The sequence below is a fragment of the Cornus florida genome, unplaced genomic scaffold (assembly GCF_030987335.1).
Source record: "Cornus florida cultivar Cherokee Brave unplaced genomic scaffold, ASM3098733v1 CherokeeBrave_3.0.0_Hap2_Chr02, whole genome shotgun sequence".
Lineage (NCBI taxonomy): Eukaryota > Viridiplantae > Streptophyta > Magnoliopsida > Cornales > Cornaceae > Cornus > Cornus florida.
In genome coordinates, this window is record NW_026775572.1 from 42,013,625 (window position 1) to 42,085,713 (window position 72,089).

The 72,089-nt window shown below is 35.2% G+C and overlaps 2 protein-coding genes across 2 annotated transcripts; both read left to right on the plus strand.

The window, feature by feature from the left end:
- The first annotated feature begins 30,407 nt into the window (after window positions 1–30,407).
- Window positions 30,408–31,248, plus strand: LOC132286768 (MDIS1-interacting receptor like kinase 2-like). Its single transcript, XM_059789155.1, has one exon. It carries the CDS (start codon window positions 30,777–30,779, stop codon window positions 31,203–31,205), a length of 429 nt encoding a protein of 142 aa, XP_059645138.1. The 5' UTR covers window positions 30,408–30,776; the 3' UTR covers window positions 31,206–31,248.
- A 485-nt stretch (window positions 31,249–31,733) lies between these two features.
- On the plus strand, window positions 31,734–32,755 carry LOC132296120 (MDIS1-interacting receptor like kinase 2-like; the record flags this gene model as incomplete). The annotated part of the gene is made up of 2 exons (XM_059794358.1): window positions 31,734–32,304; window positions 32,381–32,755. Coding segments are annotated over 2 exons (879 nt in total), but the record flags the coding sequence as incomplete, so codon positions are not given.
- Window positions 32,756–72,089: the final 39,334 nt, after the last annotated feature.

A 72,089-nucleotide genomic window follows, 5' to 3' on the forward strand; every position in this document is an offset into this window, starting at 1 on the left:
ATACATTAACTATGGAGCAGATTGTCGCTGCCATTTGCAATGTTGACGATCCTAATAGGCCCCGGTCTTTTATCCGCAAAACCAATCTTCCGGAACGCCTCTGGTTCATTGACACTATTTTCAAGCACAATGTCTGCCCTTTGGTGCATAGCACCGAGCGTAGGGGCCTCCTGTTGCAAGCCTTATATGCCATGGACCAAGGCTAATGGTTCTCCATACCGGAGCTCATTTGCCACATTTAAGAAGTTTTGGCATGACGCTCATAATACACGGGTTCCGCGAGTTAAAAATCAGAAATTGCCTTTACCGTTTTTCATCACTCGGCTCCTTCAGCACAAGGGTTTCGTTGTTCCTCCCCATGAACCAAAAGGCGAAAAGATTAAAATTTTTACCAAGCGCCGGTGGATCAATGTTCTTAGCCATTCTAGTACCCCTCAGCCTGCTGCCCCCTTGTTCATCCAAGCTCCACCTCCTCCTCATTCTGAGGATGCTTCCATCGCAGCAGCCGCTGTAAAGGTAGAGCCTCCGGTTGACTCTCAGCAGGACCAGGCTTTCATCCGGGCTAGCATTGCCGGTATTCATGAGCGGCTAGATCGTTTTGAGAATTCTTTGTCCGCGTACACTCGGACTCTGTGTGAGACTTATTCACGTGCCGAAGAAGATCGTCGTCTTGCTGCTGAAGACCGCCGTGCCGCAGCTGAGGAACGTCATTTGGCTTCCGCCGAACGGCGTAAGACTCAATCTTTCCTCCATTCCATCCTCGCCCGTTTACCCTCTGGCCCGTAGCTTGTTGCGAGTGTTGGACCTTATCTTTTTCTTTCATATGTACATATTTCTCTTGTATCTTTTGTTTTCCTTTTAAACTTTCAGAATTTGCTGTCTCTAGTAGACATGATCTATGTACAGCTCTTTTGTAATCATGTAAAAACTCTTTTTGAAATGCAAATTCTCTCTTTTCTGTTAACTTTATGTACATTATTTTTCTATATTTATGCTTGTGCTATTAATGCTTTTTGTGGTTGTTTCTTTTTGTTCTTCGTGATACTCTCCAGGTTGCGCAATCCAATTCAAGTTTGGGGGTTCTTCTCACCCTGCCGTTTCCTCCCCCTGGGTATTTTTGTTCCTTTTTATACTCTTTGTCATTTTGGTCTCTAACTTATATCCCTGTCCCACATTGCGGACACTGTGTCGTTCAAGTTTGGGGGTGCATCAAAGCATTCTTGGCATAGTTTTGGTATCATATTTTTGAAAAGCAATGATAGTGTAACTTGGAACTTGTCGGAGACAAAGCATATGTTTAATACCTTGTGTATAGAAGCAATTGAGAAATTTTTGAAAATAAAGAAATTTGAATTTGAAGTGATCATGCAAATACAATGAGTCTGTATAAATGCATCAATTAGATTCTTGCTGGATTTACACTCTTATAAGCTTCACAATGCACAGATGCACATTGGAAACTTAACTGTGAGGCATGCAACTTGATCAACCTTGACCTTGGCCTAGTTAATCTGATTTGATGAACCTGATAGATGAATATCTTTGGCATGATTTAAGTTGAAAAAAAAAAAATATATGAGAAAGAAAGAAAATAATGACCAGTTGAAGTTCGTAGCCTTTCCAACTCGAGCTATTAAGCCCTATGGAGTGTCTCTACACTTAACACCCTAAAGCCGTCTGGTTTGGGAGTTGTTGGTCGAACGCTTGCTCCATGGGTTGGTTAGAAAGCTTAAAGGACTTAAACATTGCACGATCATTCAAAAAATTTGTAATAAACATGGTTCGCTAGAGTTCGTAGCCTTTCCAACTTGAGCTATTAAGCCCTTTGGAGTGTCTCTACACTTAACACCCTAAAGCCATCTGGTTTGGGAGTTGTTGGCCGAACGCTTGCTACATAGGTTGGTTAGAAAGCCTAAGGGACTTTAGCATTGCACAACCATTCTATGTTTCGCTAATGAGTTACAATAAATTGTCAACAGGCAACAAAAGTTGCCTTGAAAATAAAATCATGCCTTAGGGACTTCATGTAAAGGGGAATTCATTGATTTGAAAACTTGTGCCTTGGAATTGGAAAAGAAAGTAAAAGCCGCATGTTGAGAATTCAATTCACTTTCACTGGAGTTTGAGTTATTTCCATTTAAGAGATGACAATTGAATTATTTATATGGACTATGATGTTGATGCATGCATGTTGAAATGGTTTTTGCCAATTTTTGTATCAATGCTTCATATATGCAAGGTAGTCTTCCCAATGATCCCGTCTCCAACTCTTTATCTGTTTCAAGTTGTATTTGAGCTATGTTTATGCTTATTTTTGCCATGGTGGATATTTTTGTAATAGCATTCCCATGTTTTTCATTCCACTGAGCTTTGCATTTTGGTTTTGCTAAGGGACTAGCAAAATGTAAGTTTGGGGGTGTGATAAGCGCTGAATACTGTATATTCAAGCGCCCTAAATTACATTAACAAAGTCCATTAATTGATTATTTTATATAGATTAACTCCATTTGCATGTTTTTATACATTTTCAGGTTAAAGTGCAAAAAGGAAGCAAAAATGATGCCTTGTGGAATTTTGAACAAAAAGGGTGCCAATTCTGAATTTCTGGCAGCAGTAGAACCTGACTTTTGTCGCCATTTTCGACCTAGCAAACTCAAGAACTGGATTTCCATCATAACATGAAAGATTTAGAGTTCTTAATCAGCTTTCCAAATCTTTAAGCGGTTTATCATTCGGAGTTTGGAGTAGAGAGTTATGATCTTCTTAACAGAGGTGCATAGAACTGCCTGGCAGCACTGAAGTACTGCTTTTCTCCCCATTTTTGACCAACTAGACTTGAGAATTGGGTCTTCATCAAAACATGAAGTTTTTAAAGCACTGAATCAGCTCTCCAAATCTTCAAACAGATCATCATTCAGAGTTTAGGGCACAAAGTTATAGCAGTTTTACCAAAGAAGGTCAGTGCTGAGCAAGAAGAGCATGTTGCACATTACACTAATTTAGAGTGCTCGAGACCGCTCTTCAAGTGCTCGAAAATCAGGCAGATTGCACTCGGAAATGGCTCAATTTCAGCCACTTGCACATTGGTTTCCTCAATGCCATCTTCCTTCTTTATGAAGTGGTCGGAGGTGTTCCTTGGAGGAGAGAGAGCCTTGACTTGAGCTTCATAAGAGAGAGGAAGGACCACACAAAACATTATCATATATTCTACAAGATTAGAAGAGAGAGAAGAGAGCAAAAGAGGTGTGTTGTTCAAGCTCCAAGAAGGTTGCACGAAAATGGCCATGAAGATGGAGTTTCTTCCTTCTTCTAGCTTAGTAATGGGTAACTAACTCTTTCTCTAGGGAGGTGATGAAGTCCCTCCCTTGTAAGCATGTCCTAGGGTAGTCTATATTGGGGGATTGCAATGTATATTTATGGTCTTTTTTCATAGCTAAGAGCACTTCATTTGGTGTAATGAATGTTTATATATGTATGGATGATTTCTTCAAGCTCATTATCTTATGTTAGGTGATGTCTTGTATTAATCTTTTTGCTTGAGTTTACATGGTGAGAATGGAAACAAGGTTATGAAATGATTTAATGGCATATTGATAGGTGACTTTGATAGGCCATTGCTTAGGAAATCCTTTGATGGTGTATGCTTAATTTCTAGCTCCATGTGCTTCATCATTTTGTCAAGAATTTGATAGTTTTTCATTTAAGTAAACGTGTATAAGCTACACCTTAGTTAGGTAGTCTAAACATGTTTACCCTTTTGATGGATTATACTTGTTTGAGACCTAATGTACCTCTTGATTACTTACATGGCAACTATGTGTTGCTATGTAGTTATTGACCATCATATGTTGTTTTTCCCCTAATTTAGGTCTAATCTAGCATGTGTATAAGGATGGAGGCGGATTCACTTCCTTAGTCTTCTTTACTCGTCTTTCATCTCTTAAATTCTTGCAAGTTTTTCATTAATGCATATTTCAATTCATAGTATAAGTGACAAACAATCAATAACCCTTATTACCCCTTATCATTCTAAGAATGATTCTAGACATTTAGGTTACCTTAGACTAGCGTAGTCCCAGTGGTTCGACTTACCCGACTAATAGCCCTATTTTACAATGATTCGTGCTATTGCGAAGGTTGATGTATGATTGATCAACCGATCAGTAACCTAGGGGTTTAAAAGGCTTGTTGGATATGCTAAGTGCAATCGTGTTCCCTACAAAAGTGGCGTTATCCATTTATTGTTTTCTAGATTCATACTTGCATAGTTGTTCATTACATTCATTTACTTTCTAGTTCATTGTTAGGGACTAGCAATATTTAAGTTTGGGGGTGTGATGAGCGCTGAAAAGTGCATATTTAAACCCCTTAAATTTAGGCATTCTAGTACCTTTATCTATCTTATTTTACCATTTTAGATTGATTTCGTATTATTTCCATTTTCAGGCATTTATCCCGAAAATAAGCTAACTCAGCCAAATAAGAGCTTAATTGAAGCAATTTTGGGATTAAACAAAGAAAGGAGCAAAATGGAGAAAGAAAGAAACAAATGAAGCCAAAGGTGGGAAGCACCAAAGTTCGATCGATCTAACTCCAAGGTTCGATTGATCGAATACTGATCGATCTCAACACTTTAAGATAGATCCAAGCTTTGACCCAAAAGCAAAAGGCCCAAAGTTCGATCGATCCAACACCACCCTTCGATCGATCGAATACTTTTGTCCTTATTCAAATGATTGATCCTATCCACAGCTGTACCACCCACTAACCACTTTTGTCCTTTTCCCAAAAATATCTCCCAAAATATCTCAGATTTGTCTTTTCCCAAAAAGCTCAACCAGTTGGATCGATCCAGCCTAAGGTCGATGGATCTCAGCCAGTTCGATCGATCCAAGTCCAAGGTTCGATCGATCGAACTTCCTCTAGTGCGAAAAAGTTAAATTTTCGTCTTATTGAAAGTTGTCCTTTATCCAATCATTAGGGAATATTGTGTGCACGACCCCAGCTCATTTTAGGTGTCATTTGACCTACCTATATAAGGATAAGGATTGTTTTTTACAAGGGGAGCTAATATCATTTTCATATTATCTCTTGGAGAGCAAGCGTAAAGGAGGAGGAGGCTAGAAACACCATTGGAGTTTTTCATCAACAAGAAGCAAATTTCTTCCATGGAGTTAGCCCTTAAGGGTTGGAACAACATTACCATGAGTGGCTAGACATCCTCTTGGGGCTAGAGTTAGCCCCAAACATGCTCTCTATATCTTAATCTTGTGTATTATTAAGGAATTAGTGTTATAATTAATGTTTTGACACTTTTACATATATAAATCTTGTTTATTCAATGATTTATGCGGTTTAATGCTTCCAATTGATCATTTCATTCTACCTATATGTCTATGTATGCTAGAATAGATGTTCATGTGCTTGTCTCTAGATTTTGTGTTATTGATGCATGTCTATGTGTATTGATGCTATAGATTTGGAGATTGTCAAAACATAGTGCTTAAATGATTGCTTTTGTGATTTTCTTGATGGTTCATACTTATTTCTTGATTGATTGTGCCTCTCCCCTAGTTTATTTTCATGCTAGTAATGTAGATGTAGTGTAGTTGTAGTGTAGTGTTAAATGGGAGGACAATCTATACTTGTTGTTTGATGATCCAAGCTTTTGAATGCAAGTAGCATATGTCTTTAACCTTGTGTTGTATTTGGATTGTTAGCTTAATGAAAGGATTAATGACTTGTTTTGATCTATTGTGCCTTTCAGATGTTGTTTAGACAATATATGCTTCATTGCTTAGATATATTGTGCCTTTCACATGATGTTTAGACAGTACTTGCTTAACTAATCATCCTTGCTTGTTGAATCAACCAAACACACACACACACACCAATATTGCAACACATCATTTGTCCTCATTAATCATTTGTCAATGGTATAGAAATGCATTGCTTGGTGGTGATCTCTAAACCCCAAGACTCTTCTCTCTCCTATTTACTCTTAGTTGCATTCTTTTGTTATCATTTAGTTTAATTTAGTTGCTCTCTAATCAACCAACCAACCAACCAATTGTTTGATCACTCAACCTACTAGCTCTAATAGCGATTCCACGACCTTGTTCGATCCTCACAATCCCTACTCGCCCTAGCTATATTTATAGTGAAAGGTAGTAGTGGCTTCTATAAATGTAAAACTCTTGGCCCTCGCCTTAAATCGCACACACTTAAGCTTATGGTAGGACAACGACCAGTCATTTCCCTTTAAATAGAAGGTATTTTTCTTAGTCATTAAGTCAGAAATATAGCCCCAAAAATATCTAATCTCGCAACTATGTGGTAGGTTGAAATCGGCGCGCTCGGGAATTAGACAGCTCACTGCGAGCATATTTTCAATCGATCAGACTTTTCTTTAATCGATCAGAGTTTGTTCGATCGATCCAACTTTTGATCGATCTGGGTTTGATCGATCCAACTCAGATCAATCTCACTTTTCTCAGATCTATCAGATTTTTCTCAGATCCATCCAACTTGGCAGTTTTTCAGCATCAGCCTTCTTTTGCTCCAAATTCTCACAAAGACTTAGTTTGACTCTAAAAAGGCCTTAAGAAGCAATTTTTAGCTCGTTTTAACTTTATTTAAAAAGGAAAATAACACGAAATTAATCTAAAACGAAAAAATAAGATAGATAAAGGTCCTAGAACACTCAAACTTAAGGGGTTTAAATGTGCACTTTTCAACGCTCATCACACCTCCAAACTTAAATATTGCTACTCCGTAGCAATGAACTATAAAGTAAATGAATGAAATGAACAACTATACAACTATGATATAGAAAGCAATAAATGGATAACGCCACTTTTATAGGGAACACGATTGTATTTAGCATATGTAACAAGCCTTTTAAACCCTTAGGTTACCCCTAGTGGAAGAGTTAAGTCTCGTGAGGGTTTCCAGAAATGATACCCACAAACATTAAACTCATTCTCACTAAAGAGGCACTAATATTACAAACAAGCATTGGGAGAAAACTAGCTTAAGTATGCAATTTTTTTAACCATTTTCAAGCATTCTCCCAAAATTTCAATATCAAGCAAGCAAATACGGTCCTCCACACATCAAGAAAATGATCATGCAAATCAAAACAACACTAGAATCCTTTTTGAGTGGACTAGCATCAAGTATGTTGCTATCTTAGCCAACTAAAGAAATGATCACATCCTTACCCTCAAACTAGTACACAAATCTAGTACCGATCATCAAGATAAATAGTGGACCTTTTATTAAAGCTTTATTGATTTAGGTGTGCTTATTCTTTTCACTCGATTTTTTTTTTTTTTTTTTATCCTAAGGATCAAAGATGGAAACATGGTGCAATGTAGTGATCTATTAAGCTTTCTAGCGATCCATGAGGTCGAGCGTTAGGTCAATGACTCCCAAACCAGATGACTTTAGGGTATTAGGATGTAACGACCCAAATCCTCATGGATCCGGATCATTAAACGGGTCCTTACCCGACCCAAAATCATCCGAGGGTAAAATGGTCATTTCACATTAAATTTAAATATCAAAGCCCGAAAAGGGCAAAATGGTAATTTACCACAATTCAATAAATTAAGACTCAAGGGTACAACGGTCATTAACTTGTATCACATAGAAAATAAAATAAGGTTCGGGGCAATATAGTCCTTTTGGGGGTTAAAATATAATTATGGCATTTTATTGGGTCAAAAAATAATTACGTGCAACTTCAAATGGATGCCAAAGTGTAATTTGAGAATTTAAAATAGTAATTACATACAAAAGACAGAATCGATCGACTTATATACACTATACGTCGACTGGTTTGGGCTATGAACAGTAGGAAAACCCACTGCCAAGATACCGGTCGACGTATGGGGAGCTATACGTCGACTGGTTTGGAACGAGATACCAGTCGACGTATGGCCGGTCGACGTATGGGGAGCCATATGTCGACTGGTTTGGGTCATTCACGTTCAAAATGCATACTGTCAGGATACCGGTCGACGTATGGGATGCCACACGTCGACTGGTTTGGGTTATCTAGACTCGGTTGCCACTGTCCAAGGAAAAACCAAACATTTGATGCTCAACCACCCACGCCATTACACTTACGTACATAAATTAAGATATACTTCAACATCAAATTGTAATAACAACCACCACGTTGATAACGTAATTTACAACACATTACTTAGAATACACAAACTGATTTTGAGTGAGTAAAACTTAATCACATTATCCAATGTCCATTTACATGATTAGTCCACATATTTTACATGTTGCCAAAAAAAATACAACACACTTCGTGTCATATACTTTACAAGGTAGTTTTAAGTTCTACAAAAATACATTCAAAAATGCTTTCACATTCCCTTAGCCCTGTGGTGGATTATCATCCGCCAAATCCTTGCCGTGACCTGAAAAATATTAATTATATGGGGTAAGCAAATTGCTCAGTAGGTGACACTTAAGACACGTCTCTTGTGTCCCCGTGAATCCAACCAAAGAATAGGACAATAGGGATGGGGATCATACATTGTTGGAATAACACAACGTAACAACAAGTCTCATTATAAACAATAGAATGCTATGGGATGCAATGCATGCCGATCTCGCTCCCCATTTTCAAACCATCACTTCCAAACCATTAATGTAACCCCCTTTGGTGACTTCGCAGCGCCGAGAGAAGGATTGGCTACTGTCCCTGACCTTTGGTGACTCCGCAGTGTCATTATGGGGCCCAGATAGCTCAAACACGCTAGGGCAATCTCCCTAGTTCCCTCTAGGTTACATTAACCTACTGGCCCGTTGGTGACTCCGCAGCGACCGGGTTTTAGCAAAACACTTTCATCGATACATTCTTTCCCAAAACTTCCTATTTTCATTTCAAAATCAATTCTTCCCATTTCATGCCTAATGTAAATGCATAGATGCATTTATGTCATGCCAATTTTCATCATCTCACAATTAGCTCAAATTTAATTAGCTAACACAATTCATAAGAACTTATAAGGAAGTTACAACATGCTTTTACACAATAAAAACAACATAATGGAATTATAAATTCAACACTTAGGCATGTCCTTCATACATCATTTATAGTATATTAGCAACACAATGAACACATAACTCAACATATAGTATGCTTCTATATACAATCAAGTTAACACATATTCATTCAAATTCACATATTCTCAATTAAGTAATGTTAAACTAAAATCAAAGCAATTAAGCATGCTAAGGCACAATTCAAGTAGATTAATTCACTAAAGCGCAAGAACTTCGTGGATTAAGAGCCCGTACCTCAAATTGACACAAAACCCTTGAAATGGGTCAAGGAATTCAAAAATCAAGGAGGGCACCAAATCTAAAATTGCTCGTATGAATGCATAGAGCTCGTCATGCTCTTCGTTTTGCCTCAAACGGCTCTCAATTTCTCCAAGTATGGAGTGAGTTATCTTGTTTCTAAGATTGGAAACAAAAATGAAAAAAAAAAAACAAAGAGCAAGAGGGAGAGAGAGAGACGCACAGGAAAGAGAGAAGTAAGAGACCAAAAATATGGTCTCTAACTCAAATTTGGGATGGTGGTGGGTCCCGCCACTATTTCTTTTCTTTTTCCTTTTTCTTTTTTGCTTCAATTTTACACCACATACACACACGAGTGCACCACATGTAAAAACTACTCAATCCACATAATTTAGAATGTACACAATGCAAATGGGCCCAACCACAATCCCGTACACATAACGTGAAAAGACGAAAATGCCCTTGCGGCGACAAAATTCTAGAAAAATTAAAAATGGTGAAAATCAGAAACGTCACATAGGAGTTCAAACACCTCTAAGGACTTACAAGCTCAAATTAACTAGGCTACAAATCAAAACAACCTCCATCTAATCATTTCCCACTTCTCACCTTTTGGAATAAGTCCTCACTTTTTTATTGCTTTTGCAACGTTTTTTTTTTTTTTTTTTTTTTTAGCATTCAATTATTAACCTAGAGTTTGGGCCCTCCACCTTTCGACGCGAGAAATTCAGTGCTTGATGAGGCTAGAATCCCGGCTACTTAATGAAAAGGGTTTGTTATCCATTTTTGTCAAAATGAAAGGTTTCAATGCATTACTAGCCCAATTGGGATATAACCAATTCAATAATCAACAAAGAATGTACCCCACAAATGAATGCTAGTGTGCGCCTGTGTTAGTGTAGAATCCTAGAGTGAATCTCAAAACAATCACAAAATCAGAATGATGTGGACCACAAGTGCAAGCTAGATATCAATCTTTCAAAAAATTTACTCCTAAATGGCATCCACAAGGCATACAAGGAGTATTGGACTCTCAAGTCAAACAATTTTTAAATTTTAAGCAATATAGTACTCAGAAGATTTAAATCATCGCTAACATGGATCTCCAATCTCAATCATGCATTTAAAATTCAACTTTAAGTAGAATGCAACAAATACACCTTACCCCCAAACTTAAACCGCCCATTGTCCTCAATGTGCAATGAGAATAATGGAAAAGATGAAAAGAGTATACCGTGGTGGAAAAAGCATGAAGCCCGGCAATGATCCAATATGAAAAGGGTCTCCCCCAAACTTGGAATCAACAACCTATTTGAATAACCACACTAGCAAAATCATATCAAATATCAAATGGGATAAGAATAACCAAGGCATGCAATCTAAGGCAATATAACACAAGATACAAAAGAGATATGAGATCAAGTCCTAGCTAAAGCATGAAAGTACCATGACTACACATAAGGGCACAACGGTGAAAAGTTTTTATATATATTTTTTTATGAAAACAAGTATATACAAAATGCAAGAAAAACAAAGAATAAAATACATGAACAAAATGCAAAAAGAAAAATAAAGAAGGAAAAATGCAATGAAAGAATATGTACAATGTAAGAAATGAAAATAAAAAGTTAGAAAGGATGGAAGAAAAAAAATAAAAATAAAAATTCTTCTTTTTTTTTCATTTTTTTTTTTTTATGACATAACAAGTATGTACACACACAATAAAATGCAAAGAAATAAAAACGCAACAAATGAAAATGCAATGAAATAAAGAATGCAAATTTTTTATTTATTTTTATTTTTATTTTTTATGAAAGTATGTATAATGAAACAAAATGCAAAAAAAAATGCACAATGATTGCTAAGTTTAACGTCTCTAGTAAGACGGAATGCCACTTTGAAAGATTATTTATTTATTTATTTTTAAATTATTTTTTTAGACAAAACAAATATGTCCACAAACAAAAAAAAGGCAAGTAAATAAAAATGCAACAAGTAAAAATGCATGGAAATAAATAATGCAAAGACATAAAAAAAATTTTTTTAAGAGAAAAGTAATTAAATAAAATAAAAGAAAATAACAAATGTAAAAGAAAATGAAAAAATAAAATAAAATAAAAATAGAAAGAAGAAAAAGTCAAAAAGTCAAAGGGACCAAGCTGTGATCGATCCTGACTTGGATCGATCACACCATGATTGATCTATGCTCGCACGATGGGACAGAGGCATGAAATTTGCAGAGCTTTGAAAATTTTTCTTAGTCTGGAAGTAAGATTGATCACAGGGGTATCCAGATCGATCGAAAAATATTTGGATCAATCGAACTGAGATCAATCTGAAGGGAGCTTCGACCGATCCAACAAGTGAAAACCTGCAGACAAGTTCGAACAATGCACAGAGAGGTCTTTTTTTTGGGTTCCAAAATTTTTTCTAAGTATGGACTGAAGATCGATCTGAGGAAAATCTCGATCGATCTTAGAACACTCAGATCGATCTGAAATAAAGTTCGCTCAATACACAAAGACTTGAAATATGCAGAGAATTTTCGAATGATGGAACAGAGAGATGAAAATATGCAGAGATGATGTTCGATCGATCGAAGGTGCTCTTGTGATCGATCGAACTGGCACCAAATGCTTAATTTTGAGATGAAAGTGCAGAAAATCCTATGCTAAGCCCCAATGAGGAAAACAAGAATGGAGATTGAAAAATGGATAGAAAAATGTACACAAAAATGAAAAATAAAAAGAAATGAGGGAGGAATAGAGCTTTGAAACTCTACAAATACTAATATTTAACGTCTCTAGTAAGACGTTGGGTCAACTCACTAATCAAAAGAATAAAAAATCGGATATGAAACATCCTTATTGATCCTCTTTTCCATTTTCTCATTTGATGCCTCTCTTATAACAATGAAATCATCCTCTAAAAGAATGACTTAAAAAGAAATGAAAGAGATGATATTGTTCCTTTCATCCACGGTCTTGAAAACAAAATCAATCATGGTTGGTCTTGCCTCTTTGTTGTGTTCTTGAAACACATTCAAAGGATCATCCACTTTGATAATTGGTGAGGCATTGTCTTTCAAAGACTCATTTGGATTAATAAGAAACACATTTTCTTCAGCCCTCTTCTCTTCCTCAAAAATAACCATCTCTTCACCCTCTAAAATAGCCACGGAATCCATTAGAGAGTTGACTTCATTTATGGAGCTTCCTATGTCAAAACCACATCTTTCATACATTTGCAAAAGGCACTCCTCAAGAGGGTTCTTGGAGAGAATAGAAGGAAGGCCCTCTTCAACAAGTTCCTTCTCCTTCGCTCCTACCTCTATAGTGGTCAATATCTCCTCACTCTCTAAAGTATTAACGACCAAGATAAAATCATGATCAAAACAAGGAAAGTCCTCATTATTCATGTTATGCTCTATTGGATTAGCCATTGTTGGACTCATTAATTCCTCAAATTGCTCACTTGCTACTTCTTCCTCTTCACTCTCATCATCCTCATCTATATAAATTGAAGTTCTTGCCATTTTTTCATTTACCTCTTCCTCCTCCTCTTGGCGAGAAAGAGTACTTACAATTTGCTCAACTTGAGCTTCTAACTTGGCTAACATTTGAGAATGATAATTAATAAGTGAAGTTTGTGAAACATGCACATTAAGTAAAGCTAACACTTTATCTTCAAATCCGAATGAATAAGGTAATGGAGGTGGTTCTTTATAAAATGGTGGGGGAGGGTAATAGTCACAAGGAGGATTAAAAGAGTGATCAAACCCATAATAAGATGATGCATGAAATGAATTAGACTCAATCTCATAAGGATTAAAATATTATGGAGGAGTATAAGGTGAAGGGATGTAATTTCCCCCCAAACTTGGATCAAACAATTCCTCCATTCACAATTAAAATCCAAATGCAAGAAAATATTGGCCTTCACACGGGCCGATGCTTAGACAAAAAAATTAAGCAATATAATGAGCCTCAACAAGGGCTATCACAAGCATGCAAAGAAATGAAACAATTAAACTACGAGATTTTCAAGAAATGCTCACAAAGGTCCTTAAGCAACTTCAAATTCCAATGTTAGCTTTAAGCTCCAATGATTGCTTTAAGATCTAATATTTGCCTCTTGTAGTTAAGTACCTAATTGAACAAATAATATCAAGAGTAAGAAAAGAATATACAATGGAAAATAATATAAAAATAGAAGCAATCCAATGAACACTATTGTCTAGTTTAATTCCAACAAAACTGTCAATCCCCAGCAACGGCGCCAAAATTTGACGAGCCCCTTTCTAATGCATTTAGAAAATGGACTTTTTAATGCGAGAGGTCGCTTAGCAAAGTCAAAATATGAATGTGGTTTCGGAAGCTTTTCTAGTCAAATTTACATTTATAAAAACCACTACTACAGCTAATGAAGTATAACGAGTAGGGATCGTCCATAAAGATTATACGTATTGGAATTTAACTTAAACTTTAATGTATTAATTGATTGCAAAAGATAGAGATTGGTTGATTAAACTAAGATGCAAGGAAATTAAAATGCAATTAAAGTAAACTAGTGAGAGATAGGGATTCAAGAGATATGAAGAAATGTCTTAGGGTGTTGGAATCACCACTAAGCTCATGTAATTAACCACTTGCTTTCCATTAATGAGGAATACATTCTTGTGAACAAAATGCAACTACCAATTGCAATATTAAGCATGGACCATCAAATTCAATAATGTATTGTCTACCTAACCAACAAATAAACTAAGTGTAGCACAACCCATCAATTCTAAGCATGACCCATCAAACTAGTCACAATTGTAGCACACATCAATATAGAGAATCATGAAATTTGCAACAATAAGCCTTGGAATATCAAATCAAATATAGATTGTATACCTACCTACAAGCATAAATTAAATTGTAGAACAACCCATCAAGCATAAGAATAATCCATCAAATTAATTGACAAACCCATCTAATAAAACTTATGTCTAGCCATCACTAGATCCTTAATTAATTACACATAGACATGCAACCAACATAGAAAAACTAGTGTAGAGATTAATTCCCAAATAATCACACATAAGATAACATATAATCAAATAGAGAATCAATAGAAAGAATTAATCCATATGAATCATGTAAGAAATAATTCCTAATTTAATCACACATAGACATGTAAATAAACAAGAGAATTAATAGGAAGAATTAAACTATAGAAATCATAGAAATATACCAAGATTCATTAAATTCACAAGGCTAGAACATTAATCACAACAATATATATAAATCCCCAAAAATAGAAATACAAGGGTTTAGATTACACAAGACTTAGGGCTCATTCAAGCCCTAAGTGTAGATCTAGCCAATCATGGAGGAGGTAGATGTGGTCATGAAACCCTCAAGGGCAAGCTCCAAACATGGCTCCATTTTCTTCTTCTTCTTTTTTGAAAATATATGGATTTAGAGATATGTTCTTGAGATGTGCCTCTACTTCCCTCTTTTCTTCTAACCCTAATCTCTAACTTTTCTAGAGCGAGAAGTGAAATTACAATGTAAAAATAAAATGATAAAAAGCTCTTTGACAAAGTGGGTCATTTCTCTTTAAACAGAAGGTGCTTTTCTTAGTCATTAACTCAGAAATATAGCCCAAAAAATATCTAATCCTGCAATTATGTGGTAGGTAGAAATCGGCGCACTCGGAAATTAGACAGCTCACTGCAAGGACATTTTCGATCGATCAGACTTTTCTTCGAATGATCAGAGTTTGTTCGATCGATCCAACTTTTGATCGATCTAGGTTCGATCGATCCAACTCTGATCGATCTCACTTTTCTCAGATCTATCAAACTTTTCTCAGATCTATCCAATTTGGCAGTTTTTCAGCATCAACCTCCTTTTGCTCCAAATCAGCCTCCTTTTGCTCTAAATTCTCATAAAGACTTAGTTTGACTCCAAAAAGGCCTTAAGAAGCCAATTTTAGCTTGTTTTAACTTTATTAACCTAAAAAGAGAAATAACACGAAATTAGTCTAAAACGAAAAAATAAGATAGATAAAGGTCCTAGAACACTTAAGCTAAAAGGGTTTAAATGCGCACTTTTCAGCGCTCATAATAAGCTCCTGTCTCTAGACGCTCATCTGGATGGAAAAGATAACGCTGATCTCAGAGGATCTGAGTGATAAGTTGGCCAAATGGGAAAAAAATGGCTCATCTAGGCTTGGCCTTGCTAATATAAGTTGAATACAATATTATCATGACACTCCAGTAGAGTGCCGGCATAGATACCCAGTGGCTTGTATAGAACGAATATAAAGCAACCAGAAAGTCTAAACGCCTCTGGATCTTATAACCCGCCATAAATACGTTTCGGAATAATATCGAATTGTAGAACCAAAGGTCATCGGGCAGATAAGTCCGGGTGGCGAAAGTTTCGCCATCTACATAGTGGTTAGTCAGTGCCACAGCTATGTTTGCGTAAAAAGGCCTTCACTCCAAGATAGGATAATGAATATCAAGAGGGCAGACATGCGGGCATCGAGAAGATCTGGCAAGAATATCAACTATGATCTAGATGGGGTGGCCATCAGTGGTAATGTGTAGCTCTGACAGGTTACTCAGGGCCGACCGGAGGTTCTGGTAGAACAACCGAACAAGCCGCGGGTAAACTGGATATGTAACTGGGCCAAAATAACTGAAATGCCCCTCCAGTCAATATCATAGTAAGCTGACCGGGTCAGGAGATATCAGGAGAAGAAAACAATATCAAATACTGACTCATGCGCCACCTCAAGGCGTGAGTATCTCCTGATAGGTTTGTCGCGGACCTGGCCTGGCTGTATCGGTGGTGGTGAGAGAGAAGGTATATGCTCAGTCTCAGCTGAAGAAGATGATGCAAAAGTTGAAGACTGTAGTCTAGAGTCGGCTGAAGGGAACTGAGCTAGATCTGCCTCTAACTACTCTAACTACTCAGGCTACTCAGTCTCATCAACCTGTTCTGGAGTTGGCTCTGGAATGGGGTCCTGAACATGAGATGGTCCTGCCTACTCCTCTACACTCTGCCTCACTCAACGTGGATAATGCCTACGGGCAACAGTTTTTACCCTAGCCATGGCCTGTAAAACAGAAAGAAAAACACTTGCAATATAAGTTAGTACCAGCATAAAGAATTGGAGCACAGTATATAGAAACATGTATGTCAAATAAGATAGACAACTCAGAATAATAATCATGAATCTATGCAAGTGATGACGCAACCGAATAAACAGTGACCAAGTGAAACATACTAAACAATATAAGTATAGAATGCATCCAATGTGGAAAACATAGGCATTGGGCATAAATAAGATAGCATGGAACACAAAAGATGGTGTGTGAAGTGTATAGGCAAATCTGTGAGGTTCGATCGATCAAGAAAAGATGAGATCGATCTAAGTTTGATCGATCTGGACTTAAGTGAGATCGATCTTTACCAGATCGATCTGAGAAAAATAGAGATCGATCGAACTCTGCAAAAAATGCAAACAGTCACAGATCTGTGACATGGATGGCACAGGGGCACCCTAGCAAGCTCGTGGGTCCCACAATTCCTCAACAACACACAAATGGGCACTTGTTTGGGCACGTGACCCTTAAAATCAATTTGGAAATAAAATATATACAAAAATCTATACGTATATATACACACATATACACATGCTTTATTAATTCAAAAATGGCAATAATCAAACATGGGAAGCTCAGATCTAACATGGCAACATCAAAAAAAATATATGATTGAAACTCAAAACCCAACTTAAACTTACCAAAACGGGAGAAAAGTGGTTCGAGAGAGAGATATAGATAGATTTGAAATAGAGGAGAGAGAATTGAAGCTTGGGAAGCTCACCGGAGACACACCGGAGGTTGGGAAGATGGGGTTTGCAGTGGCGAGAGAGATGAGGGTCTGAGATCGATGTACAAATCAATCAAAATGACCCTAAGGTTCTATTTTAAAAACTGGTCCCGACAAGTTCGATCGATCTAGAAAAATCTCAGATCGATCGAACATAAATCGATCTTGAAGGAACACAAATCAATCTATGCTTCAAAATAATTAAATATTTTTGAAATTTTTGGATTTTTTTGAAAACTAAAAATATTTTATGGGTTTTTGGATAATAAGATTAATAAAAATCTTTTGGAATTTTTGAAAATATTTTAAAGATAAAAATAAAATTAAAAACAAAAATAAAAATAATAAAATAAAATAAAATAAAATAAAAATAAGATAAAATGAAAATATTTTTAGATTTTTGAAAAATTTCCTAAAATTAAAAATATTTTTGAAAATTTTGAGAATAAAATGAAATAAACTAAAAATTTAAAATATTTTTGGATTTTTATTAAATTAAAGTTCAAAATTCAAAAGAGTAGTCAAATCAAAGTCAACAAAGGAGGTACAGATCGATCAATCTAAGATCGATCTGAAAGAATCTTCGATCGATCGAATAGCTGAAAACCTGCAGACAAGTTCGAACGATGCACAGAGAGGCCTTTTTCATGGATCTCAAAAAATTTCTAAGTGTGGAGTGAAGATCGATCTAAGAACTTTTAGATCGATCCAAGGAAATTTTCGATCGATACACAGAGAGCTGATTTATGCAGGAAATTTTTGATCGATGGAACAGAGAAATGATTGGATGCAGGAAGGGATGTTTAATCGATTGAACCTCTTTTTGAGATCAATCGAACATGAGCAAAATGCTTATTTTCAGAATGAAAGTGCATGCATTCTCAATCATAGTTCGTATCAAAGTGTATAAACCCCAAAACATATATAGACAATGCAAAAAATGAAAGGTAAAATAGATATGAGGGAGGAATAGGGTTGTAAACCCTACGAAGCATTTACTAGTCTTTAACGTCTCTAGCAAGATGTTAGGCTCTTTTAGCTCAGATCAAATATTTTATTATGCAACCCCTCTTTGACGGGGTGAATGGATTTTTGAACCCCACCCAACAAATTGCTCCCTAAGGAACTCATTGGATTTGATTCAAACGACATTGATGGTCCTTGGTCAGAACAACTCTTGGGCTTCCATGCCCTTGGAACACTTGACGTCAATGCAACTTTCTATACTTTCAAGTTGGTAGACAAACCATGGAAATGTTCAGTATCAAGTAAAGACTTAACTTCATCAAATTCGTGGTTTACACACTCCTCTACAACACACATTTCTTCATGTTAGTCCATTGAATTTGGGGTTGGGTTAAAGATGTTCAACTTCACTTTCATGTGGCCAAATGAGATTTTCATTATCTTCCTCCTACAATTGATATTGGCATTTAAAGTTGCCAAGAAAGGACGGCCAAGGATAACGGGAATTTAGCTCTTGGGATTTGGAACCGGTTCCGTGTCAATGACAATGAAATCAACCGAGAAGAAGAACTTATCAATTTTAATCAAAACATCCTCAATGATACCCCAAGGCTTTTTGATTGATCGGTCGGCTAGTTGTAAAACTATCGACGTCGGTTTCAATTCTCCTAAGCCCAATTTAACATACATTGAGTATGGAAGAAGATTGACACTTGCTCCTAAGTCTAAGAGCGCCCGATTTATGACATGGTCACCAATGATGCAAGAAGTAGTAGGTGAACCGGGGTCTTTAAACTTTGGGAGAGTGTTATGTTGCAAAATAGAGCTCACTTGCTCGATCAAGACCACTTTCTTTGGTGTGTGGCTTTTGTTCTTCCTCTTTTGGGTGCGAAGATCTTTTAAGAACTTGGCATAAGACGGAATTTCCTTAATTGCATCCAAAAGTGGAAGATTAATCTTCACTTGCCTAAACATTTCAATGATTTCATTGGTCTTGGTCTTTTGTTTATCAAGATAAATGGATCCTTTCAAGGCATCCGAAAATGGAGCTCTTGGCTTACAAGTTTTTTCAAAAAATTTCTTTGAAACATCATCAACACAAGAAATTTTAAATTCCTTTTTCAAATCAATTTTGAACTCACTTTTTAAATCCCTTTCTAACACTTTTTAATTTGAATGATCATGCATATGTAATGAAGAAGGAATAGGATGTGAAACAGGACGGGTGTTAACTTTTGGTTGCACCAGGTCACTCTCTTCATTGGACATACCTACTTGGTTGTCCACAATCTTCCCACCTTTCAAGATTGTCACTGCATTGAAATACTCAATTGTAGGACCTTCCGATGAGGAATGAGTCTCCACAATACATTGTTGCTTTGGTGGGGCATTTAAAGGCATTTTCCCTTTCTCTTTAGCATTTAGAGTACTAGCTATTTGCCCTACTTGGATTTCTAGCTTAGCAATGGATTGAGAGTGAGAATGAAGCAATTGAGTGTTCACCTCTAGAGTGCCTAAAGCGGTCAAAAAAAATTTCTTTAAAAGCGGGACTCCTAGAGTTTCCTTGAACATAAGATGGTTGATTAGGGAAATGGGAATTTGAAAATTGATTGCCATGTGATTAATATGATGATGATCTAAAACCTTGGGAACCTTGGCTTTGCATTGGAGGTGGAACATACTTCCCTTGAAAACCACCTTGGGGAGGGTTTGAGCCTTCCCCTTGGCTTTTCCAAGAAAAGTTCGGATGGTTCCTCTAACTAAGATTGTAATGAGTGCCATAAGGGTTATTCCCTTGATTAGCAAAAATGGCATTGGCTTGCTTATGGTTGTCATTTTACACATATCCATGGGGACAATTGGAAGTAGAATGTGAGACACTTGAACAAGTCATACATGATTCATTAGATGCACGATGATGAACATGATTAGGGGAGGAAGGCATTTGATTCGCCGAAGTTTGGTTGATAAAAAATTGATCAAACCTTTGAGATAAGGATTTCATCTCAGCGGCTATATCATTAGAGTTGTCAACTTGATACAAGCCAACATTCTTCCTTCCACCTAGATTTCTACCACTTTTAGAAGATAGAGATCTATGCATGGAATTTTCACTCATACTTTCATACAATTGCCACACATCATTCTCATGCTTGTCAAGATAAGAACCACCCATAGATGCATCAACCATACCCTTGTGATTATCCGGTAAATTTTTAAAGAAATATTGAACTAATTGCCACTTAGGTGTGTCATGATGTGGGTACTTCCTAAGCAAGTCATTGAATCTTTCCCATGCCTCATGAAACATTTCCCCATCCCCTTGAGAAAATTCACGAATAGAAGTTCTCATGGCATTGGTCTTTGAAACCGGGTAGTACTTCTTCAAGAACTCTTGTTGCATTTCTGCCCAAGAAATTATCGAAAAAGGCTTAAGATTGTTAAACCAATATTTTGCCTTGTCTTTGAGGTAAAAGGAAAAAGTTTGAGTCTTAACACTTCTTCTGGCATGTTCGTGTATTTTACGGTGGAACACACTTCAAGAAACGCATCCAAATGCTTATAGGGTTCTTCACTTGGAAGTCCATGATAGTTAGGAAGCATTTGAATGGTTTGTGATTTGATTTCATAGTGATGTGCTCTAAATAGAGGCAATTAAATGCAAGTAGGTGCATTATATTCATTAGGCACATAATGGTCTCTTAAAGCAAGAGGAGGATTTACAACCGGTGGTGCTACTCGAACACCGTGGTTAGCTTGAAGCATAAGAAGTTGTGGAGCAAAGATTGGTTGAGGTATTCCTAATGGAATTTGGCCTTGTTGTTGTGGTGGAATGAATGTTCTAGGCATGCGTAATGGTACTTGGATGTTTTCATGATGCACATTAGGGTGGAGGATGCCTTGTTGGTCTATGTAACCAAGGTCCTCCACATGGTCATTATTTTGCTCCTCCATTGATGAAATGGAGTGATGAGAACTACCTCTTCCCCTAGGATTACGAACAACCGATTCAAGATGAAAATTAAGAGGGACAAGAGTAGAATTTAATGACCTACGACCATGCATGCAATAGCAAAGATAATAACAAGAAATAAGCAAGTAACAAACACTTCGCCCTCACAACAAATCAACAAATCTTCACATACAATGATCTTATACTCCTATGCTTGAACAATATGCAAAGAAAAGTAAATTGCCTCCACGCGGGCTCACGATTTATCTAAGAAATGAAAAACAAGCCTCTACGCGGGCCGACGATTTAACTAGAGATGAGTTAGAAAGATCTCACAAAAGGGTCCTTAAGCAACTTCAATTAAATTTTTAAGTTTCAAGCCTTGCTATGCTTTGCAAATTTTAGATTTTAGCCTTTTTGCCTTACTTAGCTCCTTACTTTGAATTCTCCTTTGCTAAACTTCCTTCACTCAATGCACCTAGTTAAACAAAAACCAACACAATAAGTAATCAAAAAGAAAATAAAGTAAAAACACGATCAAAAGAGTACTAATTCTTATTTGTTTCCAAAGCACAACGTTGCTAATTAAATCCCCGGCAACGGTGCCAAAAACTTGGTGTTGTTGTCGCACCAATGTCTAAAAGTGTGCAAAGAGATGAACTAAAAGTGTGAGTGTGCAATGTGGCCAAGTCTTAAATTTATAAAAGCCACTACTGCCTCAAACTAAAAATATAGATAGAGTGAATAGGGATCGTCCCAAGGGATTGTGGGTGCCTTTGCAATGAAAACAATGTATATGGTTAGTAGGTCGAGTGATCAAAGATTGATTGGATTGATTGATTAAGCTATTATACAAATGAAATTAAAGTAAACAAAATTTAATGATTAATAAAGCAGAGAAAGATATAGAGGAGAGGACTTGGGGTACTAGAGCTCACCATTAAGCTTGACTTCACTAGACACTAGCAATTATATATTAATGGGGAAATTGACTTGTAATTTGTATGTGTGTGTGACATTAATTGAAACTAGGCATGGATGACAAATAAGCATAGATTATCAAGCCAAATCAAATAGAAAGCACAACCTATCAAATGAGACCAAAATTCATTCAATAAAACCACAATTGATGCACACACAACTATCTAGAAACATGTGCCTAATGCATTTATAAGTATGGAACACCAAGGGACAAGAGTAGATTGTCCACCTATCTATGAATTTAAAGCAACTACACTACATCTACACTAAAGACGTAAATTTAAACTAAGTAAGCTAAAGGTGTGGTACAATCCATCAAGAAACAAGTGTGAACCATCAAATAAATTGCAAGAGTGTTCAATTAAACTTTATGTTTTGACCACCTCTAGATTAACTTCATCCATACACATAAACATGCATAAATTCCACTAAATCTAGAGAAAAGCACATGAATCATCCATTCTAGCATACATAGACATATGGTTAGAAATAGATAATCAATTGAAAGCGTTAATCCATACACATCAAGTAGAAACCACAAGATATATATATAAATCCAAGATCAAAACATTGTTACAAATAAATCCCCGAAAATATACAAAGAACTAAATCTAAGAAGCAAACTTAGGGGCTACTCTAGCCCCAAGTAGATGTCTAGCCACTCATTGAAGTAGTCATCCAACCCCCAAGGGCTATCTTCATGGTAGGAATGACCTCCTTCTTGATAGAAACCCTAGAAGAATGGAAGAACTCCCAAAAATGTGTAAAGCTCTCTAATCTCTAGCCTCCTCTCCAAGATAAGAAAAATACAAGTTATGTTGAATGTTACAAGTTATGAATAACAACTATGCTCTAAAAGTGGCTCTCAATCCTTATATAGGTAGGTCAAATGTCACACCAATGGTCTGGGCTCGTACACCAAGGTCCCTCCAATGATTGCAGCATGCGCCAACTTTTAATGAGATGGAATCTATTTTTTTTTTGGACTTGAGGAGGTTCGATCGATTGAACTGTAGTAAGATTGATCGAACTTGGCTGAGATCCATCGAATGCTGTAGAAATCGATCATCCTTGGCGGCGCCTTTTTGAATAAAGACAATTCTCGGAGATATTTTGGGATATTTTTGGGAAAAAGACAAAAATGGTAGGTAGGTGGTAGGTGTGGATAAGATCAAATCATTTCGATCGATCTGGGAAATGTTGGATCGATCGAACTTGTTAGATTCTTTTGGATAAGGACAAGGGTTTGGATTCATCTTGAAATGTCTAGATCGATGAACTTTCGATCGATCGAAGAAATTCTGAGATCAATCAAACATGCTGAATTTCCACACTTTGCTTCAATCTGCTTCCACTTTGCTCCTTTCTTCCATTCAGCTTGAGTTAACTTCTTTAATGCTCTTATTTGGCTGAATTGACTTATTTTTGCGATAAGCACCTGAAAATGGCAACAACACGAAATTAGTCTAAAACAGGAAAGTAAGATAGATAAAGGTTCTAGAATACTCGAGCTTAAAGGGTTTAAATGCACACTTTTCAGCGCTCATCAGTGCCCATCTGGTAGAAGGCAAGTTTTGGGTGTGAATTAAGTGGTTACCAGCCGACAGACATACCCAATCACCAATAGGCACCATGTAGCCGATTGAAACCTTGGGTCACTCTAGCTTTTGAAAGGGAGAACCTATGCAAACTTGGGTCCAACCCATCACCACACACACGTGGTTCGAGCCTAGGCTTGGTTTATCAATAAGGTTATTCTTTTTATTAAAAACAAAACGAAATTCTGATTGGACTTAGACGAGTTAGGCTTTAATCTATTTATGTTTGGGTAAATGTTGACCAATTAATTATGGGTCGTGTCCATTCGGGTAAGACAATGTTTGGGTATTAGTTAAGCCGTTACAAAGCAACATACATAACCCTAACATGTGCACCAAATAGACACTCCCAATCACCAATATATATGCACCAAGTAGCTTATCAAAACCAATTCATTACAACCCTAATTGTTACAACACTCTTTGTGACTTCAAAGGGAACTCGTGTAAGTTTAACTCAAAACTCTCATTTTCATTCAAAGATTCAATCTTTATACATTAAAATGCTCTAGTGACTTAAAAGGTATCTTGATTGAGGTATTTTCATTCCAATATTCAATCTTTATTTATTAAAACACTGTTTGTGGGCTTGGGTAAGTTTTGGTCTCAGCCTGTTTGGGTAAGCAGTTAAACCAAATGAAATGGGTAAGTAATGCAATTATATACTTCTTGTTTGACATTTGGGTTTGGGCCCTTGGGTCAGTACCATAGTTTTTGAAAGGGAGAACCTATGCAAACTTGGGTCTAACCCATCACCACACGCAAACAAGTCAAGCCTGGACTTAGGTTATCAATAAGATTATTCTTTTTATTAAAAACAAAACAAATTCTAATTGGGCCTGGGCGAGTTAGGTTTTGGTTTGTTTGTGTGTTGGGCTAATTAACATCTTCCTAATTTTAAAAACCAAATTCAAATATAATATCAGTAAGCACTTAACCAAAATGAAATCCGTAAAGGTGTGATCCATTCATTATAGATTGTCCATCGGGTAAAAGCCAATTTTTGAATGTCTGTAAGTGGTTACAAGGCAACAGACACACTCAATCACCAATAGGCACCTTGTAGCCTATCGAAACATTGGGTCACTCTAGTTTTTGAAAGGGAGGACCAAAGCAAGCTTGGGTCCAACCCATCACCACACAAGTGGTTCGAGCCTGGGCTTGGGTTATCAATAATCTTATTCTTTTTATTAAAAACAAAACGAAATTTTGATTAAACTTGGGCGAGTTAGGCTTCGTTCTATTTATGTATTGGGCTAGGTTTAAAGAACTCAGAATTTCTTAATGCTCTGTCTTGACGCACTCTACATGTATAACATGATCTCAAATTCATTATAATCATCAATAGGCACACACCCAATCACCAATAGGCACAATGTAGCCTATCGAAACCAATTCATAATAACCAGACCCACCCAATCACCAATAGGCACATGTAGCGGAATTACCCTTACCTCTATCTGTCATAACTGTTATAGAGGAGAGGATTCAAATGACCATTTATTTTGGTCTTGTAGTTATGCCAGGCAGTGGTTTGTGGATATATGTTAATGGGAGGATTTATGGAGGTTCGCAGAGATCCAATGGTTTGTGGTCACTCTAGTTTTTAAAAGGGATGACCTAGGTAAGCTTGGGTCCAATTCATCACCACAGACACGACGTTCAGTTTGTGTCTTGGACTAGTTAGCATCTTCCTAATTTCAGAAACCCAATTGAATTGTAATCTGGGTAAACAGTTTATCCAAATTATTAAATTGGTAAAGGTGTGATCCATTGATTATGGGTTGTAGCCAATTGGGTAAGGCAATGTTTGGGTATCAACTAAGTGCTTATTAACTAACAGACATAACTCTAATTGGTGCACCCAAACAGACAATAGGCACCATGTAACCTATCAAAACCAATTTATTATAACCCCAATAAATTCACCCAAAAAGACACACTCAATCACCAATAAGCACTATGTATCCTATCGAACCCAATTAATTATTTCAGCAGTATCGGTGTATTACTGAGTCGAATTAGAGAAAGTATTACTCGGTGGAGGTTTGCCGAGATTCATTAGTTTCTAGTGCTACTATCGGTGGGTGAATGTAGGCCGTTGTATCATAGGATATAAGCATCGATTAGTGCTTTTATGAGTTAAATTAAAAAGAAGAGTCAAAATAGAGAGTCTTACATAGTGGAGCTTTGTAGAATCCATTGGTTTGTAATACTTTTGCCATTGGGCGGATCACTGGAATTCATTTGTTTGTAATGTTGCTACAGGTAGATAGAGATTGTAATATCATAGGAGATAAACGTCGATATATAGGTGTATTTATGAGTCAAATTAGAGAGAGTATTGCGCAGTGGAGGTTCGTTGTCCAATGGCCTGTGGTGCTGCTATTAGTAGATGGAAGTCGTCATATCCTAGAAGATAAGTGTCAATGGGTGCATTTCTGAATCAAATTAGAAAGAGAGTAAAAAAATAAAGTATTATTGCACAATGGAGGTTCATCACAGGATCTAATTAGTTTGTAGTGCTATTATCAGTGGGTGGATCGTCGGAATCCATTAGTTCGTAATGCTGCTACCACTGGGTGGAGACTGTTGTATCTTAAGAGACAAGTGCCGATAAATACATTTATGAGGCAAATTAGAGAGAGTATTACGCAGTGGAAGTTCATCGAGATCCATTGGTTTGTAATGTTACTCTCGCTGGATGGAGACCGTTGTATCCTCTGAGATGGGTACCTACACTATATGGGACGTAGATTATGTTATGAACATAATATTAAATACTAACCTCCAACCAATTCTTTATTTTATTTACATTAAATATGCATGATTAACTAAATAATATAAAGTAAATCAGTTAACTAAATGTTATTTTAGCATATTATTAATATGTCATTTATTTCATATGCATATTAATATAATAATTGTTTTTATCTTAAATGCCATATAAAACATATATTTTTCAACATTACGTTGGGTCATCAAAATGGAAACATAAATTGAAAGCTAGTAGAATATTATCATGGAACCCTTGCTAGCTTCGTCTATCATATTGGGAAAGAACACAACAATGAATCCTTGAAAACCTTTCAAAGCCTCCATTGAAAACCCTTTCCACCGTTGTTGATTCCTCTCCATCTGTTTTTGATATTCAACCTTTACCAGGCAATTCACATTTATTCCAATATTTTTTTAACATCCAATATTAAAAATATTCTTTTAACCAATATTATTGATCATTGTGGGATTGATATCCAAGCCGTTGTGTTTGACATCAAAGTTGGGCTTAGGAGCTTTACCTCGGCAAGGGTTAGCTAGTCATGTTCGTAAACATGATACCGAGGTAGCAAATGCGATTGCAAAACATTTTGAGTTCTATCCAATCGAAAAAAATGTTTAGAATATTGCTCCTTTACCAAAATTTTCCTGTACTTAACCAAAGAGAAAAAATTAAATTTTAGTAATCAAAATTAAAGATAATAATTTTGTAGTGAGACCTTAAAGTTACGTATCAATCCTAAAACTACTGGATGGGATATTCAGTCCCTTATTCTACCTTTACACTCAATTTGTCTTTTTCTTCCAAGTAAAATAACTAAAAGAGATTCATAAACTCATTAATACATCATTTCTTATTTTATAATACCATAACTATTCCTTATACTATAAATTTAACTTCTTCTTTTTTTTAAACCTTCTTTATTTTATTTAACACTTGTTTTTTAGGTCTAGTCAAAAGATAGAATTTATTGAATAGAGATTTATTTATTTATTTATTTTTTCGTCCAAGCAAAAAGATTAAAGGGATAATTTATGTCGTCGTGAGATTTTTTTTTTTTCCTGGCAAAAAGATTGGGTCTTGCAAAAGTCATACTTTATTCAATAAAGATAATTTATATAGTCGTGAGATTTTTTTTTTTTTTTTTTTTTTTTTTTTTTTTTTTCTCATGTCAAAAAAGGATAATTTATTTAGGAGAGAACATTTTTTTAGGTTTTTTTTTCGAACTTTTTATATTTTTATTTTTGAGTCTTGTCAAAAATGATAATTTATTTAATAGAGAAGTTCTGGATTTTTTTTTTTTCCCTGTCAAGAATAAATAATTTTTGTAGAACATAGACCAAAAATATTAAACATGGGAAAGAGAGAGGGGGAGACTAACAATATACCAAAGAGTAGTTACCATGAAAGAGTAGTTGTGTAACTTTTTTTTAAAGAATAATCATTCTCTTGTGAAGTTAGGGTTAGAAAAGTAAATTTATTTTAAATGAGATTGTAAATGTAATTTTGCTCTTCAGTGACCATTTGAAGCTCAATTTTGTAAATAACTTCTTACATCTCTCTTAAATTTTTTGTTTTTTTCGATAATTAATCTCTCTCAAATTTGGAAGATGGTTTTCTGAATTTTTTACTGCATTTTATTATTTTATATATATATATATTGGGTAAGTTATGGGGGTTTGTTGTTTTTCATGGTAGTGCTAAGGATAATAACGTTCTTCAATCATTTTACTTGAATAGGTTGGGGCCGAGTTAAAACTTGTTTTCCACTGACTTGTATAAATGGATTGTAAAATTTCTCTCTCTAAATATCTATCACATCATCCATTTCATAGCCACTGCCTTCCTCTCCACAAAAGATTTTCAGATCTGCATCTTTCTCATTCAGTTCCTCATTCTCCTTCAAACCTTCTATTGAATTCATTTTATTAAAATTCCAAAAAGATTCGTATCATTACTTGGAAAAAGTTTATGATTGTGAATCTTTCTCATATATAAATTTGAATCGGTTTCACAAATCAATTTGTTCTTTAAATATTTGATTGAAGTTAGTTACTGTATTTAATTACAAAATGAGGTTTAAATTATTTAATTATTTTTAGTCACTAAAAAGTAATTTTATGTTGCACGACTATCTAAATTCGTATAACCTTAAAGGTCACTTCAAAATAACTATCTTTGATTTTGGTCATTAAAATCTATTTTTTCGTGACAAAATTTCTATAGGATAAATTTCTACTATACCTTATCATGATGCTATTATAGTTATGGTATTTTATTCTTTCACACATCTCTCATTTTATTTTCTTATTTCCCTATTCTTTTAATCAATTGAATACTAATTGTGAACTATCAAATAGTCAGTCTTAATATCAAAGGTTTTAGGTTTTTATTCGCTTTTCAAAGTAAAATCAAGTGTTCAACTTTTCAAAGGCAAAGTGGAAGAGTGGATAGTGTATGGATGTGTTTTTTATTAATAAAAAAATTATTTAATTAATATGATCAATCTTAAACATCTTTCTTCTATTGGACCACGAACAACCAGCATATGATAGAAGAAGAGGTCGAAGAAGCTTTGCTTGTAATTTTAGTTACGTAGTATTTTTTATTTTTTTATTTTTAAGTTAGTTTTATCATTTTAATTTTTTTTTAAAATTTTATATTTATTCATGATTTGAACAATTTTGTTTGCCTTGTATAGAAAATTATACGGATTATATTATTTCTGCAAGTGGGCGATTACTGTTGAAAAAGTGTAGAAAGTGGGTTGTTCATCATGCATTACTAATGGTTTCAAGTTTCAACAATGTATGCCTTAGTAAGTAGAACGAGCGCACTATACGTAGAGAACCAATTAATTTCAGCCATAGTGCGCACGATTGAGACAATGGCCAATGTGTATATATATATTTTTGGATCCTATTTTATGCCCACGTTTTTACTTCAACCCAGGTATGTATATAAGTAAGAGCGTTAAAGCAGCATTGCTACACATCCAACATATATAAACCATGGGGTCTTCAACTTTAGAGAAGGTTCTCTCATTTGTTTCCTTAGTCCTGTTTGTTATTTTGTTGTTTTCACCCCATTCAGCTACTGCTTCTCTTCAAGAAGCTAATGCTCTCTTCAAATGGAAAGCAAGCCTTCAACACGAAAACAATTCTGTGCTAACTTCATGGATTTTTCCTTCTAATTATTCCTCGAGCAATCCAAGATCAAGTGCCATCCCATGCACTTGGTTTGGAGTTTCGTGCAATGCTGATGGAAGTCACGAGATTGAACCTCACAAGCGCAAGTGTAAGTGGTATGCTCTATGCTTTTCCGTTCTTGTCTTTCCCTAATCTTGCATATATTGATCTCAGTGTGAATGGTCTTTCCGGTACCATCCCACCTCAAGTCGGTAAACTCTCAAAACTCATCTATCTTGACTTGTCCATCAATCAGTTTTTCGGAATAATCCCACCACAAATCGGCCTGCTAACAAATCTTCAGGTCCTCCACCTGTTCTAGAATCAGTTAAATGGGTCAATTCCGGAAGAAATAGGCCAGCTAAAGTCCCTTTCTGAGCTTGCTTTGTACACAAACAATCTTGATGGTCCAATTCCTGCTTCTTTGGGCAGTTTGAGCAACTTGGCTCATTTGTATCTCTATGAAAACAAACTCTCTGGTTCAATTCCATCAGAAATGGGAAATCTCTTCAATCTTGTCGAGCTTGACATGGATACCAACCTTCTCACAGGTCCCATTCCTTCAACTTTCAAGAACTTGAATAATCTAACTTTGTTGTACCTATTCCAAAATCAGCTCTCTCATCCCATTCCCCCAGAGATAAGAAACCTGAAATCGCTTGAGAGTCTAATCCTTTATACAAACAATCTTTCTGGCTTAGTCCCTGTATCCTTGGGTGATTGACTGAACTACTTCTCTTTGAAAATCAACTCTCCGGTCCCATTCCTAAAGAATTAGGGAAGTTAAAGGCTCTAAATGATCTAGAATTGAGCGAGAATCAACTCAATGGTTCTGTTCCGGCTTCATTTGGTAATTTGAGCAACTCGGAGTTTTTGTTCCTTCGTGACAACCAACTCTCGGGTCTCATTCCACAAGAAATTGGGAATCTAGAGAATTTGGTCATATTGGAAACGGATGAGAATCAATTTTCTGGCTATTTACCTGAAAAGATTTGCCAAGGCGGGAAACTGGAACGCTTCTCGGTAAACAATAATCAGCTTACTGGTCCAATCGCCAAAAGCTTGAGAAACTGTACCAGTTTAACAAGAATGCGCCTAGATGGAAACGAGCTCACTGGAGATGTGTCTAAAGTTTTTGGTATCTATCCAAATCTTAAATTCTTAAATTTAACTGACACCAATTTTTTTGGTGAACTCTCTTATAGATGGGGACAGTGTCAAAATTTGACAAACCTATGGATGGCAAGGAACAATATCACTGGACGAATACCACCAGAGTTTGGAAATTTAACTCGACTTCAAGTAATTAATCTGTCTTCAAATCAAATAGGTGGGAATATTCCAAAGGAACTAGGGAAGTTGAATTTGCTAATGCTTGATTTGAAAGACAATCAACTTTTTGGTGGTATACCTAGAGAATTCGGATCACTAGCTCATCTGTTGTATCTTGACCTTTCCATAAACAGATTGAGTGGGTCAATACCGAAAAATCTTGAAATATGTTTGCAGCTGTATTAGTTGAACTTGAGCTACAACCATTTTAGCCAAAAAAATTCCACCTGAAATGTATAATTTAGCTCACCTGTCCGAGCTAGATTTGAGTCACAATCTACTCATGGGAGAAATATCGTCACAAATTGAAAATTTGCAGAGTTTGGAGGAGCTATTTCTCTCCCACAACAACCTCTCTGGTTTACTTCCAGAGCCTTTTGAAAAAATGAATAGCTTGATGTATGTTGACATATCCTACAATGGGTTTTGAGGTCCCATTCCCAGCAACAAAGCCTTTAGAAATGCTACCATAGAGGCATTACAAGGGAACAATGGTTTGTGTGGCAATTCTACAGTATTGAAACCTTGCGAAAATGGCCAACACGTTGTGAAGGAAAGCCACAAACTCACTTTAGTTCTTATAATTGTATTACCTCTTGTGGGAGCACTTTTACTTCTTGGTGCATTCATCGGACTCCTCATCATGTTTGGAAGAAGGAAAGGTAAAGCACCAGTTGAACAAGGTTATTTCCAGGATGAAAAAATCTGTTTTCAATTCCTAATTTTGATGGAAGAGCAATGTATGATGAAATCTTAAAAGCCACTAACGATTTTGATGACTCATATTGCATTGGGAAAGGAGGATATGGAACTGTCTACAAAACAAAGTTGGCATCAGACAACATAGTGGCTGTGAAAAAACTTCATCCACTATCTGAGACAGCAGATTGCCAAGGGTTTTTGAATGAGGTAAGGGCATTGACTGAATTACGACATAGGAACATTGTCAAGCTTTATGGCTTCTGTTCACATGCTCAACATTCATTTCTGATTTGTGAGTACTTTGAAAGGGGTAGCTTGTCCACGATCCTGAGTAGAGATGAAGAGGCTGAAATTTTGGATTGGCCTAAGAGGGCGAATATCATTAAGGGGGTGGCTCATGCTGTATCTTACATGCACCATGATTGCTCACCACCAGTTGTTCATAGGGACATATCAAGCAACAATATTTTGTTGGACACCGAGTATGAGGCTCATGTCTCAGATTTTGGCACGGCTAAGCTTTTGAAGCTGGACTCATCAAATTGGAGTAAACTTGCAGGCACATATGGATATATGGCACCAGGTAAACGTAGTATTCTGTTGTTATAACTAATTTGTTATATGTAATACTGCAGATCAATTATACTTTTTCTTTGCAGAACTAGCTTTCACAATGAAAGTGACTGAAAAGTGCGATGTGTATAGCCTTGGGGTGTTGACACTAGAAGTGATCAAAGGAAAGCATCCAGGCAATCTGACCACCTTGCTACCATCTACATCTATTGGTCATAACATAATGCTGAAAGATGTGTTGGACCAACGCCTTCTAGCTCCCTCAACCGAAGCTAAAGAGGTGTTGATATCAATTACAAAGCTGGCCATTGCATGTCTAAATGTCAATCCACAATATAGGCCGACTATGCACATTGTCTCACACATGTTGTCAACCCTAGTAACACCTTCCTAGCACCATCCAGCTCGGTTGTGGAAGACTAGTTACTTAGGGAAGTATGGGTATACTACAAATAAAACCAAATGCTAGCCCAATATTTCTGCTCTTCTTTGTAACTTATAGTGTGCTGTTTTTAGTCCTTGGTATGTACATGCACTTCGTATCAATATATTTTCAGTATTGTTTGTTCAACATTGTCCTCAATGTGCAGACATGAGTTTAGACGTTCGTACTAAGTGGTTAACTGTTGTTTTGACCCTATGACAATTATGGTACGAACTGAGAAGCCACCTCACACCACCTTGCGTTTAATATTCATATCTCATCTTGTCATTAGGAAAAAAAAAAAAAAAAATTAAAAAACACATGTTTCATTTATGAAAAAAGAAAAGCGCATGTTTCTGACACTTAAGCTATTTTAAATTAACAATTGATTAAATCAAGCCAACTATTTCTTCATTTTTTTCTACAAACAATAACACGTTTCTTAAAATTGAAAATCAAGTATTGAAAACTTAAATTTGAAAATTTCAGAACTCAATTGCGACAGAGGACTTTAGTTTCATAAGTGATCTTACTTCAAACATACCCAAAACAATGATGATTATAGGGAGAGGTGGACTAAAACATATTTTTCCATAAATTAGTTACTCTTAAATTAAGATCTTCCGTCTCACTTCTGTCATAACAATAACTCAAAATTTAAGTAAATTTAAGACCTATGCTCAACAGTTCCAATTTCCTTCACTATTCATCCAAAGGAATATATATATATATATATAGTAAAATTTAAATTGAAACAATGCATTGTGCCTAATATCAATTGTTCCGTTGGTCGAAAAAGACATTCATCTTGGAATGTTTGGTAATTTCTTATCCATCATGTTAATTAATATGAGTGATGGTATTTTATGTTCATAATATGTTTCATGCCTCACAGGCAGGGGCGGAGCCAAGAATTTGGTTCGGGACCACGTTAACACTGACAAAAGAAATTTTTTTTTTCAAACAGGCCGAAAATATAATAGTGTAATAACATGCATTAGAACAAGTGAATAAAAAATGAATAAGAAAAGAAAAAAGAAGGTAATGCACATAAATTATGCATCAGTGCAAGAAAAATTGAATTTTTTAAGAAGAGAACTTTAAAGGAAAAAATAGCTTTTAATTGTAGAAATAGAATGCAAAAGTTTTCGAAGATGACAAAAAAAAAAATTTGAAGAATAAGAAGGAAAATGAATAAAGAATTAAAGACGTTTTTAGAAATAGATAATTTTATGGGGGATAATTTATAAACTTTATGGGGTGTTTTATAAATATTTACAAATTATACGCATAAAATAAAATAAAATTTAGTGGATTCAGGGGCAGGGGGCCATTTTATCAATTTTTATAAATTTATGTAAAAAATAATTTTTTTTTAAAAAAAAATCTAGTTGGGCAGCATGGGTAGGGGGGCAACGCCCCTGGGCACATGTTGTCTCCGCCCTTGCTCACTGGTATTAAGAGGAATGAAGCCACTGAAAAACAATTAGAAGATACAATTGTCCTCATACGGGGAGAGAGTATTTCAAGTCAAATTTCTTAATTCCAGTTATAAAAAACAAAAAAAAAAAATTCAAATTTCTATATGGGCAGGGTTGTGATTAGACTAGAATTATAATTTCATTTTTTCTACCTTCTTACTTTTCCTTCCGTTGTCAATTTCATCTAGATAAATCCCCAATTCAATTGCTTTGTCTTTGAGGTCGTTGTGCACTATTTAGTGTATGTCCCCTCCACGCAGGGTGTTCTAACATTTTTGACATTAAATTTTACGAAGTGGCTGCTCTCAATCCTGAACCTGAGACCTCAAATAACTTTTTAATCTTATTTTTGTCGAATTGGAAGAGAAGTGGAGGAAGGAACACTTTTGAAAAATATACTATTCCACTTAATTAATATGGGAGTGTACGTGCACGAGATTACATGTTTCGAAACCTGTTTTACAATTACATGTAAATACGAGATACTCCACTAACTAACATAATTTTTAGTAAACATGATTAACATATTTAGATTATATTATATTCGTTGTTTAGATTGTTAACATAATTATATTATATAATCATTATAATAATAATTTATTAACCTATTGATATTACCCTATTTATATTTACTTTGTATATCATTATCGTGACATTAATTCAATATATTTTTTCATTTTATATCACTGTCTCTCTCTCTTTATAATCAATATAGTATCAGAGCAACTGCCGAAAATGACAGCATAAGCCAACCTCATCTCCGGCGGCGGTGCAAGGTCCTCAATCAAACCACGCGGCCTCAACACCTCAATCTTCATGGAGTTTTCTCTTTCTTTCATTTTCTCTTCTATTTGGTCCAACTTTGCACATGCCTCTGCTTCTGCACAACAGATGCGCCCACCGGCCTTCACCACTGCAGTAATTGCAAACCTCTTCACCACTGCCACATCCTTTCTTGCTACTGTCGAGAGCAACCTCGGCGACACCACAGCCGGCTATTTCGCCATCTCTTCACTGCTACCTTGCTCGCCACCGCCGATGATCTGTTTTGTAGAACTCTTGTCTCAGTCCCGCACCCTCGCCGGACCAGCCCGCGCCTGCGACTGCTGTCCGTTCTCTCTGCCGGATCTATGCGCATACCTTGCTTCCCACTGTTCACCGTCGCTGGAATAGCGAGTATTTCAGTCGCCTACCGCCGTTCAACCTGTTCCACGGTCATAGCTGGCCGTCGTCAGTCCTTTTGCTCGCCGTCGACCAAACACTTCCATTCTCGTCACCGATGGGTTCTTCAGGTTCTCTGTTCAACCCCGTCACCGCCGGTATGCGACGTCATCACCTCTCCAAGCTCAACCTCAGTCATTACCGCTGCGTAGACCCATCTCTCGCCGGTCGCATAGCCGCCACCGGTTAGAATATCGCCGTTGTTTTTCATCACAGTCAGTTTCCGAATGTCCCGTGCTCGCTGTCGTCCGAGTAGTTGCCGGTAGTTTCTTCAGCGCTCTATGGTGCCGCTCCGTCCTTTCTCTCTTATAAAATCTCCTCTGCAATCTAGAGAGAGAAACAGTCTGTAACCCCAAAAAAAAATAATAATGAGCGTGCTAAAAGGATGTGGACCCCCGGGACCCCTCCTCACCACGTTGACTAACGGAATCAATTTTTATATATAATGTTTTATAGACAATGTGATAGAGTTTAATAAAAAATAAAATAGTTAATTTATGATAAATTTTATAAAAATTATTTTATTTTTTTTAAATATATTATTATTTAATTATATTTTTTTTTATCAAAAAAATTTTAAAAAAATATATAAATAGGTAATATATATTAGATTTTATAAAAATTCTTTTAAAAACTCTTTTTATATCAATTAATAAATATTTTTTTATATTAATAATTCTTATCTAATTAGATTCCAATAAATAAATAAATAAGTAATTTGTGTTATGATTTTATAGAAACTCTTTTAAAACCTCTTTTTATATCAATTAATAAATAATTTATTATATTAACAATACTTGTCTAATTAGATTTCCTTTTATTAAAAAAACTCAAAATAAATAGGTAATTTATATTAGAGTTTTTATAAAAAATCTTAAAATATATCTTTATCTAATGTATTATAATTTTATTAAAAATAAAATAGATAATTTGTGGTAGAGTTTTTTTAGTCTGATTAGATTTTCTTTTATTAAAAAACTTATAATATATAAATAAATAAGTAATTTGTGTTAGACTTTAATAGAAACTCTTTCAAAAACTTTTTTTATATCAATTAATAAATATTTTTAAATTTTAATAATTCTTGTCAAAATAGATTAGCTTTTATTAAAAAAAAAAAAAAAATAAAAAAAAAAAAAGGTAGTTTGTGATAGAGTTTTAGAAAAATTATTTTATTTTTTATATCAATTAAAAAATATTTTTTATATTAATAATTCTTGTCTAATTAAAATTTTTTTTATTAAAAAACTTATAATAAATAAATAAATAGGTAATTTGTGTTAGAGTTTAATATAAACTCTTTTAAAAATTCTTTTTATATAAATTAATAAATATTTTTATTTTAATAATTCTTGTCTAGTTAGATTTACTTTAATTAAAAAATTCATAATAAATTGATAAATTGGTAATTTGTGTTAGAGTTTTTTATAGAAACTTTTTTAAATCTCTTTTTATATTAATTAATAAATAATTTTTTCTATTAGTAATACTCGTCTAATTAGATTTTCTTTTATTAAAAAATTCACAATAAATAGATAAATAGATAATTTGTGTTAGTGTTTTATAGAAACTCGTTATTATGAAGATTTTAGTGTTTATATTTTTTTTAATATAAATAAATAAATACTGAAACTCTTTGCACATCTAATAATAGTATAGATAAAAACTCTTTTTAATAAATACTGAAATTCTTTGGCAGAGTTTCTGTATTTTACTCTGTAATTCTATATTTCTAGAATTCTCAATTTATATACCCCTTCCTCCATGCTTCTAGACGGGCTGATTATAATGTGATAATTATTCATAAAAAATAACTATTCTTTTTATATTGAATTAAAAATAAGAATTTTATATAGAATATGATTGATATTATGAGGTAATTTTGTAATTAATAAATATTTTTTATATTAATAATTCTTGTCTAATTAGATTTACTTTTAGTAAAACAAACTCATAATAAATAGATAAATAGGTAATTTGTATTAGAGTTTTATATAAATTCTTTAAAACCTTTTTTTTTTTATATCAATTAATAAATAATTTTTAATATTAATAATACTTGTCTAATTAGATTTCCTTTTACTAAAAAAACTCACAATAAATAAATAAATAGGTAATTTGTGTTAGAGTTTTATAGAAACTCTTTAAATATATCTTTGTTTAGTGTGATAAAGTTTTATTGAAAATAAAATAAGTAATTTGTGATAGAGTTTTATAGAAATTATTTTATTTTCTTTAAATATATCCTTGTCTAATTAGATTTAATTTTATTAAGAAACTTATAATAAAAATTAATTTGTGGTACAGTTTTAGAAAAATTATTATTTTTTATATATCAATTAATAAATATTTTTTTTATACTATTATTGTTTAATTAGATTTTCTTTTATTAAAAAATTCATAATAATAAATAGATAAATAGGTTAATTTAAATTTTATTATTTAAATTTTAGTTTTTTAAATATTTTTTTTATATAAATAAATAAATATTTAAATACTAAAACTCTTTGCACATCTAATAACAGTATAGAGTTCTTTGGCAGAGTCTTTTGTATTTTATTCTAGAATTCTGAATTTCTAAAATTTTTAATTTCTATATCCCTTCCTCCTTTCTCTTTGCCTCTATTTATAGGCTTCTTGGATTAGTAGGATGATGACATGTGTCCTTTTCTGATAATTAGATAATCATAACTGGCTGGGCAGTTGTATTGTGATAATTATTCATAAAAAATAACTATTCTTTTTACATTGAACAAAAAATAAGAGTTTTATATAGAATGTGATTGATTTTATTGGGTAATTTTTAGAGTTTTATAGAAACTATTTTTACAAAAATTATTTTTATATAAATTAATAAATATTTTTTATATAAATAAATAAATACTGAAATACTGAAACACGTTGCATTATTTTATTATGTAATTTTTAATTAATAAATATTTTTTGTTTTAATAATTATTATCTAATTATATTTACTTTTATTAAAAAAAACTAATAATAAATAAATAAATAAGTAATTTGTGTTAGAGTTTTATAGAAACTCTTTTAAAACCTCTTTTTATATCAATTAATAAATAAGTTTTTATATTAATAATACTTGTCTAATTAGATTTTATTTTATTAAAAAACTCATAATAAATAGATAAATAAGTAATTTTTGTTAGAGTTTTATAGAAACTCTTTAAATATATCTTTGTTTAGTGTGATAGAGTTTTATTAAAAAAAAAAAATATGTAATTTGTGATAGAGTTTTATAGAATTATTTTATTTTCTTTAAATATATCTTTGTCTAATTAGATTTAATTTTATTAAGAAACTCATAATAAAAGCTAATTTGTGGTTGAGTTTTAGAAAAATTATTTTGTTTTATATATCAATTAATAAATATTTTTTATATTTGTAATTCTTGTCTAATTAGATTTTCTTTTATTAAAAAATTCATAATAATAAATAGATAAATAGGTTAATTTAAATTTTATTATGTAGTTTTAGTGTTTTAAATATTTTTTTATAAATAAATAATTAGTTAAGTACTGAAACTCTTTGCACATCTAATAATAGTATAGATAAAAACTCTTTTTATATCAATTAATAAATTTTTTTTATACAAATAAATAAATACTAAAACTCTTTGGCATAGTTTCTGTATTTTACTCTGTAATTCTGGATTTCTAAAATTCTTAATTTTTGTACCCCTTCCTCCTTCCTCCATGTCTCTATTTATAGGCTTTTTAGATTAATAATAATTACATAATCATAACTAGGCCGGGCCGGTCTTATTGTGATAATTATCCATAAAAAATAACTATTTATTTTATATTGAACTAAAAATTAGAGTTTTATATAGAATGTGATTGATTTTATTAGGTAATTTTTAGAGTATTATAGAAACTATTTTTACAAAAATTATTTTTATATCAATTAATAAATATTTTTTTATATAAATAAATAAATACTGAAATACTGAAACACTTTGCATGATTTTATTAGGTAATTCTTAATTAATAAATATTTTTGATTTTAATAATTCTTGTCTAATTGGATTTACATTTATTAAAAAACTTATAATAAATAGATAAATAGGTAATTTGTATTTAAATACTGAAACTCTTTGCACATCTAATAATAGTATAGATAAAAACTCTTTTTATATCAATTAATAAATATTATATATATATAAATAAATAAATACTGAAACTCTTTAGAATTTTGAATTTTTAGAATTCTCAATTTCTGTATCCCTTCCTCCTTCCTTCATGTCTCTATTTATAAACTTCTTAGATTAATAGGATGATGACATGTGTCTTTTTTTTTTTTTTTTATAATTACATAATCAAAACTGGGTCGGGTCGGTTATATTATGATAATTATTCATACAAAATAATTATTCTTTTATATTGAACTAAAAATTAGAGTTTTATATAGAATGTGATTGATTTTATTAGGTAATTTTTAGAGTTTTATAGTAACAATTTTTACAAAAACTATTTTTATGTCAATTAATAAATATTTTTTATATAAATAAATAAATCATGAAACACTTTGCATGATTTTATTAGGTAATTTTCAATTAATAAATATTTTTGATTTTAATAATTCTTATCTAATTAGATTTACTTTTATTAAAAAAACTCATAATAAATAGATAAATAGGTAATTTGTGTTAGAGTTTTATAGAAACTATTGTAAAACCTCTTTTTTATATCAATTAATAAATAATTTTTTATATTAACAATACTTGTCTAATTAGATATTCTTGTATTAAAAAACTCATAATAAATAGATAAATATGTAATTTGTGTTAGAGTTTTATAGAAACTTTTTAAATATATCTTTGTTTAGTGTGATATAGTTTTATTGATAATAAAATAGGTAATTTGTGATAGAGTTTTATAGAAATTATTTTATTTTCTTTAAATATATCATTGTCTAATTAAATTTAATTTTACTAAGAAACTCATAATAAAAGCTAATTTATGGTGGAGTTTTAGAAAAATTATTTTGTTTTATATATCAATTAATAAATATTTTTATATTAATAATTCTTATCTAATTAGATTTTCTTTTATTAAAAAATTCATAATAATAAATAGATAAATAGATTAATTTATGGACTATTTGGTCGAGCATAATTGATTATAGATTGAATTTTAATTTTATTAGGTAATTTTGAATTTTATAGAATATATATCGTGGGATATAATAATTAATGAGAGCTCTTTATTGTGAATTAAACTCTTTTTATATTTTGTTAATTTGAATTAATTTGAATTTTATTAGGTAATTTTGAGTTTTATAGAATTTATATCAATTAATAAATAAATACTAAAACTCTTTGCACAAAGGCTACTACACTTGATCTTAGCCAAAAGACCAAGAAAGGTTATCCAAAAGCCAACCCAAAAAAATTTAGTACTACACTTGATCTTAGCCAAAAAGGCAGAAAGGTGTGATTATTATTTCTTTAACTCTATAGTTTTATAAGAGGTTTTCATGTAATCCTTTTTATTTAAAACCAATGTGGGACTTTGTAATTTGAATTAAACTCTTTTTATATTTTGTTAATTTGAATTAATTTTAATTTTATTAGGTAATTTTGAGTGTTACAGAATTTATATCAATTAATAGATAAATACTGAAATACTGAAACACTGAAACACTTTGCACATTTAATAATAGTATAGAATTCTTTTCTAATTAGATTTTCTTTTTTTAAAAAATTGATAATAATAAATAGATAAATAGGTTAATTTATGGACTATTTGGTCGAGCACAATTGATTATAGATTGAAATTTAATTTTATTAGGTAATTTTGAGTTTTATATAATTTATATCGTGCGATATAATAATTAATGAAAGCTCTTTATTGTGAATTAAACTCTTTTTATATTTTGTTAATTTGAATTAATTTGAATTTTATTAGGTAATTTTGAGTTTTATAGAATTTATATCAATTAATAAAGAAATACTGAAACTCTTTGCACAAAGGCTACTACACTTGATCTTAGCCAAAAGACCAAGAAAGGTTAGCCAAAAGCCGACTCAGAAAAATTTAGTACTACACTTGATCTTAGCCAAACGGCAGGCCGAGAAGGTGTGATTATTATTTCTTTAGCTCTATAGTTTTATAAGAGGCTTTCATGTAATCATTTTTATTTAAAACCAATGTGTGACTTTGTAATTTGAATCAAACTCTTTTTATATTTTGTTAATTTGAATTTTATTAAGTAATTTTGAGTTTTATAGAATTTATATCAGAATTTAAATAAATTAATACATAAATACTTAAACTCTTTGCACAAAGGCTGCTACACTTGATCTTAGCCAAAAGATCAAGAAAGGTTAGCCAAAAGTCAACCCAGAAAAATTTAGTACTACACTTGATCTTAGCTAAACGGCCGAAAAGGTGTGATTATTATTTTTTTAGCTCTATAGTTTTATAAGAGGCTTTTATGTAATCCTTTTTATTTAAAACCAATGTGGGACTTTGTAATTTGAATTAAACTCTTTTTATATTTTGTTAATTTGAATTAATTTTAATTTTATTAGGTAATTTTGAGTGTTATAGAATTTATATCAATTAATAAATAAATACTGAAATACTGAAATATTGAAACACTTTGCACATTTAATAATAGTATAGATATACATGGGTAAAGTACATAAAACCCCCCTAAATTATAAAGTATTTGCACAAAACTCCCTGAATTAACAAGTGCCTCCCTAAACTATCAAAAAGTTGCATTTGAGGACAAAGGTGAGTTTCCCGGTACCGGAAAAAGAAGATTACGAAATTATCCTTCACTAAAACCACACCATTTTAATACTTTATACACTTGTGCTACTGATGTGTCAGCAAAAACTTAATAACAAATAAGAATTGGACAACACATCACCTACCATACTGTAACGTGAAACACCTGTTCCCACCTCATTTTAGCACCGCTAAACACGATGTTTGTTCGATGTCCTCCTCCAAGAATAGTCATGTAGCATTGACGGCGAGGACGACAACCATCGCACTGGCAATAACACCTCAACAACTCCGATTCATCTTGCCCGACTCCCTCCACGTTCCTCCATAGCCGCCACCATTGTTCTCCACCCAACCACCTCTACCACTCACGGGCGACCCCCTCTGATCTACCTCCCTCTCTTTCTGTCTCTATTTTTTTTCTCGGCCTCCAACTCCGACAACGATAGAAATTGGAGAAGACGATCAATGAACAAAGAATAGGTGAAAAATCTTTTCAAAAAAAGCCACAAAATCATTCAACGCAAGGTAGATCCACCGTCTCTCTCTTAGCTTCCATGCCCACGCTTCCCATCAAATTGCTTCATTTTATTGGAATCCCATCGGCTTCTCAATTTGTGGAAACCCAAACTTCCTCATAACACCAACTTGAAACCCAAACTTCCTCGTTTAATCCTAACCCCTAAATTGAAACCCCATCGCCATTTACAGTGATACCAACCCTAAGCTAAGGTGAAGACATTCTCCATAACCCATTCTTATTCTCATCTCGGTATCGCCGGTCACCATTAGCTCTTCGGAGCCATGTTTTCTTAACAATTCTTGACCACGTTTGACCTATAAATTGGGGCCGATTCGATGGTAACAGACTTAAACTCTCGCAATCCATATCAGACTGAGCATAGGGCGACAGTTTAGAAAGCAATGACATAGATACATACATATATATATATATATATATATATATATATATATATATATATATTGGCTTTATTAATTAATAGCTTATAAGGGTAGGTTCATCATTTTAAAATTATAGCCATGGCATGTGATCATCACACGCCAATTTAGTAGGAGAAATAAAAAAGAACCTCACCGATGGATGCTTTTTGCAAAACTTTTAATAGTTCAGGGGGTTAATTATATTCCTATTTGTTGGGTTATACCAAACCTCATTGATTCAGCTACAGGCCTAGATCAGCTTCGGCCAATTTCATTTTAATTTTGGCCTAGTTCTCGCTCTAGCCCAATTCATTATTTGTTTCTAGTTGTGATTCAAGTTCTAAGTGCTCATGATATCCCTTTAGAACTTGAGGGGGCGTATTCCGACCAGTTTCCAATTTCTGGTTTACAGTTCGCCTAGTTTTTCAACGTTGATCAGGCTTTCTAATGTTTCTATGCTCATCGGCATCAACATCGGCATCTCTATCATATGCTTCCAAGCGCCTTGTCATCGACATTTCTATTACGCGCTTTCAAGCGCTTTTTCACCTATCACGCTATCATGCATCCATGCACCCCTCTATTATGTGCCTTCGTGCATCTTAAGTGGTAAATCCATTCTATAATTCCATTCTATTATTCGCTTTCAAGAGCTCATGGCTACCACATTTGCCGCAAAGTGGTCTTTATGCGCCTGTGCACCTCTCAAGTCGTTATACCATTCTATCAAGCGGTAATCCCGCTCTGTCATACGCATCCATGCGTCTCTCAAGTGGTAAATTCCACGCTATGATTCCATGCTAGTATTTGCTTTCAAGAGCTCTCTCAAGGCTACCACACTTGCCATAAGTAGTCTATCATGTGCTTTTAAGCACCTTAATGTATCGGACCTTTACAACTCCGGTAGCGCATCACCACGTTCCATCAGTGGTTTTCATGCGCTTCACACGCCTTATCTTGCACTTCACATGCAATGAGTTGGATCCTAACGAATCCGCATCCCGTCTTCCGCTCCAGATTTTCTCTCAAAACTCAAGTTGGTTTCTGCTCTACCGCCTTGAGTTTGACGGGGTATGTTAACATAATTATATTATATTATAGCCGTTGGTTAGATTGCTACCATAATTATAATATGTAGCCGTTGTAATAGTGATTTACTAGCCTTTTGATGTTAGCCTATTTATACCTGCTTTGTATCATTATCATGACATCAATTCAATATATTCTTTCATATTATATCTTTGTCTCTCTCTGTCTTTCTATCTCTGATAATCAATAAACATTACTTCCACTAACATGGCTAGGACACAGTGGAAGCAAAAGAAGAAAAGTGAAAAAATAATTTCAAATCACAACACAAGATATATGGCTACGTCCATGAATGAGAAGAGATTCACTATATATATAGAGATATTATAACAGTAGAGATTTTCTAACACCCGACCATGCACACAAACTTTTAACTGAGTTCTCCATGTACTCACTAGACTCGCTCCGACCATCAGTGTTCACTTTACCAAATGTGTAACTATATCTCTGTCCATCAACTCCAACCGTCATGAAGCTATATTTTTCTCAACTCATGTCTCTCAACAATAACATAGGTATCTATTTATATAGTCTCATACCTAATTTCTTAGTGGATAAGGATTACAATTTCTTAGAGTTCAAGACATGTCTCTTGAAGAAAAAACCATAATAAAATAATTCTAAAATAAAAACTAAATTATAATAGAATTTGAGATACAATTTCTAACAATCTCCACCTTGGCTCAAATTTCATCCCGCCAAACATTGCTTGCCACGGCATTGATTTCACTACAACAACTGGGGTTATTTTCGACGCCAAAAAGCGTCATAAAAATAAAAAATTAGTGTCGGAAAAGGTTACTAACAGGGTCGGAGTCGCAACAACCATAATAATTTCTGACTCCTTTTGGGGGTCGAAAATAACCCTATTACTGATGTCGGATTGACGTCGCTAATGGCGGGGTCGCAAAAGCCATATTAATTTCTGACCCTTTTTTGAGGTTGGAAATAATCCTATTGCTGATGCCGGATTGGCGTCGCTAATATATTGGTATTTGCGACAAAATAGGGCGTCGAAAATAGCCTATTATTTGCGACTCCTAAAATAGAGTCGCAAAAGCCTACACAGTTCCGACGCCATGGTTCTATCGAAGATACGTGGCCTATTGTGACTTGAAACAACTTATTACCGACCCTCTTTGGTGTCACAAAATGGCTAAAAATTATATTTTAAATATATAAAACCTAAAAATTTTGTACGTACCTTCTATGTAGTACAAATTTTTTAGATTATATATATATTTTTAATATATATACAAAAGATATTTTAAATAGCAAAATTAAAGATCATAAACTATTTAAAAAATAAAAAATTTGTAAATTCTAATTATAAAAAACAAAAATAAAAAATTCAAATTTCTATATGGGCACGGTTGCGATCAAACTAGAATTATGATTTCATTTTTTCTAACTTCTAACTTTTCATTCCGTTGTCAATTTCATCTAGATAAATCCCCAATTTAATTGCTTTCTCTTTGAGGTCCTTATGCACTATTTAGTGTATGTCTCCTCTACGCAGGGTGTTCTAACATTATTGACATCAAATTATACAAAGTGGCTGCTCTCAATCCTGAACCTGAGACCTCAAATAACTTTTTAATCTTATTTATGTTGGATTGGAAGAAAAGTTGAGGAAGGAACACTTTTGAAAAATATTTTATTCCACTTAATTAATATGGGAGTGTATTATGTACATGAGATTGCATGTAAATATATACTTCAAAATCTGGTTTACAATTACATGTAAATACGAGTTACTCCCACTAACTTAATTAATCTTTAAGAAATATTACTTCCATTAACATGCCATTAATGTTGGGACACGGCGGAAGTTAAAGAAGAAAAGTGAGAAATTAATTCTAAATCACAACATAAAATATATACGTGGTTTACTAAAATTTATGGATAAGAAGAGATTCATTATATACATAGAGATATTATAATAGTAGAGAATTTCTAACACCAGACCATGCACACAAACTTTTAACTGAATTTTCTGTGTACTCCACGGGGCTCCCTCCCGCCATCAGTATTCACTCTACCGAACGTGTAACTACACCTCGGTTAATCAATTCCAACCCTCATAAGACTACATTTTTCTCAGCTCATGCCTCTAAAGAATAACATAGGTATCTATTTGTTGGCACCAAAACTTGGCAGCCATCTTAGCAATAACGTGGACCAATGAAAAGCTGATAAGTATTTTTAACATGGCGTCAAGGGAATCAGCCAATTAAGAAATATCAGGAGCAAGTATTGGAGAAAGTTACTCAGCCACTTCATTAACAAGGCAGTTGCTAAAATATAGCAACAAACATTTGACTTTATTCAAGTTGGGTTATCAACAGGAAAGGAAAGACTAAAGTTTTAAGGAAATCAGACAACTGAATTCCTATTTTATAGGAATTCTAGTTGGATGGAACAAGGAAAAATACGAAAGGCAGCCGCGTCATGAATATAAAATCGATAAATGGCTTTTGGGCAATTTAAGGGAAGAAACGGTGACCAAGTATAAGGAAAGAAGTTGCTAAAAATTAGCAACTTTCCAGCAACTTCTTTAGCAACTTTTCAGCAACAATTCGACAACTTGCATTTGACTAAATCAAGGAGAGATTTCAGCAAGGACTTTCCTATTGAAGCAAGAAGAGAAGAGACGCAAAAGACTACTGGAACGTGGTTTAGTTTGAGTAATAAAGTGAAGAAAATCAAGGAGCAAAGAGATTTTCTAGCAAGTAATTAGGAAAATAAGTTGAGATAGAACTTCTATAAATAGAAGTATTGTATTCCATTTCCAATTCGTCCAGCACCACCACAAAACATGCATTTCAACTAAAAATGTTTTCAATTGACTCTACGTCATTTTTTCCTATCAATTTCTTTATTTCAATTTAATGGCAATTGATTAGATCATTGTCAACTATTTCGATTCAGCCATTTACTTTCTTTCAATTTCAATTATGCCAATTTTAATTACGCAATTTTAGTTAGGCTTTCAATTCAATGGCAATTGATTAAATTCTTGCCATTGAATCGTAGTGACAATTGATTAAATTCTTGTCATTACTTGGCTGATGGCAATTGATTAAATTCTTGCTATCACGTTTCAGTGGCGATCGATTAAATTCTTGCCATTGTGTTTGGCTGATGGCGATTGATTAAGTTCTCGCCATCACGTTCGGCCGGCGATCGATTAAGTTCTTGCCGCCTGTCTTCACTCGGCCATTCCATCCATTCAAACATTCATCAGCCGTTGCATTTCTTTAGACACTCTAAAAAGTCCTTGCTATAAACAAAGCATAAAAGAACCTTGCTGGGAGTTCTTACTAGTCTCTCTCCCACACAATCGCTTGAGAGTCAGCCATCGGAAAAAGGGATAGGCTGGTGTTCAATTACATATTTTGGGTATTTTGTACAAATACTCTGGCACGCCCGCGAAGAGTCCATCGACCGGCGTAGGGAACAAAAACCGTGCGAACACATTTTGGCACGCCCGGTGGGACCACTACTAGAATGTTATAAAAGAGGCAACTATGCCGCGGGTCACAAAAAATTCTAAGGCCGTGGCTACTGATGAAGATTTGGAGGAAGGCGATCAGCCAGTACAGGCTGAGAACTCTGCAGCAGGTCCTACTGATGAGTTAGCCGTACTTCAAGCACAGGTTAGCTCCTTGGTAGATGCAATGGGAAGGATGGGAGCACGCTACAATGACTTGCATGAAAATATGTCCCAACTCTCAGCTTTTATTTTGAACAAGCCGACTCAAGCTAGCAGCTCCAACAATCAGGAATCGGCTTCTCAGCCGAATCTATCACAAACTGCTCGGCCAGAGAGGGCCGTTGAAACATCACAGCCATGGCCGCCAGTAGTGACACTCCAACCAGTTGCAACATCAAGTTAGCCGGTTCATACGCTACTCACCTGGGCAGAAAGCTATCCTCAGCCTACGTTGGCAGGTTCTAATCAGCCACCAGTAGTAGGTTCGCAGCCACAGGTAATTCTACCAAACCCTCCTCGGATGCCTTTGAATTCGGGGGGCAATCAGATCAGGTGGAGGCCACCGAACCCACTGTATACTCATGTGCCGCCACAGGTAGGGCTTGGGGGGCAGAATATGGCTAATCAGCCACATGATTGGCCGAATTGCTATCAACCAGCAGCTAATCAGCCGCTAGTTTTTAATCAGGTACCACCAATATTAAATCAGCCCCCTCAAGTCATGTTAGATAGAAGACAATTAGTTGATTTACTCACAGAAGAATATGGCCTGGAACTTAGAGGTGCCGGCCGACCAATTTATAGAACTCCTTATCCAGAAGTGGTAGACCAAGTTGAGTTCCCTAGAGGATATAAAGTCCCTGATTTTGTAACCTTTAGTGGAGAGGGGAATCAATCGACCGTGGAACACATTGGCCGATTCACGGTTCAATGTGGAGAGGCCAGTGTTAGCCCGTGGTTGAAATTGAGACTTTTTCCTAACTCTTTGACAGGGGCAGCTTTTTCATGGTATATTCGTCTACCTCCTAACTCTGTTTTTAATTGGCCACAGATGGAGGAATTATTCCACAATCAGTTCTACCGTACGGAGACAGAACCTACTCTGGCCGATTTATCCAGGCTAAGTCAATTGCCTAGTGAATCGGTCGAGACATTCATTGCAAGATTCAGGAGAGCAAGATTAAGATGTCGTGTACCTCTTCCAGAACAGGAGTACATTCGTTTGGCTTTGAATGGCCTTGATTTTGAACTTCGGAAGAGGTTTGAAGGAGTTCCATTTCGTGACATGTATGACCTGGCCGAGAAAGTTACCAGGTATGAGTTAGTTCTCAAAGAGGAGAAAGAACGAAAAAATTCCTCTAAAGGTACGTACTATAGGGACCCCAACTATGAAGTTTATTCAACTGATATGGTCGAAGAGGAAGATTTTGAAGCTAATTTGGCCGAAGTCATTCTAAAGAAACCTTATGTATGTGACGCTTTAACAAAACCAAATGTATCCACCAGTGGTACTCAGCCATTGACTTCATCGGCCAGGAAGGGTACGGCTGATACTGGTAAGGTTTATACGTTTGATCTGGCCAAAACAGAACAAATTTTTGATCATTTGTTGGCCGACAAACAAATCGTTCTGCCAAAAGGACACAATATACCATCTACCAATGATTTAAAAGGAAGAGAGTTCTGCAAATTTCATAATTCATGGAATCATACTACTAACAATTGTTATGTATTTAGAAATGTATTGCAGAAATCTATCGATGAAGGTGTATTAAAATTCCCTGAAAAGAAGCCAGATGTAATGGGGGTCGATGGCGATCCATTTCCTAATATTGTCAGTACCAATGTAATCAGCCTGGCAACTGAAAAAGCCGCTGATAATGGTAGACAGGAAAGATTACCAAAAGTTCTTGGTAGTTCATCGGCCAGTAATGATGAGCAGAAAGTTAAGGACTTGGAAATTCAGTTAAGAGAAGCTCAAATTGCCCTCATCAACCATGGTTGTTGTCCAAATTGCAAAGGCCGAAGGAATGACTCAGACAAGAGGGGCTATTTCCAATCAACCAGAAAGCGCAGTGTCCATGAAAGGTTAGGCCATCAGCCTAGACAGAATCACGAAGAAATCAATCGATCAATATTTAGAGAAAATGGGCCGAGGGCAGTGAGAATCATTCGGTCATCGGTGGCCGATAGAGTCCTGCCAGAACGACATTTTTATCCTAGTTTCAAAAGGAAACCAACAATTCAGTCAGAAATATGGGTTCAAAAAGGAGAAGAATCTAGCCGTGTAAGAACGGTTAGACCTCCTTTGGTTGACCATGGCAGATGGACTCGAGTAAGTCACCCAAAGTTTCCTAAGCAGCCTCCTACACGTACCCAAAAAAGGAGGATGCAAAGGAAAAATGCAGAACTCAAAAGGAAAGAAGACAAGATCGACCATGATCAACTAGAAAGGAAAAATGAACCAGTGGTGGCTGAAGACATGGAGGTCGCTACATCATTTGAGAATAAGGCATGCTTTTATGAAGAAAAAGATGATTAGCCCGACCAGGATCCAAAGCATGCGGCCAAGTACAGAATTCGTTTTGGTTCTCTCCTGGATAAGGTAAATTGTAACATGGTATTTGTTTTGCCTTCTGTGTTTGAAGCAAGGATAGAACCAACGGTGAACAGGGATGTTGAGTCAGCCAAGCAGGAGGAAAAGGCTGAATCTTCAGAAATTAAGAACGATTCGACAAGTTCATCGGCCGGGATAGGATTGATCTCTCAGGATCAGCCATCTAAGGCCGATAAAATCATTTTCGAAAAGCCACCTTTGTCCATGACACAGCAGTTGAGGCCGTTGTATGTTAAAGTATGGGTTGAGGGTCAGCCAATCAATAGGGTTTTGGTTGACAATGGTTCGGTGGTGAATGTCATTCCAGCAACTACTTTGAAGAAATTGGGTAAAACCATGGACGATGTAGTTCCAACCAACGTGGCCATCAGTGGTTTTAATGGAGGATCTAGTAACACTAAAGGTATTCTACCTTTGGAAATTACTATTGGCGGTAAGACATCCTTTACGGCTTTCTTTATCATTGATTCAACCGCGGCCTATAATCTCCTTTTAGGCCGAGATTGGATTCATCCTAACATGTGCATCCCATCAACCTTGCATCAAATGTTGATTTTTTGGGATGGAAATGAGGTAAAAATTGTTGAGGCCGATAACAAACCCTTTATAGCTAGGGTGTATTCGGCTGAGGCTGCACTTTATGATGAAACTGTTGTACCTATCAAATTTGTTGGCATTAACAGGATGGGACGACCAGCAGCGGCAACAATGAAGAAGAATTTAATTAATGCTGATATTAAAGAATTATTGTCAGAAGCAGCTCGGCCGAAAATTGATATTTTCAGGTCGACCATCAAGGACATTGAAGATGTTACTGATGGATCGCAAAACCAATGAAGAAAAGAAGCGGCAAGCTTTCAGGGCCGCTTGTATCAGACTGAAAGCATATCTGGCTGAGAAGAGACTGGCCAGAGAAGAACAACTATATGAAGAGGTATCGGCCAGCACGGCCGATATAATTGAAGAAGGTTTCGAAAAGTTGGATGCAATCCAACTTGAAGATTTGGAGTCAGCCCCTTCCAGGATGGAAGATAATAAAGCAGAGGTGCAAGATCCTTTATTGGAAATAAATGTTGGTACTAAAAAAGATAATCGGCCATTATTTGTTAGTGCTTTGCTTGAGCCTAAATTCCAGGCCGATTTGATTAAATTATTAAATGAATATAAGGATTGCTTTGCTTGGAGTTATGAAGAGATGCCTGGCCTGTCTAGAAAATTGGTAGAACATAGATTACCGATCAAGAAAGATTTTCAGCCATATAAACAACCACCAAGAAGGATGTCTTCGGAAGTAATGCTCAAAATTAAATAAGAAATTGAAAGACTTCTTAAGGCAGGATTTATTTGAACAGTTAGGTATGTTGAATGGTTGTCTAATGTTGTTCCTGTAATGAAGAAGAATGGCAAACTTAGAGTTTGTGTGGATTTTCGCAATTTAAATAATGCCACTCCAAAAGATGAATATCCAATGCCTGTGGCCGATCAACTTATTGATTCGGCCGCTAAGCATGAAATATTGTCTTTTATGGACGGCCATTCAGGTTATAATCAAATCTATTTAGCCGAGGAGGATGTTCATAAAACGGCCTTTAGATGTCCTGGGTCAATTGGTACTTTTGAGTGGATTGTGATGCCATTTGGCCTAAAAAATGCCGGGGCTACTTATCAAAGGGCAATGAATTCTATCTTTCATGATATGATTGGCCGATTCATGGAAATTTATATAGATGATGTGGTTGTGAAATCATCGGCCAAGAGACAGCATTTGGAACACTTGAAAAGGGCCTTTGAAAGGATGAGGATTCACAAATTGAAAATGAACCCATTGAAGTGTGCATTTGGAGTTTCAGCCGGGAATTTCTTGGGGTTCTTGGTACATAAACGAGGTATTGAAGTTGATCAGAACAATGTCAAAGCTATTATAAATGCTAGGGCCCCAGCCAACAAAAAACAAGTGCAAAGGTTCCTCGGCCAGGTAGGTTTTCTTAGAAGATTTATTTCTAACCATGCTGGCCGAGTGCATGTCTTTTCGACTTTAGTAAAATTAAAGTCACATGAGAAATTTCATTGGGACGAATCCCATCAGAAGGCCTTTGACAAAATAAAAGAATATTTGGCAAACCCCCCGGTTGTAATGCCTCCAAGAAAGAAGTGGTCGTTAAAGCTTTATTTATCGGCCGCAGAAGAATCAATTGGTAGTATGCTCGCACAAGACAATGAACATGGAAAGGAGCAGGCTGTCTACTACCTGAGTAGAATACTGACTGATGTAGAATGCAGATATTCCTCAATTGAGAAGCTTTGTTTATCTTTGTACTATTCGGCCATGAAGTTGAGAGTATACATGCGGCCTGTTGATGTTTACATTCTTTGTCAGACTAACGTGATCAAGTATATGCTATCAAGGCCATTGATCACTGGCCGAATAGGTAAGTGGGCTTTGGCTTTGATGGAATTCAATTTTATCTACGTCCCACAAAAATCAGTAAAAGGAAGGGTTCTGGCTGATTTTTTGGCCGATCATCCTTCAACTGATATTGATCCATGGGTTTATGATGAATTGGAGTCATCAGCTATATTCTTAACTCCTTGGATTTTGATGTTTGATGGATCAAGCACGACTGATGGAGCAGGAGTAGGTATTGTTATTATTTCGCCAGCTGGCAGAAAGGCTTCATTCTTTTTCTTTTTAGATTTTAAATGTTCAAATAATCAGGCCGAATATGAAGCGCTTATAATCGGCCTGGAGATTTTAATTGAAATGGCTGTTAGAGATGTAAAGATTTTAGGAGATTCAAACTTAGTCCTTAGCCAAATTTCTGAAGATTTTAAGTGCCTAAGTTGGCAATTAAGGCCGTTTCATTCTCTGGCCACTTCATTAATCAATCAATTTGATAATGTTCAACTTAAGTTTTGGCCGAGAGGGCAGAATAAGGAGGCCAACAGCATGGCCCAAGCAGCCTCAGGAATAAGAGTACCAGTCGGAATAGAAGAGCAGTTGATAAAGATAACACGAAGATCTTTGCCATCGGCCGAATTGAGAAATACTATGTTGTTTGATACTTGGACAATTGATGTAGAAGATTTGGCCGACGATGACTGGAGGATACCATTTATAATGTTTCTTCGAAATCCAAACATCAAGTCTGATAGAAGTATTAAAAGAAAAGCGATCAACTTTGTGCTTCTAGATGGGGATCTATACAGAAAAGGGTTAGAAGATGGGTTCTTACTACAATGTATAAGCAAGGAGGAATCACTTCAGGTTATGGCCGAGGTACATGAGGGCAGCTGTGGGGCTCACCAAGCTGGGATTAAAACGAGATGGCTGATTCGCAGGTATGGATATTATTGGCCGAGAATGAGAAAAGATTACATAGATTACTCAAAAGGTTGTCAAGCTTGTCAAAGACACGGGCCGATTCAAAATGTACCAGCAAAAGAATTACAACCAATAATCAAACTTTGGCTATTCAGAGGTTGGGGCCTTGACCTTATTGGTAAAATTAATCCACCATTAAGCGAAGGCCATCACTGGGTGATTGTTGCCACAGATTATTTTACTAAATGGGTTGAGGCCAAGGCTTGCAAAGCGGTTGATCAGCAAACAGTGATTAATTTCATGGAACAAAACATCATCCACAGATTTGGGATTCCAGAAACACTTGTTTCAGATAATGCAACAGTATTTAGGGCATCTGATGTACTACAATTCGGCCACAACATGAATATTCATATGTCAGCCTCTACGCCATACTATGCTCAAGCAAATGGCCAGGCCGAATCTTCAAACAAAATTTTAATAGAGATCATTGAAAAAATGATCAAAGATAAGCCAGAAGGCTGGCCGAATTATAATCAGCCACAAAAAAGCTGGCCGAATTATAATCAGCCGCTGGTGGTAAATCAAGATCGACCGGTCATTGATTATCTTAATCAGCCAACGACGGTCGATAAGGTTCAGTTGGCTGATCCTATTAAGCAAGAATATGGTAATGGCCTTAAGCGAATAGGTCAACCAATGTACAAAAAGCCAAAATCAGCCACATCCGACACTCAAACATCTACCATATCTGCCAAAAAGGGAGTAGATGATGAAGTCATGGAGGTTGACAATGATATTTTCTTACCAGGTAGTAATGTGATCGGCCAGGCTCCCAAAAGGAAGGTTGATGAAGGGAATCAGCATAAGGTTACCGAGAGTATACCATCAGCCATTCCGAATGTCAAGGCTCTCATACAACACGATTGTTGCCCTAAATGGAAAGTTAAAAGAATTTCAGGATCAAATCGGCCAGATTACCAGAATGCTTGGCCGAGAGTGGTATCTAATCCTCAGCCAGAATCATCATTGGCTGAGAGAATTCTTTTAGCTTGTCGTCCTCAACCGAATTTCAAGAAAAGAAAGCGGGGATGGAAACTAAAAAGGGTTAAGTGGAGAAGAAATTCGCGGAAGAAAATGAATCGGCCAATTAATGCAAAATTTTGCATGGCCGATGCAGTGCTACACAAAGAGAATCATGTTCTGTTAAGAACAAATAAAATGGGGCGACCAATATCGGCCATAATGAAAAGAAGTCTAGCTGATATTAACTCTAAAAGGTTAGTCAGAAAGGTATTTTGGTTGAAGATAATGTTTCATCGGCCAGCTGTTGAGGTGCCAAATAAAAAATCAAGGACGAGACAGGCCATAGCCGCTGGCATTCTAAAAGCTTACCCCGGCAGATAAAAAATCGGCCATGAAAGAAATACTATTCTTGGTATTTTTAGCTGATATAACTGAATTCATCAAAGAAAATGACTATTCAAAAACATGGGATGACGTACTTTCAGAAGCTCCATGGGAGTATAAAAATTCAAGAGGATGAGCCATCAGAAAAGCTCCATACTGGCAGAATTTTGTTCTTTCAAAACAGAAGCCAGTTAGATCGGCCCAAATAATATTACATAACAACTTGATCCCGGCCGATCACGATCATACCTTACTAGTAGAGTTGGGAAACTTCAATGGTGAGGTCTATCATGTATTTATAAATGACCACTGTTTTGAGAGGTATCAGCCAGCTTTGTGGGAATAATAGAAGAACCAGGATCGGCCAGCCCTGGCTGACGCAAAATAAAGACCAACATAGAGGTGGTTCGGAAGAAATAAAGTCTAGAAGCTCGTTGGCTGCCAGTTTCTTTCATGTTATAAAAATTCCAAAAATCTTATCGGCCTGAGTGGCCGATAAGACATTTGAAATTTGGGGGGCATTTGTTGGCACCAAAACTTGGCAGCCATCTCAGCGATGACGTGGACCAATGAAAAGCTGATAAGTATTTTTAACATGGCGTCAAGGGAATCAGCCAGTTAAGAAATATCAGGAGCAAGTATTGGAGAAAGTTACTCCTTCATTAACAAGGCAGTTGCTAAAATATAGCAACAAACATTTGACTTTATTCAAGTTGGGTTATCAACAGGAAAGGAAAGACTAAAGTTTTAAGGAAATTAGACAACTGAATTCCTATTTTATAGGAATTCTAGTTGGATGGAACAAGGAAAAATACGAAAGGCAGCCGCGTCATGAATATAAAATCGATAAATGGCTTTTGGGCAATTTAAGGGAAGAAACGGTGACCAAGTATAAGGAAAGAAGTTGCTAAAAATTAGCAACTTTCCAGCAACTTCTTTAGCAACTTTTCAGCAACAATTCGACAACTTGCATTTGACTAAATCAAGGAGAGATTTCAGCAAGGACTTTCCTATTGAAGCAAGAAGAGAAGAGACGCAAAAGACTATTGGAACGTGGTTTAGTTTGAGTAATAAAGTGAAGAAAATCAAGGAGCAAAGAGATTTTCTAGCAAGTAATTAGGAAAATAAGTTGAGATAGAACTTCTATAAATAGAAGTATTGTATTCCATTTCCAATTCGTCCAGCACCACCACAAAACATGCATTTCAACTAAAAATGTTTTCAATTGACTCTACGTCATTTTTTCCTATCAATTTCTTTATTTCAATTTAATGGCAATTGATTAGATCATTGTCAACTATTTCGATTCAGCCATTTACTTTCTTTCAATTTCAATTATGCCAATTTTAATTACGCAATTTTAGTTAGGCTTTCAATTCAGTGGCAATTGATTAAATTCTTGCCATTGAATCGTAGTGACAATTGATTAAATTCTTGTTATTACTTGGCTGATGGCAATTGATTAAATTCTTGCTATCACGTTTCAGTGGCGATCGATTAAATTCTTGCCATTGTGTTTGGCTGATGGCGATTGATTAAGTTCTCGCCATCACGTTCGGCCGGCGATCGATTAAGTTCTTGCCGCCTGTCTTCACTCGGCTATTCCATCCATTCAAACATTCATCAGCCGTTACATTTCTTTAGACACTCTAAAAAGTCCTTGCTACAAACAAGGCATAAAAGAACCTTGCTGGGAGTTCTTACTAGTCTCTCTCCCACACAATCGCCTGAGAGTCAGCCATCGGAAAAAGGGATAGGCTGGTGTTCAATTACATATTTTGGGTATTTTGTACAAATACTCTGGCACGCCCGCGAAGAGTCCATCGACCGGCGTAGGGAACAAAAACCGCGCGAACACTATTTATATAGTCTCATACACAATTTCTTGGTGTATAAGAATTACAATTTCTTATAATTCAAGACATGTCTCTACAAGAAAATATCATAATAATAAAATTTTAAAATAGAAATTTAATTACAATAAAATTTGAGACACAATTCCTAACAATTAATAGTCTTAACTCTCGTGCCTTCCATTAACTCAAATAAAAACTCCCACTATCACAAAATTAACCCACCGTATGAAAAGACTTTTTAACCTTCAAAGTGCACTAAAAGCAAATAATCAAGTTTAATTTTCAAGGAAAATGCTCATATGCTAAACAGGATTTTAAGTTCATCATCAAGGGCCCCGGTTGAGATGGTGAGAGTTTCGAATCTCCAAATGAACAAAATGGTGTGTATGAGTTTTTGGCACACGATAAAAAAAATAAATAAATAAAAAGTTTTGAAATTCATCACTGACACCATGAGGGAAAACTTCTAACCCCGAATTACCCAGAAGAATACGGGATCCTCTCTTCAGATAATGGAGGAATGGGACTTGCCTTTTTTCTTCATCAGATGGTGATTTCCTCTCCATCTCAGATGATTATTGCTCTGAGTTCCTCTTGTTCAGAGCATTACTCCTCTGTCTGTTTATGAGTAAATAGAGGCCATAAGATTATATTGTACAGCAATTGCATATGAAGAAAGAGAGAGGGCTGGGTTTGGAGATTGGGTTTGAGTGAGAGAAAGTATTACTAGTACATGGAATTGACTATGTGTCTCTTTCACTATAATTTTTGTTAAAATCTTAAAAACTGCACCAGTCAATTTTAAAAAATACCTGCCATATATCCTTTGATCCCACTAAATTTTTTTTTTTAGTCTAAAGATGGTATGTATGCTAATGACATTTTTGCCCCTACATAGGGAGATTGACCTACGTTGGGTCACTAGGGCAGCCATCGAAACTGACTGTATCTTTATTTATTATATTAAGTACCTAAAATTTTGCTAAAATTCTAATTAAGGCTCTTACAATTTTTTTGGTTAAACACTCATACATACTAGTCATCCCCGCTAAAATTACCTTTATTTATAGAACATACCTAAAAATCTAATATATTATCTTGATTATTATCGAAATAGAATTATTTACCTAAAAAAGTAATTGAAATGAAACTATAAACAATTTTTAATTTAAGATAAGGAAAACTACATATAGGTAGTGTTAGGAGTCTTAAATAACAAAATAGTCTATTTTTAAAGTTTATTTTTCAAATTGATTAAATTAAACATAATAATTACAAATATGTCAAAAATTATTGTTAAGGTCCAAAATACCTTCCAATCTCTTATTTTGGACCTTAATAATAATTGTTGATGCATTTGTAATTATTATTATTTTTAATTCAATCAAATTGAAAAATGATGTAATAACCCAAACCCGATGATCCGAAATACTAGCCGGGTCCTTACCCGGACCCGAGGATATACAAGGGTAAAATGGTCATTTTAACTAATAATAATGAATGAGACCAGTACTAATGGAAAGAGGAATCAAAATCCTACTTATGGGCTCAAAAATGACCCTATTTGGGTTAGAAATGAGTGAGTTATGACTGTTTCAAGTTCGGAGGCAAATTTTAAAAAAATGGAAAATGGGAGATTGATCACTCATAATGGGTGATTGATCACCCACTCCCTGGGAAAATGCCTAATCTGATCTGGAGGGGGTGATCAAGCACCCGTTGTGGGTGATCGATCACTTGTTTAATTGTTTTTGTAAAAAATGAGGTTTATTGCCCCTTTCGAATGGTTCCTATTTCTAAGCTTGAATTTGGTCATTTTTACCATCGAACACCTGTCCCAACTCATGAATATACACAACTAGGCGATCTACATCATCATACACCGATTCATAAAATAAAAGTACATCGTAATACATCAATTTACATGCATTCATTTATACGAAATTAATCAAATTACATACATAAGTCCAAAATCTACATCCTCCTTAATCATTCATCAATAACCGTATACTAAAGTGATTCCAATGCCATCATATACATATTCCAAAATACTCAAAAGCAAACCCAAAAGAATATGATTACAAAGTTAAGGCCCTTGTGGCCATAATTACAATGTCTTCCCATGGTGTCACAATTAATGGTCTCTTTACAAAAATATAGTCATCTTAAGTCAAATATTGATACAAAAGATACAGAATGATAGTTCTTTAACTACGACTACATTTGTAGAGGCGTGTCGTCTACTACTTTTGTAATGCCCCGGATTTTCCCTTTTTTTTTTTTTTTTTGAGTTTTTATATTATTTATTTTATGTGCTTTGTTTTGCATGCCACACGGGCCGTTTAGGTCATTTTCTTGAGCCGAGGATTTTAGAGATGTATTTTTATTTATTTTAAACCAACTAGAAGTGATAGGATCATTTTTAGAATTTTTTGGTAGTCGAGAAGATTTCCGAACTCAAGAACTTCTCCCGGTTTTGCCATTTTCAGTAAGGGGTGTTATTGGCATTTCATATGCATATACATATTATGCAAGTATACATTGAGGTAGATATTTTGGGGACTTGATGGGCATTGCAATGGAAGAGTGGCACAATGGTAACTTAAGCAAAAATTAGTAATCAACCTAAGGTTGACACTTGGCACTTGGAGGACAGCAAAACCATTTACAAGACACGCCCAACCTATTCCTTTCCTCCCATTTTCGGCATTTCTCTTTCTCTCTCTATATCTATATATTTTATGCTTCCATGTTTTCAAGTTTCCATTTGAGAGAGTTAGGGTAAGATTTTGACGATTACCAAGAAGGGAATTTTGTTCCACTTGTTAAGCACCATTGATGCTAGGGTTTAGAGGATTTCAAAATTGGGGTTGTCCTAAGGTATTGTTCGGCTTGCTCATTGAGGTAGGGAATATTTCTAATGCTCTAAGCTTTGTCTTTTATTGAGCAATTATGCCATGAATTCTCCTATTTTCATTCTTTAGTGTAAAGTATGAGCAAGATGATGTTGGTATATTAATGTATGTGAAAACATGCTCCTATTTATTAAAAAAGTTGTTATAATATGCTAAATGCTAAGTGCTAACTTGATTTGGTTGATATGATCTTTATGATGAGCATGTTTATTGCTAAAGTTTGAAAAATGTCATGCTTAAGTTGGTTTCTATGAAAAATGCCACGCTTGTAGCTAAATTGTAGAAAATACCATGCTTATTTCCTTGTGTAGAGAATGCCATGTTGATGCCATTACTATTGTATAATTGAGATTGAAATGAAATTGATGAAACTGAATTGCATGCATGACATGGTAGGAAGGTTGAATGAGAAAGGGCATCAAATGAATTTTTATAAAATAAATCGAATTTCGCGAGTCCAATGCTAATTCGACGTAAAGGGAGCATGTGCCGGTTTAGGACGTAAAAAGTTGATTATTAGGCCCCAAATGGTTACTGGATTTGGAACCAGGATAGTAACTCAATGTCGCCTCAGTAAAGTCGGTTAGTGGTTTTTAAGTGAGAGTGAGGGTTGGTAGAGACCAAGTTTGGGGACGGTTATGCATTGCATTACATTTCCATGCAATATTGTGATGAGTTGTTTAAATGCTATCAAATAGATTGATTTATGATTCAATTGTTGTGAGATCCCCTAAGCATGATCCCATTTTCTCTAAATCCCAATGTATGTTATGTGGCTTAAAGGAGTCCAAAGTTGGCGCCTTAGGCATCTCTTACTAAGCCTTAGTGCTCACCCCTTCCTTCATTATTTTTCAAGTCATGACAAGGAGGTACTCGATGACGTTCCTCCACATATGTAGTTGAAGTTGAAGAATCATTTCTTTTGTATCTTTTGTAATTAATGTATTAGTTTTATAAAACATGAGTCAAACTTGTATTATTTTATAACCGTTTAAAAGGCGATGTTCGCTTATTTTTTTGGGGCATGTGTATCATAAGTATTTCTTTTGTATCTAATGAATGAGATGGGATGGTTGGGAATGAATTGCAATTATAGGGGCATTTATGTTCTTTTGTCTAGTTATATACTTGTAATTCATTTTAATTATGTATCTATGACTTATAGGTACTTTGGGATAGATTTAGAGATGTAATGATGTATCATTTATCAAAATGGAGGCATAGGAACCAAACCGTAGCATTTTTAGGAAGAAAAGAAAATTTTAGGGACTTTACAATCGATCGTATCCACATTTACGATCAATCGACAGAGAGCCGACTTATGATCGATCGTAAATATTCATGATCGATCGACAGAGAGCTATATTCGGGCCTACTAGAAAATTTTCTAATTCTAGAATTTAAGATCGATCGCAAGTAGTTACGATCGATCGCCCTCATTCACGATCGGTCGTTAGAATGCCTATTTTACTCTAGTTAATGACCAAATTTAGACTGACCATATCTTCTTCATTTCTAACCTGAATTATGTCGCTCTTAAGCTCAAATTGAAGGATTTAAAATCTTTTTTCCATTGGTACCAGTATCATTTCATAATTATGACTCAAAATGACCGTTTTACCCTTGAAAACTCTAGAGGTTTGATGTGAACTTGAAGTTATGGTTTTTTACTTTTCATGAACCGATGTAGTTAGAAACAACTAGTGTGACCTCATTATGACTCCTAAAACTTAGTAAGGTGTATAATAACCATTTTTCCCTCGGGAATCCTCGAGTCGGGTTAGGACCTGGGTAGCGATTCGGACCCACGGGTTTGGGTCATTACAACTTCCTTACTATGTCTTAAAAAATGTTAAAGGAAAGGGATGAGCACGAAAGCTTAGTAAAAGATGCCTAAAACATCAACTTTGGATTCCCTTGAGTCAAACAATTATAGAATGGGATCATATTATAGGGATATCATAACATACAAGTAACATACGATATTTGAAATGACATTTATTATACAATTTAATAATGTACATGTATGATATGATGTCATGAAATGCAATGCCATCCTAACCTCAGTCCCAACCAACACAACCCACATCAAAAATCGCTAATTGACTTTACTGAGGTGAGATTGATTAACTATCCCTAGTTTCAAATTCAACAACCATTTGGGGCCTAGTTAATGTAATTTTACACGTCCAAATCCAGCACATGCTCCCTCTAGGTCAAATTAGCCCCGGAATCATGAAATCTGGTTCCTTTTTAAAACCCTTTCATAAATTTCTTGAAATTCATTTTGATTGACAATTCACCCTAAATTCTTTACCGTATCTATGCTATAAATGAAATCATGCATCACTATGAATCAACATTTAGACTATAATCTCATCCATTATGGTACATACATGTGAATAAGCATTAAATGAATGAATTAGGAGCGTTACATATTTCAGCAACATTGGCATGCTTTATGCTTCTATCAACCAATTAAACACACTTGTCATCTATGCAATGTCATCATAACCATCTATACATTCTTAAAATAATAACTTATACACATAACATGCTCTTTAACAATGTAGCACCCAAATATACAAAACAACATCACATTTGAACATGTTTCATTCACATAATTACATAGCTAACACTTCTACTCAAATATTATCATTTAAAGCATATTTGGTGTGAAAATCAAAGCAAGAGAACTCAATAAAAGGCAAAGTATTATTGGTTAAACACCCCTACCTCTTGAAGAGCAAAACCCTAAGCTTGGCTCCACATAAAACTCCATCAATTTGGAGGTTAGGGCCACCAAAATGAAGAGGAAGATGAGGGGAACAACATTTCCTCTTGAAGCCACCCCAAAAGTGTAATACCCCTAATTTTAAAAGGATAGTCTCGGTATTTAAATAATTGTTTAAGTGCATTTTAAAATTTAGTATTTGATTATTTGGCTAATTGTTTAATGGTTTAATTGTTTAATTATTTAATTATTTAATTGAATTAAGTTAATTGTATGCTTATGTGGTAATTGATGTACTTGTTTATTTGTTTTATTAAATAGTGTGTAGTTTTTTGTTAGGAAATATATTATTTCAATGTTTATTTTATTTTATTTTATATTTTTATTTAAGGATGGACTTGGATAGTAGTAATGGACCAACCGTTTGGGTCTCATGGACTACTTGGATATGAGATTAAATGGGTACAGTTAATACCCATGGATAGTTATACATATATATATGGGTATATATGTATATAGGTTTAGTTTAATTATTATTAATGATTAAATTAGTATCATTATTCATTATATATATATATATATATATATATATATATATATATATATATTCTTCATAATTGGTGTTGTATAAAAAGAAAATAAATATTTACAGATGCACAAAAGGCATACCCTCAAAAAAAACAAACAACTAGAAAATTGAGGTTGAAGACAAAATTAGAAAATAAAACCAAACAAAAACAATCCCTAGAAAAACAATAAGGCAGAATCAGCAACCCAAAATCAAACCAAAATGTCAGCCAAACCAGCATCTTGAATATGCAGAACCTTCATAATCATAGTTCGAGCCACCACTTTAGGAGCACTGGCGACCCCATCATATAATCTAATATTTCGTTCCTTCCAAACAGCCCACAAAGAAGCAGGAAACAGACTTTTAAGTGATCTAGAGTGAATATATTGATAATGACACCATTCATTATATATGTATAATATAGTTTTAGGGTTTTATATATTTTTTTTTTTTCTGAAATCACGTGGGATAGCCGACTTAGTTATATATTTATTTTATTTTCTTTTCCTTCTCTAAGTATAATTAGAATTAGGTTTTTAAGCCTATATATATGTCGTTATATGTCTACCAAGGGTTAAAAACCCTATTCACGTACACGCAGAGGCTGAATGATATATAGAGAGGTTTGAGAGAAAACTGAGAGAACAAGTTAGGGTTTCGGCCATAGATTAAAGGTTGGACCAATGAGGAAGGAAGAAGACTGCTTGTAGGTTGAACCAAGAGCAGTAGAGGAGTTAAGGACAGTCAAGAAATTGTTAAAAATCTAGGAAGACAACGTTGAGATTTTAGTCCGAAATCTCAAAGGCAAGTTTTATCTCTTACTCCTTCCCTTAGACTTGTGTTCTGTGCATGCCTAGATAATCTCCAGGATTTAATCGGACATTAAAATCAATCTAGTATGCATATTAATTCAGAGTTTTAATTATATTATGCGTTGTAAATTGAAATTGATTTATCTTATCAATTATTGCATCTTTTGTATTTTTAATTGTTGTTAATGATGCATACTGAGTTTTTATGAGTTTCTGGAATAAATTCGGGACATAGATTAAACTCTTAGGAACCTTAACAAAGAGTTACAGAGGTGTATTAACATCGCCAGAGGCGAAGAAGATGAATGGGTTCGGGTTACGGCTCTCTGGGATAGAGAGAGCCGGCTTTCCAAAGGAGGGAGCCAGCTCCAGGAGAGAGAGAGCCGGTTCTCTATGAGGGAAAGCCGGCTCCACAAAGGGAGAAGCCAGCTCCCTCTTTGGGAGAGGCGGGTCCCATGCTTGTAATACACTTACGGGTATAGTTTTGAGATTTTTGGAACTTTAGGGGCTAAAATAAAGCTCTGGACTTTAATGGGAGGTTTTAAATTATCTAAATTAACATGTTAAAATCCCAGGATTGTTAGTCTATGCTATTATGCTAAAATATTGGACATCATGAAATTTAATACTTATTTGCATGGTGTCTATCGAAGTGGAAGATTTGATTGCTTGTTGTTGTTCTAGCAAGTTATATGGATTAGTCTGATTATACCCTTGTATAATTCAATATAATGTGCTCAGTTGGTTATCTGATTTACATTATATTATTCTCTGGATTATAATTGATGAATTACTTATTTTTATTTTATCAATTATTAGACTGTTTTGTGGATTATATGCACCGGTATGGGACGGTGGCATATTAGGGATGGATTAGTTCAAAACACTAAGTCCTACCTATTCTGGAATAAGGGAATGGATTAACTATAAAAGTTAAGTCCAACTTATATTTATGTCAGGTCAACGAACAATTGAATGACATTACCTTGGTTTTGGATGGATTTATATATATATATATATATATATATATATATATATATATATATAATTATGGTACCATGATTTGAGCTTGAGCCTCAGGATCGATGGTTAGGGAGCGTATATGCATTGGGATGCATTACTAGCTATGATGGTAGAGGTGTACCCTGTTAGGTCTAGGTACTCATGCCCACTTCAGGTCCATTTTGCATGTTGCCTACTAGTCAGGTTGAGACCACCTTGTAGTCCAGTGAGAGTCCCTTAGTGTGGATATATATATTTATGGACTAGATAGCTATTGTTGATTTTTCTAAGATGTATCTGCGTATCGGGTCTCTGTTTGGATTGTAGTAGAGTATAACTTGTTCGTGGGCCTGACCCACTATTATTTTTCAGGTGTTCGACAATTCCAGGCTTAGGGCTTGTTCGTGCTGAGCAGAAAGAGTCACTCACTCTTCCGACTACGGAGGACTTTTATTTATGTTTTAGTTTTGGATTTTCTGCAGTTCAGTTATTTACTTTTCCAGTTGGGATATTATTAAGGGTCCACTAGATGGATTCCTGAGTTATAATAATATTGGAGGTTTTGGTAATATTAGATTATTTAATTAGTATTTCAAGGATTATTATTTAGATTCTTTTCAGCTTAATTATTTATTCTTTATTTCTTTTGTAATCATGCTTGTTTATATACTTAATTGTTTGATATCTGTGCTTGGACCTTGATCACCCGTAGCTCTAGAATCGAGGGGTGTCACAGTTGGTATCAGAGCACTCCAGGTTCAAGTGTCTCTAGGATTCTTTCGTCATAAGACTTTTGTGTAGCGTATTCTCTTGTTTACAGCTTAAGTTTAGGATTTGTTATATTCCTTTACGGTTCGTTTTAATCGTACTGATGTATGTCTTTCTGTGTTAACAGCATGATTAACGCTAGAAGAAGACAGAACATGTAAGGAAATAAGCAGCAAAGGAGAGTGATACGTAGGCACCAATATCTCCTATAACATCAATAAATGAAAGAAGAGTAGCGATGCCTGGGTTTCAGGATAATGATAGTCAATTGCACGAAAAGCAGGAGGTAGTTCAGCAGGCTCAGGATCAGGGAAGAGATCCAGAGTATCTTCCTCATCTTAATGACCTCATTACTTGAGCTATAGAAGCAGGTGTAACAGCTGAACTTTGGAATCAACCATATGTTCAGCAGGCACCTAGACCAGCATTAGTGGTTCAGATTGATCCTTAGGAAAAGTCTAGGAGTTTTTTCACAAAGGGGAACCCACTTGAGTTCTCAGGTTCCACCGATGCGAAAGTAGCTCACTAGTGGAAGAAGGATATCGAACGACATCTTCGCATAGTTCAGTGCACAGAGATTCAGAAGCAGATGCTTGCTACTTTTAAGCTTGTCGGAGATGCACTCCAGTGGTGGGAGTTAGTTACCACCGCAAAGGAGAGGACTTCATTGACCTATGATCAGTTTAGTGCTCACTTCAATGAGAAGTACTTTCCATATGCAGTCAGGACAACTATGAAGACAGAGTTCACGCGTTTATCTCTTTTTGCTCTAAAGAAGGTGGATACAGAGGAGAAAAAGTGTAATAGTTTTGTTAAGGGACTTATGTGGTCTATTGAGCGAGCTATTACAGGTAGTCCAGCCTACACTATTTATGCTCAGGTGGTAGACGCTGCTTTACAGTAGTATCAGTTAACCGTGGACTTCAGACAGGCTAGGGGTGAGAAGCAGGGTGACAAAGACTCTGCTAATCAGTCAGCTGAGAAAGGGAATGGCAATGGACACCGACATAATGATAAGGGCAAATTTCAAGGATAGCAGTCTTGGAAGAAGCACAAGGGTGGTTTAGATGCTCACACGAATGGGGCACCTGTTCAGAGGCAGCAGGATAGGGGACCATAGGCAGGATAGGGTCAGCCATAGGCTAACTGATAGAGGAGGCCATTTGGCACTTTCCAGGGTAGTTATTACACTTGTGGAGGGTTTGGTCATACTTCCAGGCAGTGTCCTAAAGCAGGACAAGGACAGTGACATCATGTGTAATAGGGATAGAGGGCACTATTACCTTTACTCGCTCTATAGATTCCACGGATTCAGGGATAGACATATCCGGCTTTACTAGCACCGCTACAGCTTTAAGGACAGGCACCGCAACAGTTGCATTATGGTAGGATGTTTAACCCCATGCCACAAGATGTTCAAGCACCTCAGGCTGTTGAGGGTATGTTTCCTATTAATGGTACACAGGGTCGTGTTTTATTTGATACGGGTGTTACACACTCATTTGTATCTAAATCATTTGTTGCATTATCTGGGATGACAACGCGAGTATGTGATAGACCTTATGGTATCTCTACCTCTGTAGGCGATACTGCCATTCTACATAAGAGTGACGGGCTTGTGACACTAGATATTGGTAGACTCAGATTTCTAGCCAATCTATTGATCCTGGACATGCACACTTATGATGTGATACTTGGGATGGATTGGTTATCTCATTACCATGCTCAAGTTAATTGCTATGATAGGTTTATTGTTTTCACCATACCTGGTCAAGATATGTACGTCATCACTATGCCACGTTCTAACGGGGTTACTAGTGATGAGCGCTGAAAAGTGCGTATTTAAACCCCTTAAGCTTAGGTATTCTAGAACCTTTATCTATCTTATTTTACCGTTTTGTATTGATTTCGTGTTATTTCCATTTTCTGATACTTATCCCCAAAATAAGTTAACTCAGCCAAATAAGAGCATAATTGAAATAATTCTAGGATAAGTCAAAGAAAGGAGCAAAGTAGAGCAAAAGGAAGCAAATGGTGGAATTTCAGCAACTTCGATCGATCTCAAGAAAAGTTCGATCGATCTAACTTTCATCGATCTCAGCACTTCAAGATGGATCTGAGCCATGTTTGTCCCTGCTCAAAGATCTCAAAGTTCGATCGATCTAACTTCCTTCTATGATCGATCGAACATTCTTATCCTTATCCAAATGATTGATCTTATCCAGTTGTACCACCCTACCAACCGCTTTTGTCCTTTTCCCAAAAATATCTCTCAAAATATCTCAGACTTATTTGTATCCAAAAAGGCACTGCTATCGTGGATCGATCCAGCCTAAGTTCGATAGATCTCAGCCATGTTCGATCGATCCAAGTCCAAGGTTCGATCGATCGAACTTCCTCCAGTGCGAAAAAGTTAAATTTTCAGCTCACAAAAAGTTGTCCTTTATCCAATCATTAGGGAATATTTGATGTACGACCCCAGCTCATTTTGGGTGTCATTTGACCTACCTATATAAGAATAAGGATTACTTTTTACATATAGCATATCATACCTTGTAGATTCATCTAGAGAGAGGATTTTTAGAGAACTCTTAGTGAGGAAGCAAAGGAGAGGAGGAGGCTAGAGACACTATTGGAGCCTCTTCATCAACCAAGGAGTAGATTTCTTCCATGGAGCTTGCCCTTGAGGGTTAGAGGACATCATCCATGAGTGGCTAGACATCTTCTTGGGGATAAAGTTAGCCCTAAGCATGCTTTCTACTTCTTGATTTATGTATTTTTGAAAGGATTTGTGTTGTGATTCATGTCTTGACACTTTTATATATATATATTTTGTTTATTCAATGATTTATGTGGTTTAATGCTTCCAATTGATCATTTCATTCTATCCATATGTCTATGTATGCTAGAATAGATGTTCATGTGTTTGTCTCTATTTCTTGTGTTATTGATGCATGTCTATGTGTATTGATGCTATAGATCTAGAGATTGTCAAGACATAGTGCTTAATGTCATGTTCTTGTGGTTTATTTGATGGTTCATACTCATTTCTTAATGGATTGTGCCTCTCCCTTAGTTTAATTAGTTTAATTTTATATCATTAGCTTAGTTGTAGTGTAGTTGTTAAATGAGAGGACAATCCATGCTTGTTGTTGATGTTCTATACTTATGAAAGCAAGTAACATATATCTCTAACCTTGTGATGTGTTTGGATTGTGAGCTTAAAGAAATGACTAATGGCTTAATTTGATATGTTGTACCATTCACCATGTTGTTTAGACAATATATGCTTAATTTGTCATCCATGCTTGTTGGAACAACCACACACACACACTTTGTTGCAATACATGTTCTTCCCCTCATTAATCATTTATTAAAGGTGTAGAAAAGCTATGCTTAGTGGTGATCTCTAAACCCTAAGATCTCTCTCTCTTTTATTCTCTCTATTGCATTATTGTTTCCTTTAATTTAAATTGCATCTAGTTTAATCCAACCAACTAACCACTATTTTGATCACTCGACCTACTAACCCTAATTTTGATTCCTCAACCTAGTATGACCCTCAATCCCTTGGGACGATCCCTACTCACCCTAGCTATATTTTTAGTGAAAGGTAGTAATGGCAATTTCTAAATGTAAAACTTGGCCACATTGAATAAACTTTTTGGGTTTGATGACAAAAGCCACCAACTAGCACATATTTGTTTTATGTGGAGAAGGAAACTAATGAGGAGATTACTTTGGCATTGGATAGCATACCAATTGTACAGGTTTTTTTGGATGTTTTTAAAGAGATTCCAGGGTTGCCACCTAGTCGAGAGATAGACTTTGTGATTGGCTTAGCTCCAGGTACTACGCCTATTGTTAGAGCACCATACAGGATGGAACCAGTGGAGATGCAAGAGCTAAGGGATCAGATTCAATAATTACTCAGTCAGGGTTTCATTAGTAGGAGTACTTCACCTTGGGGAGCACCAGTTTTGTTTGTGAAGAAGAAGGATAGTTCACTTTGCTTGTGTATAGATTACATGGAGTTAAACAAGGTTACTATTCGTAACAAGTACCCTTTGCCCAGGATTAATGATCTTTTTGATCAGTTAAAGGGAGCTACATATTTCTCTAAAATTGATTTACGTTCTGGATATCATCAACTTCGGGTTAAGAAGCAAGATGTTCCTAAGACAGCGTTTCTCACTAGATATGGTTCTTATAAGTTTCGTGTCATGCCGTTCGGATTAACTAACGCATTAGTATTCTTCATAGATTTAATGAACAGAGTCTTCAGGGCTTATTTAGATCAGTTTGTCATTGTCTTCATTGATAATATCATGATTTATTCTAAGTCGGAGAATGATCATGCTAGATATCTTCGCACAGTGTTGCAGATGCTTCGTGAACACCAGTTATATGCCAAGTTCGAGAAGTGTGAATTTTGGCAGCGGGAAGTGAAGTTTTTGAGTCATGTAGTGTCAGAAAGGGGAATAACAGTAGATCTAGCCAAGGTTTCAGCAGTGGTAGAGTGGGGACAACCTACTTCACCTACCGAGATTCGAAGTTTCCTCGAATTGGCAGGATATTATCGTAGGTTCAATCAGTAGTTCTTAAACCGCGACCACTCACTCACTTAACTAAGAAGGGAGTACGGTTTGTGTGGGATGAACACTGTCAGAAATCTTTGATGAGCTAAAGAATAATTTGCCTTCTGCACCAGTTCTGTCTACTCCACAGAGTAGGATAGAGTATCTTGTTTACACAGATGCTTCTTTCCAAGGTCTTGGGTGTGTGTTGATGCAGGAGGAATGACTAAAGTCATATGGATCTCGTAAGCTTAAGCCTCATGAGCTTAATTATCCAACATATGATTTGGAGTTGGCAGTTATAGTCTTTGCTTTACGTATTTAGAGGCATTATCTGTTGGGCTAGTCCTTCAGATTATTTAGTGATCACAAGAGTCTGCAGTATTTGTTCACTCAGCGGGAACTGACTATGAGATAGCGCAGATGGTTAGAGTTTGCGAAAGATTATCATTTCTCTATACAGTATCATCCAGGGAAAGCGAACGTGGTGGCAAATGCACCGTCATCGACCCTATGCAAGTCTTTCTGCTTTATTCACCATTGAGTGGAATGCTTTGAAGACAGTTGACGAGTTGTCTGATGCTTTTGTAGCTTGCATGGTAGTTACACCTTCTATCATTCACAAGGTCCTAAAGACACAACTCACGGATCAACCATGCATTGACAAAGTTACAGAGATAGCTTTTAGGGAGGTTCCATTTTACTATATTGGGACTGATGGAGGTTTGAGGTACAAAGGGCGTTTAGTACCTTCTGCTGATGATTTGAGGAAGGATGTGATGACTGAGACTCATCATTCTGAGTATTCTGTTCATCCAGGAGGAGATAAAATGTATTAGGATATTAAGCGGCAGTTTTGGTGGGCATGTATGATGAAGGACATTGCTATTTTTGTCTCTCAGTGTAGTACTTGCCAAAAGGTCAAAATCGTTCATTAGAGGCCGCCAGGATCTCTACAGCCACTACCTATACCAGAATGGAAATATGAGAGTATTTTTATAGATTTTGTGGAGGGATTGCCTAATTCATTCAAGGATCACAATTCTATTTGGGCCATCAATGACAGGTTGACTAAATCAGCTCATTTCTTTCCTACTCGCACTAACTTCACTTTGGAGCAGTTGGTGAGACTTTACATTACAGAGATTATGAAGTTACATGGCATTCCGTTATCTATTATATTAGACAGGGATTTGAGCTTTGTGTCAAGATTTTGGAAGAATTTTTAGCAGGCTTTGGGTACAGAGTTGCATCTTAGCACTGCTTATTATCCTCAGACAGATGGTCAGACCAAGAAGGTTAATCAGATCATGGAGGATATGCTTCATTCTTGTGTTCTTAATTTTAAGGGCTACTAGGAGAATTATTTGCCACTCGTGGAGTTTGCGTACAATAATAGCTTCCAGAAAACTATTGTATGGCATCGTTTGAGGCATTGTACGACTGACCATATCGATCTCATGTTTGTTAGATAGAGGTTGGAGAGAGCAAAATTTTGGATCATGAGCTCATTAAGGATACTTCTGAGAAGATCGCTTTTATTAGGGATCGCATGCGTATTGCCTATAGTAGGCAGAAGAGTTATGCCGATCGCCGTACTCGTGCATTGGAATTTCAGGTTGCAGATCAGGTTCTACTCAAAGTGTCTCCTATGAAAGGAGTAATACGCTTTGGGAAGAAAGGGAAGTTGTCACCGCGGTTTGTCAGTTCATTCATGATTACAGATTGAGTTGGAGCTGTGGCTTATTGGTTATCACTTCCAGATCATTTAGATCGTGTGCACAATGTGTTTCATATTTCTAT

What these genes read in the sequence shown, in the direction of transcription:
- LOC132286768 (XM_059789155.1), top strand. Translation starts at nt 30,777, where the DNA reads ATGCGCCTAGATGGAAACGAGCTCACTGGAGATGTGTCTAAAGTTTTT.